Consider the following 70,948-nt stretch of genomic DNA (forward strand, 5'->3'; position numbering starts at 1 on the left):
AAGAGGTTCATTGAAGAGTGGCATATACCCAATGTCACATACCAGGGCCCCATGTTGGTACGATGGTAGGTTCCAAACCCAATTCCCGCAGCACAGCAGCTTGACGTCCTACTAGACTGTGTTCAGATAATTTTGGCCGGACATGTCCGGTGACCATTGTTTTAATTTTGATGAAAAAATAATTTTCTGCCCGAGTTCGGCGGCGGAGGACAACATTGATCGCAGTATTGCGAGAAAAGATTTGTCTTCATGAAAAAAATATAGAAGCCCGTAGACAGTCAAACACTTCTGCAGATTTTGCCAAATCCAGATTTTGGCTAGCTCCCCCCCCCAATAAAGTATTGTGGCTACGGTTCTGAATATAATTTGCAATATACTGCAGGTCAATAGCTTCGATTCTGGCTAATTACCACGGAGTAAACAAGTAGGATATAGAGAAAAACAATCGCTAAAACGGAACATTTCACAATATTGCCCCGGGATATTTTTTTCTGTACATCTGTGAGAGTATGATTTTCATATTTTATAGGCCTGTTAAAATGAAAATTGTTAAAATTTGGGGCAAATATCTTCCCTCGTCGGCGCTGAAAATCCATGAGAAGTGCTTAAGTTTAGGCCCCATGTCAGTCAATGAGCTATACTTTAAAAATCTTTATAAAAAAGTCCACCTTCGAGTTTCTGAAAATTTTCAAAATTACGTGTATAGACTTGAACTAATGTAATCTGGAAAAACATGTTGGTTTATTTGTTCACAAGGCAATAAATGTGACTAAATAAGTGGTACCCGCTGTGACATAAGGCCTGGTAATTGCACACTTGCCATTGCTGTTTTTTCTTTACAACACTAAAATGCTCCTGGATGGTTTGGAAAGCCTGAATGAACAAAACAGACTTTTTTTTTTTTGGTGAATACACTCAACACGTTCCTGGACAGGCAATCCCAAAATATGTATGGGAATACAACAACAGAACGGCAGGGCATTGTTACATGCATGGATTAGAGTGCTTGCTCTTGGTATCAGGCCTCTTTAGGTACATATCCTGTTTGATTTATAAAAAACAGAGTGGATAGGATGCGAGAGCAATTTTCTTAGCTGATCGCAAGGTTGTAACTTGATCAATGAGGCAGCGCAAAGCAGAACTTTCAGTACACCTCAGTGAGCCAAGCACCAGACTGGGCCACGCACTGCGTCCAGCACGTACATAATATGCTAGACGAGACCCGATACCCAACGACGATCTGAAAGGAGAAGCTCCAGACTAGGAGCTGTATTCTGATAAAACTTCTCTCTTCAATATGCTGAAAGGCACTCTACTCCCCAAACCTGCAAGTCAGCACTACGCATCCCACAAGTTGGCTTCCCACAGCACAATAGTGTCATGCAACAAGGAGACATTGCGCTTCTAAAACGTGATTCTTGAGGTAAAAAAAAAGCCAAACTCGCGAGAAAGAAGGCACTATAGCCAGCTTTGAGAACACAGAAACAGTTACTGAAGATTTGCAACTTTACAAAGCACCCTGCGTATGTGATTCATCATCATCATCATCAGCCTATATTTTATGTCCACTGCAGGACGAAGGCCTCTCCCTGCGATCTTCAATTACCCCTGTCTTGCGCTAGCGTATTCCAACTTGCGCCTGCAAATTTCCTAACTTCATCATCCCATCTGGTTTTCTGCCGACCTCGACTGCGCTTCTCTTCTCTTGGTATCCATTCTGTAACCCTAATGGTCCACCGGTTATCCATCCTACGCATTACATGGCCTGCCCAGCTCCATTTATTCCGCTTAATGTCAACTAGAATATCGGCTATCCCCGTTTGTTCTCTGATCCACACCGCTCTCTTCCTGTCTCTTAACGTTAGTCCTAAGATTTTCCGTTCCATCACTCTTTGTGCGGTCCTTAACTTGTTCTCCAGCTTCTTTGTTAACCTCCAAGTTTCTGCCCCTTATGCTAGCACCGGTAGAATGCAATGATTGTACACTTTTCTTTTCAAGACAGTGGTAAGCTCCCAGTCAGGATTTGGTAATGCCTGCCGTATGCACTCCAACCCAATTTTATTCTTCTGTAAATTTCTTTCTCGCGATCAGGGTCCCCTGTGAGCAATTGACCTAGATAAACGTACTCCTTTACAGACTCTAGAGGCTGACTGGCGATCCTAATTCTTGTTCCCTTGCCAGGCTATTGAACATTATCTTTGTCTTCTGCATATTCATCTTCAACCCAATTCTTACACTTTCTCGATTAAGGTCCTCAATCATTTGTTGTAATTCGTCTCTATTGTTGCTGAATAGGACAATGTCCTCTGCAAACCGAAGGTTGCCGAGATATTCGCCATTGATCCTCACTCCTAAGCCTTCCCACTCTGAGAGCTTGAATACTTCTAAGCATGCAGTGAATAGCATTGGAGAGATTGTGTCTCCTTGCCTGACCCCTTTCTTGATAGGTAACTTTCTACTTTCCTTGTGGAGAACCAAGGTAGCTGTGGAATCCTTGTAGATGTTTGCTAAGATTGTGATTACTCTCTTCCATATTTGATCAGCGTGACAATTGCACACTCACACAAACCTAAATTCTTGGACACTGGCCTACCCAGACATCAGCGCGAGCGGCTATAAAGCACTGCTGCGTCACATAAAATATTTCAGATTGTGTGACAAACTGTGACTGGGCAACAGAATGCAGTGTGTGGTGTTCGTGTATGCAACAGTGTGTGACTGCAGTGACGTGATAGAGTGTGACATTGCTCGCACACAGTCTTAAGTTTTCATTCTTTTCTCTCCTCTTTCGTACCCTACTCCAGTACAAGATATGAACCCAGAGTATCAAGTTAACCTCCCTGTTGTTTTACTTTTATCTCTCTTGTCCCTTGGTTTAGTGCAGGAATACTATAAGGAAAGTCAAGCCAATCTTAATTTGCAAGATGCATTACAGGACAGAAAGGTATTTATTTTGTACAGATGAAACATGTTTTGAAGCTATAGGTCGTGCTGGCTAGAAGCCAGACTGCCTGCCACGCCTTGAAGGTGGAACCGGTCCACCACGCATGGGAGGCGTTGAGATGGCAATGTCCAGGTAGTCGCCAATCTGGAACCGGCAGGCATTGAGGGTCTTGTTGTCGTCCGAGCCCTTCTGTCCTGAGCAGGTCGTACCAATGTCCCGCATGCGATAGCCTGGACCCCGCACGTCTGGGAAGACCAGTGCAAAGTCAAAGAAGGTGCCCTTCCGCCGAGCGTCTCGGTTCACTTCCTTGACAAGGCTTGTCAGTTCCTTCAAAGTAGCATCCATCCTGAAAGCAAAGCATTCTTTGAGCTTGATGTACGTAGGGACAACGAACTGTGCACATACCATTCAACAAATTGTTTCTTAAGCTCTATTACCTTATGACACATCGGATGTATTATACTGTTCTGCTAGCCCTCAGCAGATTTCCCACAATGTCCCAGCTTTTAAAAGGGCCCAAATTCAATCTTTCTTGAGACTGAGCAATATAATGCTGCAATAAATGCCATTGCCTTTCAAGGAATCTTTTCCTGAATAAACTTCTAAAAGAAACAAAATGAAAAAAGATATATAGAGCGCAATGTTTACTTGTCCAATTACTCCTCCACTTATTCATCTCAGCTGGAGTGGCGCTGGTAGCAATGTCCAGACTATTGCTCCCTTCTTTCCTTACACTGTGTACTTATGGTAGCCCTTTGAGGTTGAGATCTGACAAAGGTGCCCAAGCGCAATAATACGACGGTAAAGAGACAGGCAGGTTACATTACCAAGTACTGCTTTTTTCATTCTCGCCCAAAAATCTGGAAAGGTTTTCATTCGTGTGCCCAATGGCTGGAGCCAATGCAAGTGATACCCTTATCTGAAGGTATCAACTGGGCATTCCTATCATGGTGCATAATCTTGATAACCCATACACAATGGGATCATCATGTTGTCAAAGAGGTACTCTGGACAGAAGGTCAGTGAAATCCTTCTACTATACCCTTTTAAAAGACCTCTTGGTGTTGATGCAGTGCACACTGTGGCCTGCTCATTGTTGATGAGCAACTTGAGCCACCACCTCTTTACACTGGTGGCAGAAGCAAATTATACAATGTTATGAAATTTCATGTGGCAGCTAGCAGTGAAGAGCAGATCAGCTGTGCTGGAAACCAGCTGGGTGGGCAAGTGTGACACACGGTGAATCCGAAACTAAACTGTGTGTTGAGAAACCTTTATGTGACACTGTGTTCAGAGAATGCAGTGAAAGAGTTCATGAGAGTGACTTGTTGCGCTAGTTGGTACATGGTTATACTAGGAGAATGCCAGTAAAATTAAAAAGGTGGGGTTACCTTCATGTCGCTTTATTTATGTCTGCCTCTCGATTTTTCGTTTCTTCAAGTTTACTGGCATTCTCCTAGTGTAACCAGTGAAAGAAATACCTTGGAGCACAATATCACAAGCTATCCCGTGAAGCATAAATTCTGGCAGAGAACAGTACACGACACGACTCGATGCATACCTCACCAAAATGCATTGTGAACCTTGACAGAGTTGACAGGAACTCTCTCGACTCTGTCACAACTTTCGAAGGAGTGTCAACCCTTCCGAGAGCCGTGGTCAATAACTAGTTTACAAAAGTAGCCTACATGCGAACCATACGGTGCCTCGCAACGTCACTCAAATGAAGGGGCTACGAGAAAGGTGTCACAAGGCTGGGGAAAAGAAGCAAGTGGAAATTGGTGAGCTAGGATTTCCAGTTGTGTCCGAGACTGGGAGCCCCCACGTTTTGACATGCCGTGCCACAGGCACTAGAGGCAGAACTGGTATGAACTATGGACACATTATTAAATCACCTGCTCGCCTTTAACCGTATAACATGACCACAGTAAACACGCAATAAACAGCGCATTAACACGCGCTAAAGGATGCACTTGACTCAGAACCAACAGGGCGCACGTCAGCAATGTTCAATACGCACTATCCAGTACATATCACACGTTCATATCGGCCAACCATCGACACGGCCAGCCAACAAAGCCAATCCACAGCCGCTGCAAAACAAAACCGCGCTAGCGAATTTGTATGTCTCAGAGCGCTTCAGACTGTAACCAACTTGACGGAGTCGGAATTGCCGCAAAATTGGAGAATCGAAGCAGTTTCAAACAGCGCTTGTCCGTTGCTGAAGCGGCGCAAAGGCCACGTTTTCGCGAGGCACACTTGTCGAAGCTTTCGAAACTCACCAAGTGTAAATCTGCAGCTCGTTGCTGGGCACGTTGCCTCTGGAGTACTCGCTCATGGAATGATGCCTGGAGTTGTTGAGGAACACTCGTAGAAGCAACGGGCATGTCTGCGCAGAAAAGAAAACGGCACTGAACTCGCGAGAGAAGTCGCACCACTCGTTTCGTTAAATCAGAAGCAGCGATTGGCCGGTAAGCATAGAAATTTGACGTACGGGTGCTACGGGACAGTTTCCAAGCACTCGTACGACCTTTCAGCGACTTTACAAACCTTTTCTCGGTCAATCGGCTTCTCATTTTCATTCTTCTCTTCGACGACGGACTCCATTGCGTAAACAATGGCGACTGCGCCGGTGCCTATGTTGCCTGCATTGATCTGGAAACTTCGACGCATTCGCGACGCGTTTTCGGAGCTGCTTCTGGTATTATAAGTAAACTACTTACTGCAGCGGAACCTGGTGGAACGTCATAATTTAGGCTAAATTTAATGCTTTATTTTAAAACTTGACAAATCGCAACAAATGTAGAAAAAGATGTGCGGCCTGGCTGAAACAGCGCGTGCGCTCGCTTCATGTGCTTGAAAGGCATGGCGGTGCTCTGCGCGTCGTGAAGGTCTATTTTTGTGCATTCTGAGCGCCTTTAGTTTTTCGAGCTCAATTAAGCATTGAATAGCGAGGCTGTAAGCATAGCTGCGTATCTTGCTCGTGCGCTTGTGTTCGTGCTTGCTTTCGCGTTGCGTTTTCCCCGGTTGTCTATGCCGTGCGCTACTTTAGTTCTCTCTTTGGTCTACCTTCGGGTGCAGCTAACCAACTGAGCCTCAACGACTGGTCAGCTGAGCGTTTACAAAACCCGTCCCGACAAACGTCTCGGCAAGACAGCGCTTGCCCGCCACAGAGCCGCATCGTGCACTGTCGTATCCTGCCCGAGTTGTGATGGAAACCGAAGTACAAAGAGCCGACGAACTGCCCGGCACCGAAGAAGACCCGCGAGATGCAAACGCCGACCTTCCTAATTTGGTAAGGCGTTGCATTTCGGTCTGTGTCTGACGCCTAACGTGCGGCTCAGTGTCGTTGATAATCTCAGTGTCGCAAGTGTGTCCTTCCATGCGTACCCGTCGTTACCCAGTGGAGTGGATAAGAAACTTGTGAACAACCCACGTTTGCTGGCGTTAAGTAAATTGGCAACATGACAGCCAATAGTTCAGGTTTCTGTAATTACGTCAAATAGAGCTTCACAACGGAGCCCTCCACTACGGCGGGCCTCATAATCAGAACTGGTTTTGGCACGTAAAACCCCAGAAAGAAGAAGCTTCACAAAGTGACTTACCGGCCAAAAAAAAAAGACGCGACATAAAATTTTCGACAAGGTAACGGAGACAAAAAAGCAGTTATTGGTAGTAACACATTTCACTTTTGCTTATATAGCGATTGTTTGGTTTCTAACCAATTAGAAAGTCGCTTGGAAGCCCTGTCTTTGAAGACAGGGCACATTTTTGGCCCATTATTTGTCTGTGTGAAAATAAAAGCAACGCATTGAGAAGGTGAGAGTGAGGCACCAATTTTGAGCAGTCAGTTGAAGCTTTAGTGACCTAGCAAGATGTCAGCTTTAGCATGTTCATTCATCATTTTGGCTAGCTTACATGAGTTTCATTGCACATTGTTTTCAAATGAACTCCTCAAAAGTGTGTGGAACAATTTATTTATTTAGAAATACCTTACATAGCCCAACTGTGGCTAGAGTAAGGGTGGCAATGCATGAAAAGTATACATAGCAATCGTGAGCGAAAACACGTAAGGTGAACCACGTAAATAATGTAAGCATAGTGTCATCTATTGACGTAAATGTGAACAATTAACATAAACAGCAAATACATTTGTAAAAATACAGTTAGCATTTTTATAGTGAGCTCACATTGAAGATACTATAACACTGCAAGCAAGGCAAAAAAGTCACCTGGCACAATATGCACAATAGCATCAATGAGAGAGTAAGCTTGCAAAACACTGGCAAACAGCCAGAAAAAACAAAAAAAAAAAGCGGATAAATCTCAAGTATGACAGCCAAAAGCACAAAGTGAGCCTGCGCTATATGAAGGTTATGTTGGAACAATTTGAGAAAGAGTGAAAAAAAAAAAGAGTACGAAGAAAGATTTTTAGTTGAGCAATAATCATTTAGGTGATCATGGAATTTAGAAGAATTATGCTCAGAGACTGTGTAATCTGGAAGGTCATTTTATAATCGTATAGCTCGTTGTAGGGGCGATGTGTTAAAAGCATCAGTATTTCCATAAATGCGCGCGAAAGCTGAAGCTATTTTATAATCTGCGTGATGATCCGATTGGAAGGTTTAAAATGAACAGACGATGGGGGGGCCTACTACTGTGAACAAATTTCTGAAATAGTGATAATAGGACAATGGGTCCTGACGGGCGATAAACAGCTGAAGTGAAAGATCCAATTTAATTTGTGTTATGCTTGATTGAAAGCTGTAGTTACTTGAAATAAATCGACTGGCCCCGTTTTGAATAGCCTCTAGCATATTGGTTAAATAAGGATAATGAGGACACCAGATGGCATAAGCAAATTCAAGTGTAGGATGAACTAAAGTTAAGTAGGCTTGTTTACGTATACTGGGACAAGATTCACATAGATTACAGCCTAAGTAGCCTAATGAACTGGAAGCATTAACACAGAGATTACATGTGAGAAGCAAGAATGGTTCAAGCTTAGGTTAATGCCTAGGTACTTATAAATTCGGTGGTTCTAGTCATATTGTTATTACCAGTTTGATGTAGTCGAAAATTCTTTCTATTCACATTATTCACTCGCACGTAACATGTTTGCCAATGTCACTGCCCTTTGGCATTGTGCAGTATGTAATGTGAGAGCAGTATTTAGAGGACAGCATGGCTTTCAGAATTACAAGGATGAATGCTTGTGAGTGGAATTGTAGAGGGCACCATAGCCAGAGCCATAGGTAAGGCAAACAGTATACAGTTCAATGCAAGAACCCAATTCATCATGTTTAGTTCATTAGTAATTATGCAGGACTCCACTAGATAACTTCCCTCTTTCACTTTAGGTGTTGTGTAAGCACCCTGTGTTCTGATATGTGATCTCCAATAGGTGATTTGCATTGACTTCATTGGGGCCGCCATGTCGGTGGACTTGCACGTCTAGAAGCTGCGTAAACAGTAAACGGTGATGGCAGGACAGGTGTGGCTTGAACCGAGCGACAAATCTATAACAATGATAATCCGGAGAAAAATGGTCATCATCAAAGAGTAAAATGATGTAGGCATGATGATATGGTACACTGGCGTCATCATGGCTACCATGTCTGAATATTAGCACCGTGAGAAGCTGCGTCTGTGATGACGCATGCAAACTATCTGTAAAACTATGTTCTATACATCAGTGCCTTCGTTGAAGAATGAAAATTTAATACTTGCCATCACATGCTGCAGGTTAGGTTAATGGGGCGCTAAAGCAATTGCTGAAATTGTCTAGACTGTTATTTGTTATAAGCATATATCGATTAGATGCTGAAATCCACGAGAAACATATTAGGTTTACTTGTTTCATCTGATAATTTATTATATATTTTTTTTATAATGAGGTTTGATTTTACTACAAATATACAAATTGCCAGCTACAACATGTTGAACATGAATATAGAGAATGACAAATTTATCACATGCATGATGACATTAATTGCTCGTTGCAAATTGTTTCCATGAAGTGTGTCTCCATGAAAGCTGTGCAAAGTGTGTGTTTTCCTTTTTGCATTGTCCACAAAGGACACAAGCCCAGAGGATTTGCCAAAGCAGCAGGAAGACCCTGCCGCTGACAACTGCCTAGCTGAGTGCGTTGCAGTGCCTTCAGAAGCTGAAATCGTAGCCAATGGAGAGCTTGACCCCTCTCGCCCGGACTCTCCTACCGCCGAGATTTCCGAACCCGCAGAGCCCATTTCCCCTGAAGAAAGGTGCGAGTCTCCTGCTTCCGAAGACAAACCGGTGCCTCCTATTCTCTTCGAGAGGGACCCGGAGGTCATAAAGCTCATGGAATCGTTCGGTGGCAAGGCAAAGGAGATGAAGGCAGCCATAATGGAGACACTGAACAGCAGGCTAGCGTCTGGAGACAGCCCTGTGCCGTCATTCGAGGAAGAGGCAGCCAATAAACTAAGTTTGCTCAAACAGGTGCGTTGAGTGCCATAGTGTTTCCCCCTTTCAGCTCAGTCTACTAGTCTCTTGTGTAGGTATGGTACACTGAGAACGATAGTAATCTGCAGAGGCAACCTCTTAGGGAAGTCAAATGTTGGACAAGTTGCCGTTCCACACCGTAGAGAAACAGTGTGACATACAAAGGACAAAGAAAAGAGCTAATGACACAGTTATTTCCAAACTGCGTAACAAAGCATAGGGCCTCATAACACAGTGTTAAACGCATGCACGAATCATACAAAGTTAGATAAGTAAAAAAGCATTCTTTTTTTTTCTTTCATTGTAGGTATATTTTAAGGTATTACGGACAAGCCCAAGCAAGGCTATTTATCGGTCAATAAAGTAGTCTGTTATGTCTTATTATCATTTTTTTTTTTCATGCAGGTTATTCAGAAGAATGCAGTGGAAGCCGCTCAGACATCTAAGTCTGTTGAACAGACAAGCACTCCTCCGTCCTCGTCATCCCCTGTTCCACGAAAAGAGCCCTGCGTCACAGCAGCGCGCAAGAGTCCGTCCCCTAAGCCAGAGACTGCTCGGTCCGAGAAGTCGCCGTCCCCTGCCACAGTGTCACCCAAGTGCTGCACCCCGCCCGAGTGTGTTGCTCATTGCGACAAGAAGGTGGCACAGCCGACTGCAACCACAGAGAATGCTGTGAGTTGTGGAAATTGTGGCATCAAATCAAAACTTTGTTCTCCACTGCTTTTTACAGTGATTGCTTTTAAAGGTACTTTTTCCAGTTTGCATGGTGTCTGTTGGCAGTATCGCCATGTTTCTTGTGCAGCAGCCGCTAGAAAAGAAAATTCTCTTTACACTCAGTATTAAACTCGGGTCTACAGTGTGCGAGCCATTGTGCCATCCATGCCGTTGTAGTGAAATTGTCACCTTTGTCAGTAGGCCAGCTACTGCAGGTTTGGTTAGCACTGAAAAGGCTTTCCTTTTAGTGGACCTCTAATGACTTTGCCTCTGATTAACAACTAGACAAAAGAGTGAGCTTGTAGTAGGCTGTTTTGCATCATATATGAGCTATGGTATGCTTAAATGTTGCGTATAGCAATACAGAATAGCTGTAAACTCCAGACGGTGACTGTCTTGCTAAATCATATTGCACAAGTAGAACACTATGGGGTACTTTAGATTACTTGGAAAAAAAAGGAACATATAATTCTAACGTGAATCGTAAGTGTGGCCTTACAATCTTTGTTTTGGCAGAGCATGATGTGTGATCCGCTACAGCACTGCACTGGTGCCTATGCATTTACCAAAGCCCATGCGGATGAGTGTGAACGTAAAGGTCAATGGATCACCCATTGCACTGTGCTAAAACACTTCATACATGTCCTATGACATGCTCCCCTGAGGGGCGAGATGTAAGCATCACATTAGTTAACGGTGACATTGGACTGCATTTTGTTGTTTCACCCTTCCACTTTGCATTGTCCTGTGCGAGCGTGTGTGTGTGTGTGGGGGGGGGGGGGGGGGGGACGAGTGGATGTCACTCCAGTTAGAAAACCTGTCTGTGCTCCTTGTTGTGTTGAGAGTCAGGCTTTACAGCACAGCTCAGTCTAGTGATTGAGCTCACTGCATATTGAAGTCTTAAGAGAAGGAACTGTTACTACATGTCAAAGTTTGCCAGCACTTGTTTTTACTAAATGTGTTTATTTCTAAATGGCTCTGCACACCCAGGCACAGATTTTTATCTGGCAGCCTGGGAAAGCGATGAACCTTTAAAGCAATAGCTTCAGTCAGTGCTTGTTAGCTGAGCTTGTTGGTATGATGATATAATATGGGACACAGTCCGAAACGGGGCTATGACTAGGGAAACAGATGACACGGGGGTACCCGTGCCGTCCATTTCTGTAGTCTTAGTCCGATTTATGCCCCGTTTGCCATATTATGTTGGGCATCAAGTTTTAGCACTTTCGAATAAGAAAAATTTCACTTCATTGCAGTTGGGTGAAAAGACAGTTATGTTTAACACTCCACGTTGGCCTCTGTTGCAAGCCTTAATGACATAAGAAATGATATAAATGTTTATGTAGGTGCTTGAGAATACTAAACGTGTTATCTGTAATATAGCCGAAGCACAGGACAGCATTCTATTGTGCGCACTATGTGGTGCAGATAGAGCATGTGGTGGTGCTTTAGCATGCCTCATAACTCTCGCTGCACTACCAGTTGATTTTGATCTGGAGTATAGATGTTGTTCCCCCGGAGTTTGACCTCAACACCCTAGTAAGTGTCCAAGCAATGATTACTAGATAAGTTCAAATGTTGCTTAATATATTTGCTAACTAGTTCTGCTGTTAAAGAATATACTCCATGGAACTTTGATCTTAAGGACACTTGACAGTATGAAGTGCGAAACAATTGCTTACTTTGGTGCCCCTTATACATGATTCCTTTATTTTACATACTTGGAGCATGAGCACCATCATCTTACCTTTGGTGTTCCAACTTTGTTGAGCCTGCATGTGGGAGCTTCTTTTCTATGTAAAGGCATGCAACAAAATTTCGGACAGTATTAAAAATGCCTAATTTCTTGTTAGTGTAGATACAGATCAGCCTCTGGCTCAAAATTTTGTTTCAGGCATGAGTGGATGTGTTGCAAAAGGCTTGCTGAAATATACACTTTTGGTGCTGAACCTCAAAGAAATAGATCCATTACTGCTCGCCAGAAATGATGCACAACCAATAACATTGAGAACCAGCCCCTCCCCTGGTATCTGGCTGTGACCGTGAGATCAGCATGCTTATGCTCGTGGTTCTGGGATCTCCGTTGTTGGTTCCATGAACACACACCGTTTTCCATGAGGTGTGTGTTCCGTCTGCTATGGTGCCATTTAGAGCCTGGTAACAAGGTGATTATACTAGCTCTGTGGCTTTGTCAAGCTGAATTCGATTGTATACACTTCTCATAACAAACTTAGTCCAAGTGAAATTTTGTTGCTGTTGACCTTTCATTCTTACATAAATTATGACAAGCTATTGGCAAAATTTTGTTCTAGTATATTTATGTGAAAAATGTGTGGACTTCAACAACTATGGAGTGAATAGTTTGCTCCTATAGTAATAAAATGGATGCCGTGTGCCAGCGGATAATATATACTTGCATTTCATTCTATACGAGAGTCAAGCACTGAATACAGTATTGGCAATTAAAGAAAATGCACAGCACAATTACACATCTGTGCAAATGCAAAATTTTACCACCAATAATCCAGTGATTCAGCTGGAAAAGCAGTTTATACCTGTCTCCCCTCTCAACACGATACCCACTATTTCTACAAAGCTGCCCAAAGAGCCTCTGCTGGCATCAGCTGACAGAATTTAGGGTTCTTTGTTGGTTTCACACATTGCAGGTGTACTTGCGTGGTACAAAGTGTAGTGATGTTGGTGACGTCACTATTGCTTTTAGACCCAGCCAAGGAGCCCATGCTGTGGTGGCATGCGACGATCGCCACTCCGCAAACTTGGCGCTCAGGAGGCCAACAGCACCGCTGCTGCAAAACGGAAAGGCGAGCGTGCCGTTGGTAAGTTGGGGCTACTTGAGTGCTCGTTTTTACTGTTCAATCAAGGGCAGTACGTGTGTAGAAGTGGTTTTCAGTGTGGTTTCATAAACCACAGCTCATCATGCAAGGCAGAATTCCAAAGCTGACATTTTGTACTGCAGACTTACAATACGTAACATACAAAACATGGCAGCACCGACATATTTCAATCGCTTCCGGTGCCTGCAGTACTTAAAGGCATATCCTTCGAGATTGGCTTTTTTTTACATTGAGGGAGCGGAGCCATCACTGGTATGTGGATTTGGTCACCACTTGTACAGAAGTATTGGCACGTGGTCCTTGCTAGACTGCAATAGATAAGACCCAAATGTGTGAAGAAGCACTATGGTTCGAGCACAAAAATTTAGAAACAGTACCTCCCACTTTCTCCACTAGTGACCTATATTTTTTCCACCAAAGAAAGGTAAATAGGTATTTTCAAAGAATAACCTCCTGTTGTGGTTGCAGAGAGTGTGCTGAAAATCCTGGAGCCCCACGAAACAGCTGAGGAGAAGCTCGGCGCCCTGTTCCAGCACTACCTGGGCTTCCAGGAAGGCACCTGGCAGCTGCAGGCAGCTGTGCAGAAGGCTGAACGGCAGGTGATTGTGTTTACTTTCCTCCTGTCAACTCTCTGCTCCTGACCGCAACAATAGCGAAGGAATCCTGAAGAGAAATTGGTTAGAGTAGGAGTACCGAGATATACCAGGTGTTTTTAAAGCAAATAGCTTTCTTTGGCTCTTTTGCCCGTATTTATGGTCAGTGATTGACGGGCAAAGGTTGGGCTTTCACTAGTGATACAAAGGGGCCAATGCAAAGGGTCCATGCTCTGGCGCAAACAAGTTTTAGTCCACGTTTGTCACTGAAGCCAGTTTTTTTTACATGCGCTTGATGTCCACCTATACTAACGCTACACATATCTGCTGCTTAACAGCTCTGTTCTCTGTGGAATTACACGAAGAAAGAACAACAGCTACCTAAATATCTTCAATGTGACTGATGTGTCTTCAACCGTATCATTCCTTCAACCCTTTAAGGGTCACTCCTGTACACGTATGGCAGCGGAAACAAATCCCAAGTGGTCATGATCATACACGAATGGCAGTGGCAGAAAGCTTGAAAAAAAAAAAAAAAACTTGCTTTTTTGGAACAAAGCACCATCTAGCATTGCTCAGGAGGTGCTGCAACCTACTGTGACTTCTAGAACAAATTCTTGTTATGCTGCTGTTCCTTGTCCCCCCCCCCCCCAAAAATATGTCGCAGTTTCACCCGAAAGGCGAAACATCAATTGCGATAGCAAATTAGTAGAGAGCTATACAGAGTAAGGATAGTAGTTTTATCAGCGGTATAAACTTGGACATGCAGCAGCACCAGCAACGTGCAGAACTGTTGTCGACGCCATCAGCTTTTTGCCTGCATTCACACCGAACGCGCGCGGCATTGGTCATTGTTGCCGGTGTCTCTGGCGGCGGCTTGGAGGTTTTCGACAAAATCAGAACGGGACACTCGTGGAGCAGCGTTGGAAGTCTTTACCATCTTCTCGCCTCTCAACGTTTTTATATAAATACGCATTTGGTGCCGCAGCTAAACCTCGCCTCCCCTCCCCCCCTCCCGTCCCCCACGGCCTTTTGCGCGTCGGAAGAAGTCTCGTTTGCTCTCCGCCGTGCGTTCGCTCTCCGTGAAAGCACGCGTCCCTCGCACGCTTTCACTCGTGCATACAGCATACAGTGCGTGGCGACAATTCCATCGCCGTTGGACTCTATACGGAACCTCACAGCGACGCCGACAGCAGAAATCCGCTTGGAGTGTCCATATAATTGCTATTGCAATAAAAGAAAATCTGGTTTCTTGCTTTGCACTACGGTGTCTGCAACCACGGTAGTTTGGAAATATTCCCGCTTCACCTAGTTTACTGCTGCATGCTCATGCCCCTGTTTGTATACTTTATAATCTGCACTCTCACTCGTTTTGTTTTGAGTTATGGTTGCCGGGAAAACTGATTTCTATCTCATTTCTTATCACTCTAGGCGTTACCACGAGGTGCTTGCCCGCATGGCTTTCCTGTAGGCGTATGATTATACTTTGTTTACAGAGGAGCACCTGCAAACCGGTGATGCTGCCATGTGTCTCTTTTTGTGAGATGCATGAGAACTGGTAGAATCTTGTTTAGCGGTCTGACAATTGACTACTACAAGCGTCTCATTCGCTTGGTCTTTCTGATGGGAATGCGCCACTGAATTTGCTTCATTTTACATTCTTCTGGTCCTTTTTCGTTCGGTAGGACATGGCTTGGAGTCCGCAGCATCGCCATATTTGCTGCCATCATAGTCTCGATGCAACACCTGATAAACGTGTCAAATAAAATGTAAAGTTTCAGAACGCGAGCCATAGTTGTGTCAAACCAATTTAAACCAAAAATAAGTTATGTGAATGTTATGGCATTTTTAAAACAAATTATTTATGCTAGCTTGTGTACGTATTCAATAGTAAACCATGCATAAAACTGCACACATTAGATAAAAGTTTCTTGCCTTGTTGTCCCCTAAAAAAAATTAGCGTAGCCTGCAGTAGTGGCGCAAGGCTAAAGAAATAGCGAAGCTGATTGGCACCTAGCTGGTGCTGGCCTTATGGGTTATGCTTTTCTGTAATTTATTGATTATTGATCGATTATCAATTTGCTATTGATTGGCTCTCGCAAGGTGAAGCGAGGCGCAGCTGTGCGCAGTGATGTCATCACTAGCGTGGCAGCGGAGGAGATAGGCAAAAGCGAGGCGCAGCTGTGCGCAGTGACGTCATCACTAGGCGAGTGTTTGCGAGCACTACGCGGGGAAAAGAAAAGCTTAAAAACTGCTCACTTGTTCTTTCTCCGAATAATTCACTCCGAAGAACTAAAATCTCCAATAAACAAATGTAACACTGTGGGGAAGCATTGCCCCCAAAAATCTGACCCTTGAAAGGTAACAGAGCATTAGCTTTCTAGAAGCATTCAGCTTATAAACGCCAGAAAACCATTAAGGTGTTTAAGAGATGTGGTGTGTGTGTGTGCAGGTGCGGCAGCTGTCAAGGGAGAAGGAGCAGCTGCAGGCTGACTGCAACCGGGCCCTGCTGGCCAAGAGCAAGCTTGAGAGCCTTTGCCGCGAACTCCAGAAGCAGGCCCGGGCAGTCAAGGTGGGCAGACCGTCTGGTCAGCGTTGCCATCTTTGCTTGCGTATACAGTAGACTCCCGTCAAGATGAACATGGTTAAGCAGAATTTTAAGATATGAGGAACAATGTGAAAGCGCTTGGCATGTTTCTGTGTGTGTGGGAGGGTTGCTTTTTAATTCACAAGTGGCACCTGCTTTATTATGAATTTGTAAACATTGACAAAATCAACTGATTTTTGGGCTCACATACAGTGTGTCACACTTTGAAAGAAAACTTCCCTTGAAAGAGGCGCAACGTTCCACATCTGTCAATCCTGTCTGTGTCTGTTGTTCAAGCACTTATAGTGGCTGTGTCAAACCAGTGCCTCCTCTATTTTTTAATAGCCAGTGCAATCGCTCGCTCCACAATTGGAACCTTTGGTGTGCCTTCGTTCAATGAGTTGCCGCGATGTGACGCTACCCAGAGGGTACGACTTCTTGTGCCACACGTGCGTCTGAGCGCGCGTCGCTGCCGTTCCGGAGGAGGTGCAGTAGATGTCTCACTCGTCTGTCAGGATTACTTCCTCCAACTTACGTAGTGAGGCCTATGGTGTTGGGCTGCTGAGCACGAGGTCACGGGATCGAATCCCGGCCACGGCGGCCGCATTTCGATAGAGGCGAAATGCAAAAACACCCGTGAACTTAGGTTTAGGTGCATGTTAAAGAACCCCAGGTCGTTCAAATTTCCGTAGTCCCCCACTACGGCGTGCCTCATAATCAGATCGTGGTTTTGGCAGGTAAAACCCCATAATTAATTAATTAATGTAGTGAGGCGCCACCCAGAGAGTACTCTCTCCCACAACCGTAAAGCAGGCGCGAGCGCTAGCCGACCGGGGAAAGTAGGAAAGGGCGATCGGAGAGGGTGGTGAATGGTATTGGATTGGCCGCATCTGGCTGGCATTGAAAAAATAGAGGAGGCACTGGTCAAACCTACTGAACGAAATGCATGTTGTTCAGGGGCCGTATTTTGAAACGATCCACTTAGGCGATAGTATCGCTTTGGCGATGATATCGTCGTCAGGTGCGCGCTGATTGGCTGGTTGAGCAAAATTGAATGACATCATGCTCAACCACCAATCAGTTCATCAAATTTCGCTAAAACAGCCAATCAACGTGCGCCGCCGTTGGCCAAGATGATAGTGTCGCCAAAGTGGATCATTTCAGAATACAGCCCCTGTTCTCCTCCTTGCAAGGATAAATGGCTACACTGGGCCTAATACAGTATAGACAAGCTTATAACGTGACCGCTTATAGTGCAGGACCGGATGTAATACGGTCTTTTCAGACTCCTGTTAATTTTCCCATAGCACTCTATGTATACGCATATTGCTTACAGTGCAGTTGCGGGACACGAAATACCAGTTACAATGCGGCTGCCTGGAAGTTTGGCAGTCAACCTGGATGGCAAACGCTCCCCTCAAGCCACAAATACCGTATTTACTCGAATCTAATGCACACTTTTTTTCTGATAAAACAGGTCCAAAAATTGCGTGCGTGTTAGAATCGAGTACGACCCTAAATCCAGCTGCGTTACCTAGCCGTCGACATTTCAAAATGGCCGCCTCACACGCACGTCGAGCCTAGCTACTTCGAGCCTAGCTACCGTAGCTTCCTCCATGTGCTGCAGTACACGTGCTTAGGCAATAGTCTACCGTCTGTCTTCACGTTCTCTGCATCTGCTCTATCAGCATGAAGTACCAAGTTCATCATGATGTCGCATTTAATAGGGAAGTGATCATGTGTGCAGAGACGGACGGAAATCGTATCACGTGTGTTCGGAGAATCCAAAACTTGCGATTGGGACTGGCGCAAACAGAAGATTTTCGCCACCAAAGCAATGCGGAACGGTTTCAGTGGACCGAAGCAGGACGTAATCTGCGACGATCCACTTCGGTGATACGATCGCCTTGGCCCTATCTTGAAAGCAATCTGTGACAGGGAAAGTCCGCTGCGAGACGTAGTTTCTCCGCTTATAGGTTGCGTTGAAGCGAGAGGCATGATAGCACGAAGGTCAACTCGCTTGCCGCGCTTTGTCACTCGAGCGTTTTGACAGTTCGTTTCCGCGGTCAACGAGCGAGATGTGTTCGTGTTTGCTTGTATGTGCGTGACACCGTGCTTGGTAATTTATTTAATAAGCGAATACGGAACCTAGAGCACGGTGATAGCGACGGCAGAAATGCGCCTGGAGTGTCCATTATCGCAATAAAATAGTTGTTTTGGTTACAGTGCGGTACCGCTTATAGTGCGGATATTCGCGACTCCGGCGACTTACGTTATAAGCGGTCTACATTGTACTGCAACAGAGCGCTCCCTGCCTTAGTGTGGTCTTTGCAAATGTGTCCCCAGGACGAATGCATGATGCGCATCCGGGACGAGGAGGAGAAGCGCCGGGAAGTGGCCTCCAAGTTCCAGACAACCCTGATGGACATCACGGGCGTGCTGGAAGAGAACCAGGCACGCAGCGTGCAGCTACGTGAGGAGAACTTCCAGCTGGCCCAGAGGCTGAAGGGCGTTATCGACCACTACGACCTCTGGGAGAAGGCCAGTGCTTTCTTGTTTTAGTGTCCTTGGTTCCTGGATTAAAGGCCAAATGCAATGAAATTTCACTTTGGTTGGTTAAATTGGTTATCAAAAAGCTAGTGTATACTGTTAAAGCAGTACAATTAAACCTAGGTATAATGAACCCAGATAAAGCAAACTAATGTCTATATTGAGCATGCAAAACTTACTGACCAATACTCATGTGAAATAACTCCCTTATAATGAACTTAAGATTAGATATATTAAACTTGGGGTATCCACTTGCATGTTGCCGCACATGCAGGGTGTCTGAACGAAATGTTTTTCGTTCTGGTTTTAGTTTCATTCTACTGAAAAAAGTCCCGTTCCGGTTCTGCTCCGGAACGAAAAAAAAAAAATGAACCGTAGCGGTTCATAAGGGTTTTGGTTCGCATGCAAAAATCTTCGAAGCAAAGTAACGATAAAATCATAGTATTAATTTTTCTGAAAAATTGAATTCTGAGATCATGCTCAGTGCCTTGAGTCAAGGCACTGAGCGACTCAAGGCACTGAGCATGATCTCAAAAGCAGCATGTCATCGAGTGGTCTCGCCGTAATTCGAGACCGCTGTTCTGATAAAATGAACTTAAACACTTACGAAGGATAAAGCTTCGGTAACAAAGCATTGTACCTCGTAGAAAACGAAACGATAAGCTCTTAGTGCGCAAGCCCTGGGTTTTGCTACGATGTCGATCTGATAGTGCACTGAGCGGTAGGCTTAGATTAGTGTAGCGCTCGATGGGCTATCGTTCGCACTATGCCTACCTGAGATACACGCTAATTCTGACATTACCTGACGTCGGTTGTTTCGGATTGTTGACTTTCCCCTTGAAACGAGCACCGATCAAAAACATGTCGGCTTCACTCTGAAAGAAAATAAATAACGTTTCGGTTACGTTCTCATTCCAGTCAAAAATATTTTGTTTCGTTTTTGTTTTCGTTCCGTTCCAAGACACTGCGCACATATTTCATGAAGGTTCAAGGTAGTTGTTTTCCGTGTGACCTATAGTTCCAACAGCATCGAGAACCACATTCTTAGTGATGCTAAAAAACGGCCAACGCACACGGCAAAATTGCTACAAGTCAAGTAAAAGGTAAAAATTGCTGCTTACTATGCGTAATTTTCTTTTCAATAAATGAATTTCTTCCTTGATTTTTTTTCTACTGGAGATAACAAAGCTGTCTGTAATAACGCATCATAAAATTTTGTTTAAGTTCATTATAGGCGAGTTTGGGTATACAGTCAAAGGCTTTCATAACGAAGCGCTCGGGACCTCCAAAATACTTTGTTACACAGGGCACTTTGTTGTAAAGATTAAGCACCACACCACTCCCGATAGAGCAGGCTGAGCATGTCCAGCAAAATAAAACCTTTATTTACCATCAATTTAAGAGATAGTGAAAGAAGTCGCTAATTTCCTTCTACGCATTTCCTCCAACGGAATGTGCAAGTGCGGTCGGCGTTATGTCATCAAGGTTCACGCTTGCTCCATCTTGAAACCTGGGAATAATGCAAGGTACAGCTGCAGAGTGTTGAATCCTGCCATTGCCATCATTGTTGTTTAAAAACTTTTCGTTCGTCTTCAGGCTCTCCATCACTGTTGCCTTCATCAACCTTTGCCTCATTCCCGTCCTTGTTGGCTTCAACGATATCGTCGGGCGTCAGTTTCGGAACGACTCGTGTCGTTATCACCCTCGGTATATTCGATAGCTGCCACACTAGTGTCGCTGCCGTTTTGGATCAAGCGATGTGCGAGTTGATATGATCAGGAAGGGCACGATATTGCCTAGTTGTCCCAATTTAGTTGCGCTGTTGTGGCTTACATTGTTGGTGAACCAATTAGCTGTTCCATTGGCCATCAAACTGGTATCAACGTAGAGCTTGTCTGGTTCATGGGGTGGACATACAGAAAAAAAAAACATCCCAGTTGAGCATTCTCGGTAGATTTTATTTATGTTTATTTATTTATTCCATACTGCTAGCCTGGGTACCAGGCCTTAAGCAGGAGTGGGCATACATAATTTTCGAGGACAAAAAGTTGCAACATATAACATCACAAAGACATAGCGAAAAAAAAATTGAAAAGTAACTGCACACAGAGAAAAACATTGCATTTTCTACAGTGAAATGCATCATTATACAACCATTACAACAGGAACAAAAATCAGGATCGGTTCCTCAGTGCATTTATAAATAAATAAATCAACTGTTTCACATCCTACAACATCATCTGGTAAACAATTCCATTCACGGGTTGTTCTTCGAAAAAAAGAATTTTTGAATGTATCAGTGCGATCTATAAAATCTGACTTTCTTAGAGTGACAAAAGCGCACTGCACTTTCAGATATTTCAACCTTTTCATATTTCTTCTTCTTTGTAGTTCAAGTTCCGCCCTTTGCAAGAGGAGTGAGGGTGACGTCTGCCAGCTATAACTATAAAGACAAATCGGATAGATTTTCTTTGAACCCTTTCTAATTTTTTTATGTTGAATGCAGTAAAGGGATCCCATACTACAGCTGAGTATTCTAACGATGGTCTAATAAATGTCTTGAATGCTAGAAGTTTTATGTCCGGCGTGGCATTTCCACCAAGATGTGTTGCATTGGTTCACATGAAAGATGCATTGATACTGTACTGCTGTATTAGAATTCAGTGCAGTTCTTCCGATTGAGTTTGACATTATGAAGTGACTGCTACAGCGCAATGTAGTGCTTACTTTCTTTGTTGGTGGGAATGGGATCTCAATAACTCCGTTGCCAGTGGGCCATCATTGTCACTGGCATAAGCATGAGCAAAAGGATAAGCTGAGGTACAGCCATGATGATGAATATGGACATGTGAGGGTGAACTAGAACACATTCTGCTATTTCTGCTTTCGCCAACATGTACAGTGTCGGCATGGTTTCAGCTTGTACGCTTAGAGGCCTCTACCATCTTCGATACCTGAATAAGTACAGTGGAAAAAAAAACATATCCCGAAAAATGTATTACGCAGAATCGTATCAATGAGGTTCCACTGTAGCAATGTGTGATCATGCTCCTGAGTTACTTGCAAAAAGGTGTTCTACTTTGTAATTTCTTGTTCGCATTTCATTTGGCTATAGCTGTACATGTTGACTTATCAGCAATTGCTTTGGCTTGGTGGCTATGGCATTCAGCTCCTGAGCACAAAGTTTTAATGGCCAAATTTCATTGTAGGCAGAATGTGAAAACAAATATGTGCCAAGGCATTGCTCATTTCAAGTTTCTTAGAGTGCCAGTAAAACAGCCTTGCCACGAGCAGAGGTTTGGCAGGGCGTAAAAGCTACAGACCAGTTGCGATACCACCTTGGAATTCTTTCTCACATAAGCTCCTCACGATGTCACTGATTTCAGAAGCATCTGCTTGGGGCCACTTAAGTGTTTACTGATAAACAAACGTCATCTGGCATTGTAGAGAAACCAAAGGCTTGGCTAGTTCGAATACTCACTTTTTCTGCATAAAAATGGCCCATATATGTGAAAGCAGCATGAAATCTCTGACATAGCAGTAATGCCGCAGGCGCTTTGGCGTAGATGTGAAGGTCAATAAATAGCAGTTTGTCCGTCACCTTCTCTTTTGATAAGCAACACTTTTCTCTGTAAATTGATTGATTAAAAAAAATGGCAATACAGTTCTGAAAAAAAAATATATTCTACTGGGTGTCCCAGCTAACACAGAGAAAGTTGGAAAAAAATATTGAGGTCGTCTATGCAGATGAAAAAAAAAAGCTGTACATTCTTAGCAGCCTCCCGAAGAAAGTTCAAGTGTGTGTTTCTTTTTTTTTTATTGAGTAGTTAGCAGCGACTGACACATCTTTTAATAGCTAATTCTATAACCAAGTTGTCAATGCCAAGTTTGCAGACCACATTTTAAGATGTCTCTCTGTGTGTGATCTGCTATCTTTTATGTAGCCCTTTTTTCGCATTTTAAAGAAAGCCCACAAGAATTATAAGCGATTCACCAGAGCCAACCACTTGCATGCCACAGCAAATTTTTTTTTTAATTGCTAGAAAAAGAGCTATGCCCATAGGAACATGCTGTGAACACTCAAAGTGATGTCTTCGTATGTGTTTTACAAACCTCGTATTGACATTGTGGCCATAGAATTAGTAATTCAAATGTCTGTTAATTATTTGCTACTAATTACCAATAAAAACACAAAAATACTGGAGACTTCTTTAGTTGGTTTTAACAAAATACAGTTGATTTCATCTGCGCCGAGGCTTCGCTATTTTTTCTTTAACTTGCTATGCGTCAGCTGGGACACTCAGTATATAAGTGTTAGCTGAGTTTCTTTTCCTTGTATCTCTAACACTCAATTGCCCTTTTCTTGCAGAACGTAGATGCCGTTGTTCAGCAGAAGGAGCTGCAGGCACAGGTGGCCACAACACACCTGGCCAAGGCCCAAGCACAGTTGCAGGCAGAGAGGCAGGCATTCATTTCTGAGAAGCAACTGGTGAGAAATGGCCACACAGCCTGTCAGATACTAACCCCCACAAAGCCCAAACACCATTCACACACATCAAGGGAAATTAGAGCAACTTGTTTACCTTTGTTTGCCCACAGAGAGTAGGTTCGAACCAAATTAAGCAATCAAATGTCACTTATGTGATGCCCCTTGTGTAATAGTCAAACTTCCATATAATGAACATGGATATAACAAAGTAAATATAAAATGTTTCTCGCAGATATCAGTGTGTAGCGATTATTTGCTTATAATGAATATCGGATATAACAAAGGTATCTCTGTCAAATCAGACTTGGCTATAACGAGGTTCAGCTATATGCCCTTATCAAGAGCCTTGAAGGTACTAAAGTGAAGTGGAATAAATAATTACTACAGTGCTGTCCACTTATAAAGATACCACGTGTAACAATATATTGGTTATAAGGATGAGTCAGTTTAAGGGAGGACGCAGCTTTTGCATAGCGAGAAATGGCCAAACAAATTGATTTTTGGAAAATCACATTTTCAGTTTCTATAACCCTTTTTCTATCTGATTCCGAAATATCTTCAGTGACGACCATGTAGAAGTGGTCTAAAAAATTTGTTGTATCAGTCAAGGTGGTGAAAATTTTCGGGGAAATGGAGGAAAAACAGCGTTTTTCAAGCCACATTATCTTTAGAACGATGCAACCGAGTGCCGCCATCTTGGTTTTGTCAGAAAGTGCATTTATCTGTCTTCAAATATGCCACTTCAGTTATCTCTTTCACACACAAACAAGCGCCCAAATGCCGTATTTACTTGAATCTAATGTGCACTTTTTTCCCTATAAAACAGGTCCAAAAATTATGTGCGCATTAGAATCGAGTACGACCCTAAATCCGCGCTGCCATATAGCCATCGGCATTTCAAGATGGCTGCCTCGTGCACGCTTCAAGCCTAGCTGCCGTAACTTTCACCATGTGCTGCAGTACTTGTGCTTAGGCATTAGTCTACCTTCTATCTTCCCGTTTTCTGCGTTTGCTTTATCAGAATGAACTGCCGAGTTCATCATGACGCCACATTTAAAAGAAAAGGGATCATGTGCGAGGAGATGGGCCGCATCACAGGCGTTCGGCTAATCCGAAACTAGCGTGCGGGACTGGCACAAACAGAAAGAGAGGATTTTCGCCAGCAAAGCAACGCGGAAGGGTTTCAGTGGACCAAAGCGGAACGTATTGTGCGACGATCCACTCGGTGATACGATCGGCTATCTTGAAAGGGATCTGTGACGGGGAGAGTCGGCCGCATGCTGTGCTTTCACCGCTTCAATTTCGTGTTGAAGCGAGAGGCGTGCTATCACGAAGGTCAATTCGCTCACCGCGCTTCGTCACTCGTGTTTTGACAGCTAGTTTCCGTGGTCAACAAGCGAGACGTGTTCATGCTTGCTTGTGCGCGAGTGACACCGTGTTTGTTAATTTAGTAAGCGAATGTTTGCAAGTTTATACGGCCGATAAAACTGCTATCCTTATTTCGCATAGCTTTCTACTAATTTGCTATCGCAATCGATGCTTCGCCTTTCGGGCGAAACTGCGCCTTTTTTTTATTCATCGCAACTTTAGTGCATGGGAGTAAATCTTTGTTTTTTTTCCAATTGAGAGAAAGTTGTATTTCTGTATGAAAGCATGAGGTGCGTGGTACTGTAAAGGATTTTTTTTTTTTTCGGTCACGGAAAACGGGTGCGCGTTACAATTGAGGGAGCGTTAGAATAAAGTAAATACGCTAATTAAAGGTCGTTTCGAAGTCATTGATTGGCCGCAACCACCACATGACTCTCCCGCGCTTCACCATTGGTCCAGCACTCACGCCATAGGGTCGTCGTCTGCTCTTTGTACCTCACGAGCTCTCAACAAGTATCAAAACAGGTGCAACGCGGATATTGCGCAAGCGTGGCCGATCGCTCTGTTTCTGGACGTGCCAGATCAGCTGTTAAGCATTCCAAGCATTGGCAACACAGACTTCGGGACCAAGCTTCATGCGTAGAATCCTTGCACACTCTAGAATGCTAAGCATTCGAGCATTGGCGCTTCGGAATTTGCGCTCAAGCATATTGCGTGCAGTCTCCTCGGACCTGCGACCATGCACATTGGGTAGTGTGCACTTTGGGCGTGGACTCCTCAGACTCGCAGCTAAGCATATCGAGCGTCTACTTGTTTATCATATTGTCACGATATCTTGTAACAATATCTATCATACCATCAGGGGCATAGCATCAGCCCCCCCCCTGAAATTTTTTCGTGCTGTCATGCACCGTCGACCAAAACTACCACCGGCACCTGGAATCATTCGGGAGTTTGCCTACGATGTCTTCTTCACGCCCAAAAAGACATTTCGGCGTGAACATTGCCAACTCGGACTGGATTTCGTGGCAACGCCCATGCACCAGGAGTCTCATAACCCAAGGAGCTCCATCCGAGCACAAAGTCTCAAGGGCTTTTTGATGGCGAGCGGGCGCATCGCGACATTTGCGGTGGCCACGGAATCTACGGAGCGCGTGGATTTCAATTCCGAAACTTTATCGGTATAAAGTTCTCATAAACTTTTGACGTGAAAGGTGCACTGACATTTCCAAAGGTGTGCTTTAGATTTTCGATTCCAGAACTTCGTGGGTTTAATGTTTTTATAAACTTGGGCCAATATGTGCAGACTGGAGCCCTCGTGTCTAAGCCATTCCAGAAATGGAAGCACGCACTCGAAATCTTCCACACACACGAGAGTACTAAATAGTATCACCGTGACTGTCAGCAGGAAACTGATAATTTTCTCCAAACATTTTCAGGAAGCGTGCCCAATGTGATCGATCAGCTCAACCAGGGCAGGTAAAGTAAAATAAGAGAAAACAAAAGAAAGTTAATGGCCTATTATTGAGACAGTTCTCTTTTGCTGGCGACAAGGTCTGGCTCTCTGTGGCCATAGGGACAGTGGTCCTATGGATTTAAGCAAAGCCCCTGCTGAAAGTACTGGTATTTTCAGAGCGCTTCTTTGCATGCGAGCTGATTGTGGAAATACATATCTGGTGAACCATTTGGAAGGTTGCCCCAATACTGCCTCGTATTTAAGCCCAGATGTACAAAACCAAATTATAGAAATTTGTGGTGAAATTATCAAAGAAAGCCTAGTTGCAAAAGTAGATGCTGCAGGCTGCTTCTCTGTACTTGCTGACAAAACGACGGACATTGCTGGAATCGAACAGCTTACTGTACCTAAGCAAGGATGCCAACGACATCGAAGAAGTGTTTTTAGGTTTTGTGCCAATCAGGACCAATCAGGCCTCAGAGCAGTGCTGGCCGGGCTCACCGCAGGCATACGTGAGCGGGCCAAAAGCAGCTATCAGAGCTGCACTCCATTTAGGCCAGGACCGCTGCTTGATGCCTTCGTAGTTTTCTCATGCCTTGGTGGCATCGCAAAGGTGTTTTGCTGCAATCAGCCATCTCTGTTCTGGCCAAGCATGACGATCACCCAAGGCATTGATAGTTCCAATCCAAAGGATGACGGCGTCTTGAAAGCCACGGAACGCTGGTATTTCCACGAAAGCTGGCTGCAGGGAAGCGTGGACGGCGTTCCCAGGCAGGACGCAACCGCTGATGGATGCGAAGGCGGTCGTCATAACCTGTAACTGTTGTCACGTTGGTGATGGCGTGGACGAGGGTATCAGTACATCCCTGTCCTAGAGCCGCCGAGGAGCCTTGGATGCCATCCCCAGATGGTGCAGGGGGTACTTGCGACGGTGGTAGGATGGCGGGCTCCAAACCTAAGGAAGCGTGTACTCGGCACGCCGAAGAACCGTGCGAGGAAACTCTTAAGGCTGGAACGCCTTAAGGCAGGTTTGTGGTAGACTGCGCCACTCTAAAGGAGAGAACAGAGACAGCACCCGATCCTGGGCCAGCTGTTCTATTCTCTCCTCGTCGTCTTCTCCCTCTCTGCCTGCGCCCCTAATGCGAGCGCGGGAGCCCCAGTGCATCTTTCTCTTCATTACACTGCAAATTTCGCAAGACTCAACGAAGTATGAGCTTGCACAGTTGACGATTCTGAAAACTGGGAGTGTCACGATCATGAATGCTGGGACCAGTGACCATGCCAATCAATGGAAAAAGGCAGGCTTTGTGCGCCAGGGCAAAAGCTCCCATGATAGTGAGACCACCACCGTGGAAGCCACTGACATTGTCGAGCTCTGGGAGCTCAGTAATTGATTTCGCTCGTTGATTTCATGCACATGAAAGGATTGCTGCCAGTGTTTGCGCAGCAGCTGGACACAGTGCACGCCGCGATTGTAAACCTGAAACTGCTGCGAAAACAAGTGCAGATTTCTGACTATTTCAGCTCACTTAACGTTTCACACTCTGCTTAGAGGTATAAATAAACATATTTTTCGCAGCCTACTTTCTACAGTGTTCATTCTTTAGTGCAAATGACAAATTTGGATTCGGAGCTACAAAGGTATGTTCAGCAGCTTTATTCACGGCAGTCCAGATATATTGATGACCGGGTATAATGATTGGACGTTTTGTTCTTATTAATATTGTTATAAGTGGACTGCACTGTAGTATTTAATCAATTAATTAATAATTGGTTCGCTGAACTATCCACAACTGAAAACTCGTTTCCGGGCATCAAAAACGTTAAGATAGCGTTTGCATTTAGTTTCCTGCGCCCACTTAACGTTTTGAGGCATAACCCTATGTGCAGCAAAATGATAAGTTGGTCTTAGTGGGGTTAAAGAAACTTACACAGAAAACTAGGTTAAAAAAATGATAATAATCCATGCCTTGTTAGGAACCACCTATGCGTAGACCTGGATCTACAGCAAAGCTCTGAAAATCAAGCTTTCTTTACCTCTGTCCCCCACTTTGCGAGTGCTGGCAGCTGTCTTGCACATTGGGGTGGTATCAGAGATGGTGTAAACCGAAACGGCCTGGGGCAGTGGGTGATGTAAGCTTATATAGAGGTGTGTGCAAATATAAAAATTTTCTAACAAAAATTGAATACAAATATTCTTTGACTTTCTTAATTTGCATGCCGAAACATAAACGAGCTGGGAGCGATATGTTTTGGAAAGCGAACTGGCCTCCACCAAAAGGCTTCGGTAGGGCTTGGAAACTCATTGCTGTCAGATCATTTGTTTAAAGTCCTGTCTTCCATTTTCACTGAACCAGATAAAAAGCAAGAAGAAAGACATATCAGTTTGAGATTCTGCACTGTAAGACCCTTCATCTCTTGCTGTGTGCAGGTGCTGAAGCAGGTATGTGAGTCGCAGCGGCAGCAAGAGGAGCTGGCGGCGCGAGAGTCGCACCTGCGGGAGGAGCTGTCGTCTCATGCCAGCAAGTACGAGGAGTTCCAAGGGGCCCTGGTGCAGAGCAACCAACTGTTCCGCACTTTCAAACAAGACATGGAAAAGGTAATGCATTCGCTTCCACTTGGTGACTAAGCTTGTTCCTTGTCATGGTGGTTGCATTGTAATAAAGAAAGGCGGTTACTTATGTTGGAAGTTTTAGTGACAAGTCTGTGCAAGTACAACAAGCAATAAGCACTCGGGACCCAACAACTGGTACATTCTCCACTCTCTCCAGTTGAATGGGCGCATTAGCACCCGAAGATGGCGAGCTTTGAGGCAGCGGGGTTCTACTGCAGTAGGGTTTCTTTATTTTGACCCTGACACGGCAGCGCTATCACGGAAACGTGCGCATCAAAACGAGACTGGGTAAGAGATAGAAAACAAAGATAGGAATGTGTGGACCATACTAAGAGTGTATTTGTCATTATCCGTGCCATTTTTTTCTAGGGTTGTGCGAATACTCGAATATCACCAAATCGAATGGTAAACAAACGAATCATTTTATTCACGAATCGAATATCTACTATTCAATTTCTTTAATATTCTGTACGATCAATGTAGAAACCCGTGCTATGCCCACATCTCGTGTGCACCGTGTTGCCTCTCGTGCTCGATGCCACGTAAAAGAGCAGCTCACTTTGATTTCGGCGTAAAATGAGCACCAAGTGCGCCGTGAACAGGCCGCCTGGTCGCGGACATTGTCTTTGCAAGCAGTTCTGTCCTACTGCATGCGCTTCCCGATGTCAGCCCAATGTGGGGATCGCACACACAGTGACCGAATGCCGAAACTCGTAGAACGGTGCCACGTCAGCCAGGCTGCCTCTGTTAGTACAGGGTTCGTCCAGGTCGACAGGATAGAATGAAACGATAATGTGATGGAAGCAATAGCAGAGCGTATTTCGGGGAATGTGGTGATCGGGCTGATTAGCTGCCGGAGGGCACGCAGATCTTGTTGGGTATGCGGTGACAAACTTAATGCCGCTTCAACAGCTGTCAATTCAACCCGTACGCAGGATATCGGATATTTTGTGGCAAGTGTTCTGCGACGGCTTGCGGCCGTTACCACGTTGGCCAGTGGCGAATTTTCTTCACGGCCAGGCTGCATAGGCCGTTCGTTATGCCTGATCAGTGCTGCTTCCTCGAACATCAGTGATTAAAGTTACAATTAAGTGCCGAATCAGCGCGGATTTATAGTGCGCTGACCGTGATTTGCTAGCTATGTCTTTTATGCCATTCCTTTCAATGCTTTTTGCACGTCAGTGGTCAGAGCGACGCTCCGGATGCGTTATCAACGGGATTGGCCAGCCATGAACTGTGGATGATAGATTGTACGAGTGGCATAGAATCGAGCGGAAGGCATTGCTGCAAAATCGCGGCCTTTATCTCAACCATTGTCATGCTATCGCTAGATATAAATGAAAGCACAGTCAATGTATGCACCGAATTCTCATCAGCGACTACTAGATTACATAGGCTTCACTAGTTTCGCTTTCGCGGAGCACCAACAACATAGCCGACAATCATGCTGGTGACGTCTCAGAACAGAATATCGCCATTTCTACTTGTCTCGTTGGCCATATTGGCACATGGTTATGCAGTCGGAGTCCTAATTATCACACGATGCGCGATAAAGTGTCTGAAATTTCGGTAATCTTTATACATCTATGGGGCGAGTGGTGGTGCTACGACGCTGTCTGAATAATCAAGCATGTCCAAATAATGGGTCGTTGACTGTAATCCAGAGCCCTCCTCTACTACAAACAGTGCACCTTTGAGTCACTATAACTCTATCAGTAATTATTACAGACACTGTAACGTTGCTCAAGTTTTTAGATGTTTCTCGTCACCCACCGCGGTGGCTCAGTTAGCTAACGCGTTGCACTTCTGAGCGCGAGGTCGCGGGATTAACTCCCGGCCACGACGGTCACATTTTGATGCAGGCGAAATGCAAAAACTCCCGTGTGCTTGCATTGTAGTGCACGTTAAAGAACCCCAGGTGGTCAAAATTAATCCGGAGCCCTCCACTACGGTGTGCCTCATTATCAAAACTGGTTTTGGCACGTAAAACCCCAGAAAGAAGAAGATGTTTCCCGTTAACATGTAACGAAAAAGAAGACAGCCACATTCTTGCACACTGTTCTTAGTTCTGCTTGGGGGCTGACATTACAACTTCACGTTTGAAGGCTTCTGGGTATTTCGTTTGCTTAAAACAGCCACATCTACATCTCTAAGGCTTATGGTTGGCGAGTGCCACTCTTAGATGCATGACTGTACAGCACAATCTTCTGGTGATTTCAGTGCTGTGGGATAGCTATGTAAAGAGCTCAGATGTTTTTCCTTTCCTACTTTGCAGATGTCGAAGAAGATCAAGAAGCTGGAGAAGGAAACAGCGCAGTGGAAGTCTCGCTGGGAAGCCAGCAATAAAGCCCTTGCAGACATCACAGCAGAAGTGAGCCTACAGTGCACAATCATTCATCTCTGCATTAGAATAGACCAGCAAGGTTGATGTTTTGATCTGTGAAACATGTCACCATGCGATGGCATGTGAGTGTGCCATCGTAATGCCTGCCTTGCACCAATATAGCTAACTTGAAGACATCTAGGAATTAAGAAAGCAACATGGTTTGCACGTCCATGTCCTACGCCACAACCAACCTAAAAGAATCTATTGCTCCACTAGTTGGTTTGTGTTAGTAGGTTTAACAAGCAACAAAAGAAAGCAGACACAGAGTAAGTGGTAACTCACAACTAAAGTTTATTCAGAGAAAATGGCATGCATATAAAGAAGCAATAAATATGGGGCATTTTTTTTAATGCAAAGCGTCAAATGGCTCCTTGAGAAAAAAAAAACGGCGTCAGTCGTCTGGAGCAGCGAAACGGCACGCAAATTGCAGTTGGCTGTGACGCCACGTCACAATGGGAACTCAATCAAGGCGTGCGCCTTGATTGAGTTCCCATTGACTGCGACGCTACGTCACAAGCGTGCCTTGATGGAGCAGAGCGGGGGAAAGGGAACACCTGCCTGCTGTATTCGCACGCCAGGTGTTGCACGAAGGGAGATGGCATGGTCGTGATGCCATGTCACTCTCGCTCTCGAAAGCCGGTACGTGGTCCGTATCTCTCACTCTCGCCCTCACTGGGCTGAGCTGCTGTGCATGCCTGCCAGCCTTGGGGGCCGTTGCTGCTTCCTGGGTCTCTCGTCATGCAGGACCTCGGTGGCATGCGGCATTGGCACTGCAGACTGCTGCTGTTTGCCGGCTCAGGCGGCAAGTACCTCTATGGTACATTACTCGCAGCGAAAAATTCTAAGGACTGCTCAGTGGCATTCAATTGGACAGTAATGCTTTCACATTCACAACTCATCAGAAGTGGTTAGGTGTCCTTCGATTTTTCTCTTTTGAGGATCGTATAGAATTAAAAAAAAAATCACCTGTGGCAGATAGTGTAATTGTAGTCCTTCAGCTGGATTTGTCTAAGCGGCAAACATTATTCGTCTCAGAAAACTAAATGCTTAATTGACTAATCAGCAGAAATGCACTGTATTGTTCAACTGTCTAATTACATTACAGCACATACTTGAATTTACGAATTGAAGTCGGTGATCTTTTTCTAGTGTATATATACCTTTTGTGTCCCCTCCCGTGATGCCTTATGAGAGACATGTACAAACATGTATGTACTCCGTGGCAAGGCATTAAGTGCAGAATTACATAGACTTTGCAGCATTGAAAACACAGAGCTCTCTTTCATTATCTGTGCACTTTTCATTTTCCATGAACAGAAGCACGGTAGAGACAAGGAACTGGTGGCTGTTCAACAGCGGGTCATCACATTGGAGAAGCTGTGTCGTGCACTTCAGCTAGAAAGGAATGAGCTGAGCCTGAAGGTCAAGGAGCTTGGGGGAGTTGGCGTCGACAGTGCCACTGGTACGTTTGTGGCCCAGTGGGCCTGAATGTTCAGTGATTGTGCACAGTGTCCGGTTTGCAAAATCAAAGCACCATCACTTCTGCACACAGTGACCTGTAGAGGACTATGCAACACTGTGGTGGGACATTAGAATGTACTTTAAGTACAGTTAAACTTCGATATAAGGAAGTCGGTAAAATTGGCAATTTGTTTCATTATATCGAAATTTCGTTACATTAAAATTCAACCTTTTAGCAAATAAGTACATTTGCCGATAGGTTTTCTTACATGGAAGAGGCCGTAAAGTTTTACGAAATATTGGGCAATCGGAAAAAGGAAATTTTAATGAGAAAAAATTTCATTTTGTTGAATTTGAGTTGGTGACAACAGATACGGTCTCATGCCGTATCGATGATACGTTCACATTGGTGGTATGAAGTGAAGCCAGCCACGCTTCCACGTTCACCCCACCACCGCGGCTCACCTGCAGTGAAATGACACCATCAGGAAAAGTGCCAGCAGCAGGGAGGAAATGCTTCGTCTAACTCTGCCTTCAACACATCTCTGAAACTTGAGATTTCGCAACCTCCAATACTAAACGTGCGGGAAGACAGCACACATTATGCTACGCCATCTCGGAACACCTTCTTTTTCCACATGCAGCAGCTTACATCCCAAGAAGGGAGCACGGGCTATGTACAGTATAGACCACTTATAACATAACCACTTATAGTGCAGGACCGGATATAGTGCGGTCTTTTCAGACTCCGGTTAATTTTCCCATAGCACTCCATGTATACACGTATCAGTTATAGTGCAGTTGCGGGAAACGAAATACCGGTTACAGTGCGGCTGCCTGGGAGTACTGAAGTCAGCGGAGACGGCGAACGCTCCCCTCAAACGGGCGCCCCAAGGAGTGCTCGAGGAAGAAAGAGACGAAGTGGAGGAGAAGGGCACGTGGTGCGAACGAACACAGCCAGTGAGGCTGAAACCAGAATCTTGAGTGCGAGTCGAGTCGTGAAATATCACGGCACGCATAGCGAGCGAGGGCCACGAAACGGCCGGCCAACGTTCGCTTCACGATAACGGCAGTAAACGAAACTTCAGCGAGCGAGCGAGCGGGCGGCGCCGCCATGGCACGGCGAAGGGTGCATGTGGAAACCGTGGAATGTGAGGGAGGAGGGCGGCAGTAACGCGGATTTCGCCTTGGCAACTCCGCCGCTTCGGTGGCTCCCCTCGCCCTCCCTGCGCGCCCGCCACCGTGCAGGCGCCGTCGCTACAGCCGACCCGGCGCCAGCTCCCTGAAGTTTCGTTTTCTGCCGTTATCGGGAAGCGGGCGTTTGCCGGCGTGGGTAGTTTCGTTGGCCGGCCTGGGACAGCGCCGCTGCTTCCCTCTGCGCCGTAGCCGCAGCGTGCAAGGTCAACATGTGACTAGAAAGTAGAGGAAGCATAAAGGAGAAAGAAGGGTTCACTGCCATTTTCTACGCGTGGCTACGGTAGCGTGGCTGAGACGTCGGCACGTACACGCATGTTCTGGCGCAACGCAGAATCGGTGACCTTGCCATTTGAGAGAGGGTGAAATGTCCGCCGCATTTTTTTTTCTTTTTGTCTGTTCGCGCGTGACATCGAGGGGCCTCCCCTAAGCTTTTACTCTATGGCGGTGCCGGAGCAATGCCGGTCGGAGGCGCCGCCGCGTGATTTGGTTCGAAGAAAAAACAAAAACAAAAAAACACAGGAGCTATAATGTAATGGGTGCCTCCAGATTGATTTTGGCCTCCTAGTGTTCTTGTAATGTGCACCTAAATCTAAGTACTGGAGCGTTTTTGTATTCCACCCGTCAGAAAGCAGCTGCCGCAACCGGATGAGCGGCTACTGAAGCACCGTGGCAGATCTTGAGGCAAGAAATATCTGAGTGCATCAGAAATGCCATCTTGTTTCAAGTCTGCAAACTAGTCTCTGAAAGGGATACAATGGTCAAAGCAGGAGTGGTGTTGTCAAAGAATCACATTTGATCACTTTAGGGAGACTGTGTGACTTGGCACCTGACGCGTCAGCATCTACAGTGACAGCGTTCCTTCACTTTTAATCGTATTGTCACTTCCAGAAAATTCCATGTGTCACGTCACCTGACGCGTCGGCGTCTACAGCGACAGCGTTCTTAGCATTATGCCAAGACGGTGTGTTAGGCACAGCACAAAGAATTCTGTCAGTTGTTTACACTGGCGCGTCATCTGGTACCGAGTCACACAAAATTTGCATAAGTGATTACGATCCCCAAAAGTCAGAATTCAGGAATACTGCTTCCAACAGGCACTGCGACTGGTTACCTGCGTTTTTTTATTGTTATTGGAACACATTGTATTGGCCAAAGATGCCAAGTGCAAAGTATTGTGGTAGCTGAACATGTGCATAAAAGTAGCTCTAGAAACACACATGCTTAGCTATCAATGCATGGGTTTGTGTGCATTGCATTATTAAACTTTATAAATTCTGTATCTATTGCCTCTTCCTCTCTTTCCAGAAACCCCTGGCTCTACAACAGTTGTGAATGAGTCAACGGAAGGATAACACGTTTAGTTGGGAATCATAGAAGTACAAAGCTCACACAGGCCTTATCTCCAGTCTTCTTTTTTTTTCTATCTTTGTTTTAGCTATCAGACAAGATACAGACATGAAGCGCTGCAGTCAGGGATTGAGTATAAAAAATTGTGGCAACGTATTTTCGGCCACTTACATTATTTAAGTATCGCGCACTGAATGGTTAGTAAACAGCAGCGCACAAGGATTTCTGGAAAAGAAATTAAATGTGTGCCTGTGATACAGGCGTTCAGAAGAAATGCTGCACTGTTGTCTGATTGTGGAATGTCATATTGAATGTGTCTCTAGGTGCCACATAGAACTTTTATTTAGGAACTGTTACCATTTTTAATGCTATGCTAGCTTTATATTTCCAAAGCTGTGAACATTAAAATTCACAAAATCCCAATGGAAGTGACACTGCAGGTAGTGGTAAAGGGGCATAGCACACTTTTTTTTTTTTAAACTCACTCCATCCACACATCTTTTTGAGGAATACAAACACACTCTATTAATGAGGATTCACCTTAACCTGCACACAAGCAGCAGTGAACTTGGAACAGCTAAGACTGATTAGCAACAAATTGTTTTGGATCAGAGTGACTTTCTCAGCCACTCAGCTGTTGCTGATAATTTCGTCTACTTCAGGAACTTGTCTGTGTAAACTTGCTCAAAGCAACTACAGTGCCAGATTTAAGAAATTTTGGGGCCCAGGGCTAAATTTGCCTTGGGGCCCCAGTGATTGTGATGATGACAATGATCACAGTGACTTGTTAAAGTGTCAAATGTTTAGACATACAGGTTTCGCCTTCTGTTTCCAGTTTTATTCTCAGATAAATAGTTGCACACCTATGAACTAAATGTGAGGGCTTGCGTATTGATATAAATTTTCTAACATTTCTGCTTTGAGAAAGGTTTCTTTGCTTCTGCTAGGTTATCTATACTCCATCTCACAAGCTGTTGTCACACTGCCGAAGGTACGAGGCGTACGTAGGCAACATCCTTACACTGCAATATGTATATAGTTCCGAGAGTAACTGGCTGATTTTTGGCTACACTAGAGAGTTTTATTTCTGCTCGCTACAAAAAACGGTGCAGCTATACGTGACATGTTAGGACCTTTGCGTATGCACGTTGTATACTGCGAATTACTGTGGTAGTTACCGCCGGTAACCATAATAGCCACCCTAACCGTGATCACTTTTAGAGACATGGCAGCACCCATACAGTGCCGACCACCCGCTTCGATCCGAATTCGCGCTTTTTACTGGCTCTCCGTCCTGTCAGCAAGAAACAAGGGGCAAGATTCGTCATCTCTAAGTCTCACCTCAAGCTGAGGTTATATCATTAGGTATGTTTTGTCGCAATTATTGAGATCGGCTGTTTGTTTTCACGCTGCTAGGACTACAGATGCAGCACCAAGCCGTAAAACTGATTTGATTTCTAGTTAGCAGATGGCACCTTAGCACTGGCATTGGTGACAGAAAACTGTGACAGACAACTGTCAATCAAATATTTGGACTGCAGGAGGGGTGCAAACCAGGAAACAGCGGTTAAGAAAAAGGTTAAGGAAACAGAGAGGGGTCTGTGGAAAACAGGGATGCAGACGAAATCAGCACTGGGAACATACCGAACTTTCAAGCAAGAAATTGCCAAAGAAAATATCTACGATAATTCTAGGGAAGCTCTTTGTTGTTTGAAGCCAGGACGGGAGTATTGCGGACTAAGATGTACCGAGTCAAGTACCAAGGTATAGACACGTTGTGCTGTGCGTGTGGAGAAGAAGAGGAAACGGCTGAACACCTCGTACTTTTCTGTAAAGGGCTTAACCCTACAGTGCAAGGCAACGGGGCTGATTTTTTCAAGGCATTGGGGTTTAGGGACAGTGAAGGCAAAATAGACTTTAAGCGGGTAGAAATAACCAAACAGAGGTTATCTGATTGGTGGATAAAATCAAGGCAGGGGTGAAATTTCACCCACCACAAAGTACAAAATATGTTAATAGTCATGGCTAGGTGGCGTATGCCACCGCCCGGTTTAAAGGGTTCAGCCTCATCCATCCATCCATCCATCCATCCATGGTGATGCGTTGACGATGCGGAACGCTATAAAAGCCTTATCGTTCACTGCATTATTAATTTACCACCCCACTCTAGCATGGTACTGGATGACGGTAGCGAGCAAACACCAAGCAGACGCTGTGCCGCAGGTGAACATTTATGAGGGCGTTCGCCCTTATTGCTTGCTAAGGAGGCTGCAAGGTAACTGCAGGGAAAGCGTTCAAAGTAAAGCGAAACCCTGCTGTCGGATGAATGTAAACGGAGCTTATGGTTACGGCGTCACAATATGTTTTGCGTCAATCCATCAACCATGGAGCATGCAACAGGATGGCAAGTAGACGCTGAGCAGACGACGCAGCGCGGATGAGCACATCTCGAGGGGCCTTTGGCCTCCCTATTGGCTAAGCATTTGTGTAGCTTCCACAGTGCTGACAACAGCTTGTGAGATGGAATATAGTACTTATTTCCTAACAGCCATGTCACTATCAATTAACTGCGAAGTTAGTGACATATCCGTGAACTGCCCCATCATCATAACTTAGGAAAAAAGAGAGCCATATGTTGTAAAGCAACGAACATTTTAGTTATACATGGACACTTAAATTGATCTGCATATGTGGCATAAGAGGTAAGTACCAGAAAGCACAAGTACGACTTTACCTTTAACCCTAAAATAGGATTAGACATTTATAGCATGCACACTTCTGACCACTACTTCGCAACTAGAGACAATGCAACTTCTCACAGAGGTCACCAATCAAAGATGATGACCATGAGCAGTAGGATCGTGACATTTTATATATTCATTAACAAAAAAAAATAAAGTTCTCAGAATATAGAAAAGCATAAGCAAATTTCACATTAAAAATGTGAGATGCGGGTTTTGTGGCTAGTAAACTCTGATAGTGCATCAAAAGAAATATTTCTCAACGAGTCTTGTTGGACGCACATAGTTTCAGCTTTTTCTCCCCGAAGGTGGAGCACAGGCACTTATTAAGGAAAGGTTTGAAAGTGACCTTTCGGTCACACAGTTTGAGGCTGGAATACTCAAATAAATCCTATAAGGGCAATCGAGACATTAAAAAAAAAATGTCTAAAATTTTTGTTTGCTCTCAGACTCCAAGCGCCAACCAAGTTTAATGTGTTACCGCAACATTGTACGTAAATAGCCAATAAGTTCTCTGTCATTACCTCTGGAAATGGAGAGATGACTACATGCTGCAGTCACTATTATGGTCACAATCAATAACGACACAGAATTCAAATGCACTCGCTTCACAATGTTACATACACGTCAATATTTTTGTTTTACTAGTGATAATTGGTGAGTAATAAAGAGTATCTCCCAGGTTGTGCCATTGAAGATAGCCCTATGGAAGTTCCTCTATAGTGTACACTTTTTCCAGCCCACGAAATGACGCAAGTTAACTGCGACTGTAATTGTGAAAGTGATCACAGTAAGTCCAAGTAGACTAGGATGAAGTGTCACAATGCAGCTTATTTCGCTCAAGGTGGTCAAGAATGCAGGGCTTTATATTGTGTATCACTTTTTAATGGGAACGCAAGATGTATTTATAGTACAAATGTGCTCATGCACAGCCAATCACTTTCAAGTTGCCGGCAGCTGTAAAACAGTAGGCCAGTACATAATAGAATGTAGTGCCAAATTTGCGTTGTGTGCAGGTGATTTTTCTCACTCTTGTAAATCACGTAAGTTCAACCTGATCGATTCTTTAATGGAACGTAATAGCAGATGGCAGCAAGTGATGCTCAAATTTTCATGCTTCAATTAATCTTTTGAACACCGATCAAGCGTTCCAATTTGTACTGCTGCAGCACTGCACACATGTCATTATAGTTCTAAAGGCAGTGCACTTGTTGACACATGGACAAATGCGTTGCATTTAATATAATAATGGCCAGCCAACTAGCCTGCCAATACCTCCTTGGCATAATGCCACCGAGTTTTTTTTTTTGCTTGCTTGTTTGAGTTGCGATGTGCCACAAATAAGTGGAAAGGAAGTGTCTGAATTTGTGTAAGTCGCATGAGGCCAACAGGCAGTGAAGCCAGGCAAAGTGTAGGGGAAATTAACTCTCAATTGAAACCTAGAAATAATAAAGAAAAGTTAAGTGAAAAGTAGATCAACAACTTGCCGCATGTGGGAGCCGAACCCACGTCCCTGCGCATTAAATGTGCGCTGCCATTGCTGAGCCACTGCCCTCCCACCAATTTTCTTGGTTATATGTGTATGTGTACAAGATCTAGCCTTGGGAGTGTTGCAGATGAGGGATAATTAGCGCAATAAAAAAGAAAGCACACACTGAAAGGGAAGACGAGGACGTGTCTTCCCTTCTAGTGTGAGCTGGCTTTTTTAGAGCGCTAGTGCTTCCAATCTGGCGAAAAGCCGCTGTGTGACCATGAATAGCCAACAGCAGTGGCACATGGTGGAGAGGAGGCAAGGAGTAGGTATGTCACGCGTCAGTGGAGAGTAACCACTTGTAGCCAATGAGGCGCTCCCATGGCGCAGCCAATCGGAGCGCATGTGCTACGACAGCTGCAACCAATAGGAAGCCGCGCTCGGCCTCAGTTGTAGTCTCATCTCACAGATAGTTTAGCAGCAAGTCATGTTGCAGTTCTTCCGAGATGGGCCACGGATGAGGCGGCGCGTCCATCTTGGCTGGTTGATGCAGAGCGCCGGGCTCGATGGAACGGACGGAGAAGTTGGTAAGGACAAGTGATAGTATGTTGTTTGGTGTTGATTTGCACAATTAAGCCTTGTGTGACAATAATCAATGACAAACAATGCAAAATTACTCTTTAATTTGGAAAAATTACAGCAAACAATTATCAACAAAGGTAAGTCAGGTGAATTAAGCAAACCATGCAAAAGCATGATAAGCCAAGACAAACTATGCAAAACTATGGTTAACGGTGCTAGCGCACATTAGATTGTGCTTCATCATCATCAGCCTATATTTATGTCCACTGCAGGACGAAGGCCTCTCCCTGCGATCTCCAATTACCCCTGTCTTGCGCTTGCGTATTCCAACTTGCGCCTGCGAATTTCCTAACTTCATCATTCCACCTGGTTTTCTGCCGTCCTCGACTGCGCTTCCCTTCTCTTGGTATCCATTCTGTAACCCTAACGGTCCACCGGTTATCCATCCTACGCATTACATGGCCTGCCCAGCTCCATTTCTTCCGTTTAATGTCAACTACAATATCGTTTATGCCCGTTTGTTCTCTGATCCACACCGCTCTCTTCCTGTCTCTTAACGTTACTCTTAAGATTTTTCGTTCCATTGCTCTTTATGCAGTCCTTAACTTGTTCTCGAGCTTCTTTGTTAACCTCCAAGTTTCTGCCCCATATGTTAGCACCGGTAGAATGCAATGATTGTAGACTTTTCTTTTCAACGACAGTTGTAAGCTCCCAGTCAGGATTTGGCAATGCCTGCCGTATGCACTCCAACCCAATTTTATTCTTCTGTAATTTTCTTTCTCATGATCAGGGTCCCCTGTGAGTAATTGACCTAGATAAACACTCCTTTACAGACTCTAGAGGCTGACTGGCGAGCCTGAATTCCTGTTCCCTTGCCAGGCCATTGAACATTATCTTTGTCTTCTGCATATTCATCTTCAACCCAATTCTTACACTTTCTCGATTAAGGTCCTCAATAATTTGTTGTAATTCGTCTCCATTGTTGCTGAATAGTACAATGTCATCTGCAAACCGAAGGTTGCTGAGATATTCGCCGTCGGTCCTCACTCCTAAGCCCTCCCAGTCTAAGAGCTTGAATACTTTCTCTAAGCATGCAGTGAATAGCATTGGAGAGATAGTGTCTCCTTGCCTGGCCCCTTTCTTGATAGGTAACTTTCTACTTTTCTTGTAAAGAACCAAGGTAGCTGTGGAATGCTTGTAGATATTTGCGAAGATATTCACGTATGCCTCCTGTACTCCTTGATTACGCAATGCCTCTATGACTGCTGGTATCTCTACTGAATCAAATGCCTTTTCATAATCTATGAAAGCCATATAGAGAGGTTGATTGTACTCCGCAGATTTCTCGATTACCTGATAACATGGATATGATCCATCGTAGAATATCCCTTCCTGAAGCCAGCCTGTTCTCTTGGTTGGCTGAAGTGAAGTGTTGCCTTTATTCTATTGGAAATTATCTTGGTGAATATTTTATACAATACTGAAAGCAAGCTAATAGGTCTGTAATTCTTCAATTCTTTAACATCTCCCTTCTTATGTATTAGTATAATGTTGGCGTTCTTCCAGCTCTCTGGTACACTTGAAGTTGTGAGGTATTGCGTATAAAGGGCCGCAAGCTTTTCAAGCATGATATCTCCTGCATCTTTGATTAAATCTACTGTTATGCCATCTTCTCCAGCCGCTTTTCCCCTGGTCATGTCTTTCAAGGCCCTTCTAACTTCATCACTAGTTATAGCAGGAGCTTCTGTATCCGGTTCCTCACTATTTCGAATGTAAGTAGCTTGGCTGTTTTGGGAACTGTACAGGTCAGTATAGAAGTCTTCCGCTGCTTTTACTATGTCATCTAAATTGCTGATGATATTACCATGCTTATCTTCGAGTGCATACATCCAAGCTTTCTTCTTACTGATTTCATGCTGCGTCCATATTTTACGGCTTCTTCAATCTTTCCGTTATAATTTTGAATATCCCTTACTTTCTTTTTGTTGATCACTTTTGATAGTTCAGCAAATTCTGTCTGATCTCTTGAGTTGGACACTTTCATGTTTTGTCGTTTCTTTATTAGGTCCTTTGTTTCTTGGGAGAGCTTCCCTACTGGTTGCCTTGGTGCCTTACTTCCCACTTCAATTCTACTTCTGAGATCAGCCTAGTTACGGTTTCATTCATTACCTCTATGTTATCTTCATCTTCCTGTTCTAAAGCTGCATATTTGTTTGCAAGCACCAGCCTGAATTGGTCTGCTTTTACCCTTAGTGCGTCTAGGTTGGCCTGTTTCCTCTTGACTAATTTCACTCTTCCTCTCTTCAAATTGAGAGAAATCCTAGACCTCACTAACCTATGGTCACTGCACTTTACCTTACCTAACGCTTATACATTCTGCACTATGCTTGGATCCGCTGAGAGTATGAAATCTATTTAATTCCTTGTTTCTCCATTAGGGCTTTTTCAGGTCCACTTCCTGTTGCTGCGCTTCCTGAAGAATGTATTCATTATTCGGAGCCTATTCCTTTTCGCAAATTCTACCAACATCTCTCCTCTTGCATTTCTAGAATCGATGCCGTAGTTGCCAATTGCTTGCTCGCCACCCTGCTTTTTGCCCACTTTTGCATTGAAGTCTTCTTCTTCTTCTTTCTGGGGTTTTACGTGCCAAAACCAGTTCTGATTATGAGGCACGCCGTAGTGGAGCGCTCTGGATTAATTTTGACCACCTGGGGTTCTTTAACGTGCACTACAATGCAAGCACACGGGCGTTTTTGCATTTCGCCTCCATCGAAATGCGGCCGCCGCGGCCGGGATTCGATCCCGCGATCTCGTGCTCAGCAGCGCAACGCTTGCATTGAAGTCGCCCATGACTGAATAGGAGGTACAAAATGAAGGTAGTACAAGCCTACGCCCCAGCTTCCAGTCACGATGATGAAGAAATAGAACAGTTTTATGAAGATGTCGAATTAGCAATGAGAAAGGCGCAAACTCAGTATTTTGTAGTCGCCCATGACTACAGTATACTGAGTTTGCACCTTTCTCATTGCTAATTCGACATCTTCATAAAACTGTTCGATTTCTTCATCATCGTGACTGGAAGCTGGGGTGTAGGCTTGTACTACCTTCATTTTGTACCTCCTATTCAGCTTTATTACGACGACTGCTACCCTCTCACTAATGCTGTAGAATTCATCAATGTTTCCTGCTATGTTGTTATGAACAAGAAATCCTGCCCCAGATTCTCTCTTATCTGGAAGACCTCTGTAGCAGAGGACGTGGCCGTTAGTCAGCACTGTGTAAGCCTCACCAGTTCTTCTAACCTCACTAAGGCCAATAATATCCCAGGCAATGCCTGATAATTCCTCAAATAGTCCTGCTAAGCTAGCCTCACTCGAGAGGGTGTGCGTGTTGAGCGTTGCCAGGTTCAGTTTCCATTGGCGGCCTGTCTGGACCCAGAGATTCTTAGCACCCTCTGCCACGTCGCAGGTCTGACCGCCGCCTTGGTCAGGTGCTCCGCAGCCACTGGGGACTGAGGGCCATGGGTTAATCGTCGGAGTCATTAGGGAGGTAGTGGCCGAATACTGCACCAGGGAGGCCAATTCCTGTTCTGGTGAGGGAGTGACTTTGATGAAGCTTAGTGGGCCTGCCTAGTTTGGTTGCACCTGAACTAGTATAGCCCCACTAGCTCTCGGCAATATATATATATTTTTTTGCCGGTGTCAGGCACCACTCCATGCCTGAAGATGTGGTGGACTGGAGCAGGATTCGAACTTCCGACCTTCAGATTTGAAGTTGGGTGTTCTACCTCTGCTCCACGCCACCACCAGATTGTGCTTAGCCGGCGCTGAACCGTCGGCCATTTTTTCTCTCGCTAATTATCCCTCCTGTTCAATGCAAAACAAGCTAGCCCAACAATTATTGCTTTTTGGGAATGTTAGCATTGCCACTCATGGCCATGGCAGTGGAACATCCTTTCAACTGCAGGCATCGCATAGTTAGTGAACTTGGGAGCAGCCCACTGGCCAATAAGCACTCGTCTGCAATCTCGTGGCATCAAGGCTGCTGAAGTTGAGACCCACCCTATGCAGTAAGCACGAAGCATAAAGGGCAATGAGGGAAAGAAATTCAAAGCTTGCAGACCTGTTTCATGCAGATACTGCAAAAATCAAATGAAATACGTTGACCTTTATTGAGTCACAGCTGTTGTTTCGTAACCTAATTGCCAGAGGGCCTTTACGTGGACAGTGTTTGTTCCCAAAGCATGTCCCAAGTAGATAATGTGTGTCTGCTGAAGACACAGGCGCTGAACACTTCAGCCATTAGACACTGTCTTCGGATAACAGACTTCGGACCCAAGTGACAGCACGTGTAAGGGCCCCGGCTCGAAGTCTGCAAAGAGCTATTGGTACATGCCTTTCGCAGAAGTCATACAGGTGGTGCAAGCTTCATAAAAGAGGGAGTTGCCAAAGTGTGGAGTCATAGTATGAGGAAGATGCTGCTATAAAAAAAAAAAGTGCCAACATGATGTTCCATGCTGACTGAGTGTCCACATTCTCCTAGAGAAGTAAAAGGTGAGGAGCCAAGAACACCCATGGGGCGCTTGGAGCAGTTTAGGGGGCCCTTTAAAAGTACTTAGCATGGCAGTCATTGATAGGGATGCATGTTAGAAAGCCTGTGTGATGATTTATGTACTAGGTGCAGCACTTGTAGCTGTTCTGCTGTGTGCTATGTGCAATCATGAAAAGGAAATAAACAGAAGAATAAAATTGGGCTGGAGTGCATACGGCAGGCATTGCCAAATCCTGATTGGGAGCTTACCACTGCCGTTGAAAAGAAAAGTGTAGAATCATTGCATTCTACTAGTGCTAACATATGGGGCAGAAACTTGGAGGTTAACAAAGAAGCTCGAGAACAAGTTAAAGACCGCACAAAGAGATGGAACAAAAAATGTTAGGCCTAACGCTAAGAGACGGAAGGAGAGCGCTGTGTGGATCAGAGAGCAAACGGGATTTGCCGATATTCTAATTGACATTAAGAGAAAAAAAATGGAGCTGGGCAGGCCAAGTAATGCGTAGGATGGATAACCGGTGGACCATTAGAGTTACAGAATGGATACCAAGAGAAGGGAAGCGCAGTTGAGGACAGCAGAAAGCTAGGTGGGGTGATAAAGTTAAGAAATTTGCAGGTGCAAGTTGGAATCAGCTAGCGCAAGACAGGGGTAATTGGAGATCACAGGGAGAGGCCTTCGTCCTGCAGTGGACATAAATATAGGCTGATAATGATGATGTGAAACTGCTAAATGTTGCACAAATCTCAGAATTTTTAACACGAAAGTGTTTTATGCCGGGGTCCACCAAGACTTCACTGACGTATTTCCGTCACGGAAATACGTCATAGAACATAATACAAAGAAAGAAACCAGAAGAAAAAGTTCCACAAACATGCAAAATTTGGGAATCGAACCCACGACCTCTCGGTCCGCGACGATAGATCGCCGAGCGTTTAACCCATTGCGCCACAAACGCATTTGCAGAGAGCGACACAGACGCGCCTTATATATCTAACACTCCTCCGTGTACCCGCGCTCTTGTTCGGGGCGGTGCCGCCGCCTACGAGCAGAAAAGAGAAGTACTGCATTATGACACTAACGCGCACCGACAGTGAACGCTTCGGTGGTCTCACCACTACGACGCCTCGATGCCAGCATTCGAAGGGACGCTGGCATCAAGAAGCACTACCAACGCCACCTAGGTGGCGTTGGTAGTGGCGTTCACCGTACTCAGCACAGCGGAGCGTGGCCTCCGCAATTAGCTCTGAAAATGTTTCTGAAGTTGATCGCGGAGGCTGCAATTACGACGCGCTGTACGCGCTGATTTGACTCGGTGACGATTCAGTTACGTGCTTTGTCTTGCGCGTTGTATTAGTGTGTCAGTTACGTGCTTCGTCTTTCGCGTTGTGCTAGCGTGTGCAGCGTAGTGCAGCTTCCATATGCACGACGGTTTCTCATGGTCATCGACGTTGGTAGTCGTGATGGAGGAGACGTGCCACCAGGCGTCAGCGTGGGTGCATCAACGCCTAAGGGCGCTTTAGCCACAAAACACCAATAGACATTATATATCAATGTGCAATAAACATTACACTACTTCTGTGAAGACACGTTTCACTTTCGTGTTCTATACCGATTCCTATATAAGAGGGATCAACCACATTTTTTTGTTGGCTACCTTCTTAAACCGTGTACCACACTGCAATGACTACACAGACTATATACACATTGCCGAGCGTTCTGCTAGGGCTGAACTTGGCCAACTCATTCATGTGCACGTGTTCATGCAAGTGAAGTTTTTGTCACAAATTCCGAGCTTCAAAGTGGGGCCTACAGGCCTTGCACAAGTAAAAATGGCATACTGCGACATAAAAGTCCAGTTTTATGCATTCCGAGGACCATCTCTACAGGCAATAAGCAATGCCACGAGGATATGCAAGGTTCTTGCTGTGGCCGACAGTGTCAAAAATATTGAAGAGTTAGAATAAAGGCAAACAAAACGCTTCAAAGCAGGACATTCAGCAAGACATAGACTGGAGGGAACAGCAGCCGAATAAATGTGCATAGTCTGTTACTCCAGTATCCCTCCCGTTTCATACTTGGCAGGCAAGGCTGTGGAATCTACGCAAGTAGTGCGGCCATTGAAGTTCCACTCCGCATGTTGCAGTTGTTCTTGACATGCAACACTTTTCTGCAGAATAACTACTGCATATGTTATATCTTGTGAACTTAAGGTTACGTCAAGTCATGCATTATTTTAAAATCTTTGTGATCCCAGTGTGCGCAAGAGGTGCGTTGTGGCCACTTACCGCAGGAATGCGTCACTCTCCGCGTGCAGTGGTAAATAGGTTCAGATCTGTGAGGCCTTCTGTATGATAATTACGCCATATTTTGCGGCACAAATGTATTCATCGGATTACGTAACACATACTTATGTCTTTCATATGTGAGACACTATTTTTGATCACGAATGTGAGCTGTGAGAGGAGTCTCTCTAGCCTTCCTTTGTGGCATTGCTTGTCATGTATGAAACGGATATTCTAGGATTTCGAAGAGACCGCTTCGTGTACACAACGGCATGTGGGTCAGCAAACTCATTTGTGAGTTGAATCGCTGAGACATGGCTCTTGGAAACTTCTGTACGACGCTGAGAGGCTCCCCCGTAGCGGCAGACACCCTGCCTGCAGTGTGTCTGCCGCAGCAGCAAGCAGGGCATACTAGACATGCCCAGTTGCGAGATGGCTTTTAGTCTGCTTACCTTTATGGCTAGTGCACTTTTTAAGCATTTGCTTTGGAAGCACTAAGAACGCATGTTCAGTGCATGTGCACCAATGTCACAGGCACAACGCTTTGCACAGTCGGGCACTGTGGTACAATGCACAAAAGGTAAGGCTAATAAAAAGCCGTCGCTGTTTGTCAGTGCCCAATCCAAAATATGGCCAAGGTAGAGCTGTTAGCATGCTCAGCTTGAACATGCTGGTTTGATGAGAGGTAAGGTATTTTTTTAGAGCGAAAGCTCTATTACGCCATGTCTCGCAATGACCTTGAGCTGCCAGAGCGCAAGTGTGACATCGCGCCACGTGATCCGCTGCGGAGGGGCGCCGCAGCTGAGCTCGCCCGGAGCCTCGCCACTGCCGTACCACGTGACTAGGTGAGGGTTAAACGGCTGCTTCGCTGGCGCTTGGTCACTCAGTCTTGCCATGGACGGTGCGCCATCTGGGCCGTCTGTGTGTGCGCTTCAGTGCAAGCGACAGGCTGAATCCAATCATCCAGTAGATATAGCTAGACGGCGAAATCTCAAGCAAAGGCAAAGTTGGCTGCTGAAACACCGGAGCAAAGGGAGGCCAAATTAGCACGTTATACAGAAGCTTACCAAGCGCGGAAGTGTGCGTAGTCCTTGCAAATCCAAGCCAAACAGACTTTTTGCTCGTGACAACTAGGTTTACAGGAGTTAAACCTCAGCCAATTTTTTAATGTCATACTCGGAACGGGATCATGATGAACATGACTAGTATAATTCTCAGCTCAGGACTGCTGTTAACAGCAAGAAACAAGGAGCAGGTGCGATCCTTTCTTTAAACCTACAGAACTTTTTCAGGAAACTCAAAGTGTTACATGCTCATGCATGCTAGAGAAACATTCGTTTCTGTACAGTAGCTTGGGCACAATCCAAGCATTGAATACCTTCTGCCTAAATGTGTGAAGGGGTCCTGCAACACCTTTCAGGAAGACTGTGCAAAGGTCATTAATACCCCTGTCACACGGCACATGTAATGTCATTCGCAGTGAATGAGATTACGTGTTAATGTCATTTCTATTGCTTCTACGCAGGCATAGTGAATGACATTCACAGCTAATGGCATTCACCCATTGAATGATTTTCCCGAACTCGTTCACGCGCGACTTGTGTTGTCTCATCGACAGGGACTTGGCAACAAAATTACAAAATTGATGTTAAAACTAAATGTAATATATTTTCAAATAACCATCCAATGCTTACCATTGTATTGCTAACAATATAGTGAAAATATGTAAACAAGAAGTAGGATTTGTAAGGTTTCGTTCTCATAGCAGCCTGCCGATAAACATTGCCATCAATTACGAATGCCATTTTGTTCACCTGTGTAGACTGGGAACGCAAGACCGCAATGACATTCGGTATGAATTTCATTCACTGCAAATGACATTACATGTGCCGTGTAACAGGGGTATAACTTGACTGTGAGCTTGAACTGGGTTTGCTGTGTCTGTCCTTCCGTTACGTTGATGAGGAGGATTTGTGCACTGAAAAGAAGTTCTTGAGAATGGCGTCTGCTGTGAGAGCAAGCTGCTGTAGTAAATGAGCTCAGCATCACAGGAATTGCAAGTCCCGACTTTTCTTAAATGCACTTTGCAAGAATAGTCATTGGCAATCGAACACCAACACTGTCATTACCATGCAACCTTCCCCTAGTTTGTTTTTCGAAGTGTGTCAAGCTATGCCCACATAAAATGTCACTTGCCATACACTGCCCATCATTGAATTGAGCTTCGGCATTGCCTGAACTTCAACATTATGTGGCAGGACCCTTCAATCACACAGGCTAGTGTTAGTGCAGAGGTACACCACCAGGCTGCCCCTTCAATCACGAGACTTCTAGCTTACTGCTGGAGGCACTGTATAGTTGGGATCTACAAGAAAATCCGACCAATGGTCATCGTGTTTAGTGTGAGAATTACATAAATAGTGCTGGGATTTTCATAATGTTGAAAGAAAGAGCAGGCAGGCTTTAAATGACGCAAAAAGCTCCCTTGACACAAGTACAGGAATAAATTATGCTCAGATGTTCATGACAGGTTTCTTCACCATGTTCAAGAAGTTTTGCAAAGCCTCTTAGATATAAGCACATAAGCAGATCCAGGTCTTGTATGATATAGCAGTGAGGCTTCCTCTTCACAAATCTGAGGTTTGTGTAAATTTGACTCAGCAGTTCAAGTTGCGCACAACTGCTAATTGGCAACTACGCATGAATCTTGAGCTTATTTGAGTAAAAGTGAGCCTGACTTGCTGCAAGTCTGTGTGAGCGTAAGTTATCGCTGTCCTGGGTGTGTACGAGGCATCTTTTCCATCAGGCCCAATAAAGCCTGTGCAGGGACAGGCAAGTGGGATTCATGCACATAGAAGTAAAGCGCAAGTTGTACCTTAAATTGTGAAACCACTAAAATTTTCCCTGTAGTGCTATACTGCCGCTTACGCTTCATACATCAACATTCAGGTATCTTGGTGGCGTTACCGTTAAAATTTGCAAAAAAAGTGTCAAGGCTCCAAAATCAGCTAGCTCTGTGCCTACATAACTGCACAAAAATGTGCAAGTGCCTGTCAGAATTCAGCACAACAAAGTAAACTCGGTTATTGCAAGGTATAAATTCCTCCAAGTATGACATGCTGTATTTTAACAAGTGACAACGCTATGGTTGCCACTTCTGAGAACCTAAATTATATATAAATATATGCTTGTTGAGAATAGAAATTTTCACACACAGGCAATTCATGGTCCGTTAGTAGCTTCGTAAAGTGCAGAGATCAATCGTGCCGAATAAGTGAAACGTGGCCAAAAAGTCGGTCAAACCAGCACGAGGAGCTTGTCAAGCTGGCACTACAGAGCAATAACTATACAATAGCGCAAATCTTCACACGTGTAGTGTACATTATGCATGCATGCAGCGACGGCGAGAACTGACAACGCAAGTTTGCGCTAACCTGGTTCGTCAAGTGGTCCCGAGTATCATAGCATGTGGCAGTCTACAGACGCACGTGAAGACCACGTGCTCAGCTTCTGCGTCATAGGAATGATCCACTTGCGATTTAACGGCCCGCCTGAATGGCTGTTATGCAGATCGTAAACTCAATACATTAACTAAGAAACATGCGTGTGGCTCGCCAGAGGCCATCAGCTTCAGTACGAGCAAGGAACAAAGGTTACCGTAAACAGCCGCTTTATTCCACAGTGAACTGCACACAGTTTATATGATGCCGATCTTGTTGGCCACATCCAGCGCGTCGTAGTCAGGCGCCAACCTCACGTACGCCTTCTTCTGTCCGTCGGGCCGGATGAGCGTGTTCACGTTGGCGACGTCGATGTCGTACAGCTTCTTGACGGCCGTCTTGATCTGGTGCTTGTTGGCCCGGAGGTGGACAATGAACACGAGCGTGTTGTTATCCTCAATCTTCTTCATCGCGGACTCGGTCGTCAGCGGGTGCTTGATGATGGAGAACTGATCCAGTCGGGTCCTGGTCGGGACACTGCGGCGGGGGTACTTGGGGTTGCGGGGCAGCGACAGGGTCTTGGGCCGGCGGAACTTCACTGACGTGCGGATCTTCTTGGTGCGTGTGCCGTGCGTTCCCTTGACGACTTTCTTGCGCACGGCCATCGCCTTGGCGCGGGCCTTGGCCTGACCTGCGGCATCCTTCTTCTTTGCTGCCTGCTGCTTCTTGTCAGCACCCGACTTTTTGTCGCCAGGCTTGGAGGCCGCCGGCTTGGCAGGAGCTTTCGATGCCGACGCTGCAGCTCCGGCGGGTTTTTTGGCTGGGGCGGCTGCGGCAGCGGGCTTCTTCTTTTCCTCGGGCTTTTCAGCCTTTGCTGCAGCGGCTGCTGGAGGTTTCTTACCCTTAGGCGGCATGTTTATGAACGGACACGCGTAGCAAAGGACTTCGCCTCACACGTGTATAATACAGAAAGGATAAGCCTAGCAAAAGGAGCCAGCAGGTGGCGCAAAACAGGAAGGTACCGCAGAAAATAACATCGTATATCTAAAAAACGTTTAAATATGTTGTATTAGTAATTATATTTATTACAAAATAATTATTGTTTATATATTAATTTAAATAATAATGTTCTAAAATTGATTTTAACACTGCTTTTATTCAATTATGCTATGGTTCAGCCAATCAGTGATCCTTACTCTCGCAGGCGCGAACTTGTCATTCTAGTGCATGTTGGGATAGCTCCTTTTCATGGCTGCCTTCTAGGATGGTAAGTTGTGCATATTTTCAATCTCCGTAAATCCGACCGTGATTTAATTTCTGTGTTCAAGTTTTGTATTTAATAGTGTAAAGAAGACATGGATCTTTCATTTCAATGCGTCATTGTGGTTGTTTTTTGATTAATTTACCTTTAAATCTGGAGCCGCTGTCAGGCAGCCCCTACAAGATGAGTGGTACTATGTTCACGTTGTCCACTTTTGTTGCCGGTTTTTATTTTTTTAGGTTGCTCTTCGATTGCGTGTTGTGTGTGCTTCATACTGACGAATGTGAACTTTTGCAGGCGCGGGGACCTAAGAAGCACCTCAAGCGTTTAAACGCGCCGAAATCATGGATGCTGGACAAGCTCGGTGGAGTTTTCGTAAGTAGCAGTTTCCTTGCGAGCGGCAATCTTGCCATTGTTGCCTCGAACTTTTCGTTTGCTGACACTAATAAAAGAAATCATGACCTCAAAGCTAACGCCCTGCGTTTCACCTTTTTTTTTTTGTGCCTTTGATGCATAGCACGCACGACGGTTGCGGCGGATCACATTGGGGCATCCACGCGAGTTTTGCACATGTGTGCCGATTGGAGTAAACTGACATCAGCGTAGAGACAAAATTCAGGCAAAATTACAAATAGCGCGTCACTTTTGTTTGCGCATTGAGTTACAATTTGGGATTCGAAACGCAGTCGTCAGTAGGACATTCCACGCGAATCTACCATCACAGGCCATTTCCATTTCACAGCACATTGTCATAACGCGTAGTACAGGCCTTAATGAAGCATCGGCATGGTACTCGGGGTGTGCGGTATAAAAGGCAGTTCGTTTAGCCGACAATCCGCCACAGATCTCGAGCACATGTGCCAGAGCATTTCCAGGTTTGAAAATGTTACCGATAGAACAAATGTTTTCTTGTGCACCTTGGCTTGGATGTGCGGTGGACTAATTTGTCGCCACTGGTGTTGCATTGGCAGGTGGCGACAGCTGTGGATTCCTGGTCACTTTCTTTCACTTGTTTGCATTCGCATATTTTTGTGAGCTGAATGTCTATTAATGGAACACTGCATAGTATCGGTAGGCATGAGACCTTGAAGTAGGCCAATTTGATTTGCCCTCACTTCCTAAAGTAGTACAGGAGGCACTGCTTCTTGCTATTTGTTTAAACCAGTGTAACATGCGGTCATCTGCACTTCATGACATTCCCTGCACTTGCTGGGAAGGTAATGCGAGGCATGTGCAGGAGAGCCGAGCCGGCTCTGCGCAAGCACAGGACTGGTACTAAATTGCTATAGACTAGTTTACAGAGGGCAGGGTGAAAGAAATGGACCTATTCTAACAACTGTGATTATGGCCACATGCTAAAATAGCCTGTTGGTGTGCTTGACCCTAGGCTCCCCGGCCCAGCACTGGACCCCACAAACTGCGGGAGTCCTTGCCGCTCATCATCATGCTGAGGAATCGGCTCAAGTATGCGCTGACGGGCGCTGAGGTGAAGAAGATTGTTAAGCAGCGCCTCATCAAGGTGGATGGCAAGGTCCGCACCGACACAAACTACCCTGCTGGATTCATGGGTGAGTATTGTTGCTGCCTGCATAGACCAGCCCTCTTCTACTCCGTTTAATAGGTATCAGGCAACATTGCAAAGGCTACAGGGAACTTGTCTCCCAGCTCTCACATGCAGGCAAGAAATAGTGCACTACATGTGAAAGACAAATGTGTAGGTGTACCCCATTTAATTAGATATAAAATTGTTTGATACTGTAATGTTGCAAACTATGACCTATTACATGAAAGGTGTCCGAGATCTGAACCTATTTACCCCCAAACTAGTGGAAATGTTCTTGCAACTGGCAGCTCCAGTGAATCTTATGCGCTTGCCACCTAAATATAGTATGACTGGAAACAAATTCGCACAAGAAATGAGATTTGATGCAAACTTGCGTCCACAAGTTTTAGTAATACATGAAGTAGATCTTCTGGAGAAAGTGTCTGATGAAAGACATGACTGACGCCACTACCTGCATAGCTTCCACAGCATTGTGTGTATGCAACGGAGTATTGGCATCGAGTAATGTTACTACTGTGGCTTCTTTCTGGAAGTGCACATCGAAAAGTATATCTTGGTCTGCAGTTGCTCACAGGCAAGAAATTATGGACTGCGTAATAGTGCCTGTATTGCTGTGTCAAATGCGCTTTCCGCAATTTTGATGCCATTTACAAATATGCACTAAATGCCATTTCTGGGTCAAATTTAACCAATTGCCCCAATAGAACTACTTTACAATTTTTATATTCAGCATCAGATGCACACTGCACATAGCATCATACCGTGTGCTGTAAACATAAAGAAAGGAAATCTTAATTTAAAATCTGAGTGTGTCTTGCTCTCAAGCACATCTTGGGAATTAAAATAAAACAAATGAGATAAAAATTTGTCTGCAAGCAATGTGTGTCACATATGAACACATTGGAGAAAATCGGTCGGAAAGTTTTGTAGCAGTTGACTTGCACAAAATTATACCAGTACTACAATACTTGGTGTCCTTGTTAGTAGGCAACCTTTTGGGGCTCCCTTTCTCATTTTGCAGAGTTTGGGTATCTTTCTCACTCACCATAGATACTTTTTATAGCCTCGCAGGGTGCAAGGGCACCCGGCTGTATGCCCAATCTAGAGTGTTGGGCGGTTCTGCCATTTTCATGAACGTGAAATTTTTGTTAGGTAGCCTAAATAGTAAGATATTGGTTTGGCGAAGCTTTGCCATCATCCCTGGCAACCACTTATGCCAAAGAATTCATTTGCGAGAACAAGAAACCTCAGTGGCGCAGCAAAACTATTGCCGCACTATTGACTTTCTGATACATGCGTCTGGGGACCCACGATAACTACAAACCGTAAATTTGTGTATCACTACTACGCTTTGCTGCAAGTGTGCTCTCCCCGTTAACGGTGACATTGGGCATTTCTGGTCTCTGAGCAGTCTAGGCTGCACGAACCCACAGCAGCAGGGAGACGCACAGGAACAAGTGCCAGCGCATTGTCTACAGTTTCCAAAGTAAAATGGTACCCGCACGACGTAGTCAACAGCTTGCTGACGCACTGCTATACTTAGCTTTGCTTTAACTTCATTGCCGGTGCAGTACGGGACTGCACGGCGCGTTGACCACTTGTTTGATCCGGTCATCGGCTCGTCCGGTATTTACAATAACCGCCTACTCTACTTCAGTGTAAAAGACGAGGTTTGTGCTTGCCCTTTAAATTTGTCTGCTTTCGAACTTCCTTAAAACGGGCATCAATCGGCGGTGTTTGGGTGTAATAGCCATACTTTACATGCTATACAGGGATGGTTCTCTCCTAACGCTCCACTTGTGCTTTTAATAAACAATAACATACTTTGTAATGACGGTGAACTTAAGATTGTGATAACTGCTGTTCATTATTTAAAAAATGTTCGATTTGTATTTCATTGTGTCAAAAATTAATATTCTCACACCCCAATATTTTCCATGTACAGTCAAACCTCGATATAACAAAAGTTGTACTTGCATCGAAAAACTTCGTTAACATCGCAAATTTCGTTAAATTGAGGTTTGACTGTATACCTTATTTATTGGGACATAGTAAAAAATGGCAGCCATGTGAAACAGAAGGCAACAACGATGTTTAAATCCATATTTTGTAACAACCCATTTTATTTTTCAGATTCTTATTTGCTTAGTGTCTGGTGCTGGCAACGATGTGGCGTAAGAGTCAATATAGTGTTTTAGTGTAGTGTACCATTATCGTACAGTTTTACTGGGGCAGCTCCCATTGGTTCCCATAGTTGCATAACAGCAAGGCAGTGCCCAGGCTTTCCACTTTGAACGTAATTGTCCTTGCTACTTTCTCTCCATTGTGACGAGAAATAAATTCACTTACAAGCCTTCACTTAGCCTCGTCTAATGCTGAGAACAATCTAAGCAATGTTACGTTATTGAGGTTACCAGTTTTTGTGGTGTTAGCCCTAAAGCAGCCACGAAGCTGCCAAAGCATTCGTTTTTACCTGCAATGTGGCCCCATGGCATTTAGCTTGACTCGTCTTATTTGTCTTGGCTGGTGGTGTGCTTGGCTTTCTGTTCATATTTCCACACATTTGCAGTCACGGCAAATGGTATTATTAACGCTATGCTAAAAAAAATTCAATAGTGAAGTGCACAGACAATGAAAGAATTGTCATCAGCCTATTTTTATGTCCACTGCAGGACTGAATAAATAGGTGCCTGTAAGATGTGGCTTTAGATTCGGAACCAGATTTTTTAGTAGTGTGACCTGTGTTCTGGGCTGGGCACCATCCAAAGCCCTGGCATGTGCCTGCACTGCCTGTCTGGGGTCCAACAATGTGCCTAAACTGCACATACACCCATAGAGTTTACTGTCCGAGGCAGTGCCTTGAATGGCTGCTTCATTTGCTGCCTCTGTGGGAACATTTGATTTGGCCAGAGTGCACTCATGTCTGTACTGTCACTGAGCACACGACAGAACGTTAATGCCTGCTTGGTTTTCTCACTGTTGGCGGCTACTGGAATAACAAGACTTTGCTATACAGTTGACGACCGATAATTTGGAGTTCACGGGGAACGTAAATAAGTCCGAACTGTCGAATGTCCGAAAAAGCTAATGTGCTCAAAAAAGATTATTGTATTTACGTTTTAATGCCCCTGATCAAGGAAGAAGTGGTCGATTCGTTGCTGCACACACTTCACTTACATGCAACCACGTACGCCTATATTTCTGCCGGTTTTCTGTTGTCGCTGCTGCAAGGACTGCAAAGGCTGGAGTCGGATCCACACGGGCATTATCATCCGAGTTAGAGTCACAGTTAGATGGTGGGCGAACTTCCTCAATTATTTCGTCATCGTTCAGTTCGGCACACAGCACTGCGCTGTCATCTGCAAAGTCTTCAAATGTAACTGCGGCAGGAATCGGCACAGTCATGTCCGCATTTGAACTTGTGGTAGGCGGCAGTTCAGGCTCTTCAGTTGCGGAGTCGGGGTCATTCAGACTGACTCAAGACTCATTTGGACAAACAGAATGGCGAGAGCAGGCTGTGCGTTGGGATGCCGGAATAGGATGTGATGATTGCGATGTTGATGCAACTTCAGAATTCAGGCAAAGCCTCCAAGGTGAGCATTTCATACCTTCCAAGTCTCCCGGATTACCCGGGAGACTTCCGGACTTGGACAGTTTCTTCCGGTTGTTTGGTTGGCAGGAAAATCTCTTGGAAATTGCAGTTGTGTCCCGTTTCTATCCGCGTCCAGTGCTTTGTCAGGCCACCATTAGCAAAAAGAATCCAATCCGGTCGCAAGTTTATTGCGCAAAAAATTGCCAAGAAAGTAGTAGGGAAACCCTATACATGCGCTATTCGGCTCTAGCCTCTATGCTACCCTCATTAAGCTAGTGAGCGAATGCCGCGTTCCGCCACTAGCAACCCTCCCTTGTACTTCTGAGCGTCAGCCGCTCTGGCATATCTACATTGTGTAGGCCCACAGTCAGTTATGGCTTTAAAAGCAAGGAGCGCTAGCGCAAAAATTGTCTATAAGTATTTTAATGTAGTGCTCAGCCGAAATGATGTTGGGTATTTTGTTATCACAGAGCAATCCAGAGTGCGAGCGGCAATTTAACATCGGAAAAAAATACGAGGACGCAGTGCCGCTCGTCTAAGACACTGGGAAACGTCATCCTCGCAAAATGTGAAAGAAATGGAATTTCTAACAAACATCTGAATTTTTAAACACCCGCCGTGGTTGCTTAGTGGCTTTGGCATTGCGCTGCTAAGCAAGAGTTTGCTGGATCAAACCTTGGCCGCCGCCGCTGCATTTAGTTGGGGGCAAAATGCAAGAACCCCAGGTGGTCGAGATTAATCCGGAGTTCCCCACTACGACGTGCCTCATAATTAGATGGTGGTAGTGGGATTAGCCCCGAGAATTTAATTAAATTTTAAAGATTTCTTGAAGACAAAATTAGCAACGACGAAATGCTTGCAAAAGTGAGAGAGTGATGTTCATATATTGGTAAATAAAATTGTAAGGAAGTTCTGTTCGTCCTTGAAGACAGACATCGGGGGGGGGGGGGGGGTCGTAACCAATTGACCCCCCCCCCTCTGGTCGGAAGATCTCCCAGATTTAGTTTCTTCGAACTTGACAGGTATGGCACTTGGAATCTACAAAAGCGATTCGCTTTTACATACATGGCGTAGAAAATATCACTCATCCCAAACACTACCATAAAATATGAAAACTTGTTTCCAAGCAGGCGTAGCGCTGTGACCGAGGCAAGGCCTTGGGGATTAGCATGTTACGTGTAATCTCCTAGGCCATACTTGATGTCTCATTGAGGTTGCCAGTCTCAATGGTGGCAGAATCCGCGTACGCTACAGTCACGGACGGTGTCCGGATAAATGTAGAGCTGGCGGCTGCCCGAAATATTGGTCGTCCTTACCCATTAAGTCTACGGGGGCCATTGGCAGTGCTGCAAAGCTGTCTGAATTACCGAGCATGTCTGGATTATCGGTCGGCGACTGTATATTGGTTTCAAGGTGACTTCACTATAACCACTGCTGCATCATCTGCTTATGCTGTCTAGCACAGCATCACGCCTTTTTGCAATAAGGCACAATACACAACTAGCGTGGGAGTAAAATGCACCTTTATCTGCAAGTATTGTTTGCACGAACAACATTGTCTATGATGCCACTTTCAGAGTGGCACTCTAGGCGTCGTAGCCTATGTAGGAGTTGCAGGTGCCAGTGTGTTGCATGAAAGCCTAAGAACTATGCATATTGATACATATCCATTTCATGTCTGGCCAAGTTGGTGTATAATGTTTAAAGTAATGTATAAAGTTTATTCAAGTAAGAGAGCAATTTCCCAGAATCCTTAGCCTTGAAATCGCCTCCTGTGTAATATGCGAGGTTGATAAATTCAGGTGTGCAGGAACTGTGCAGGCATTTTGATACAATTGTGTATTTCTGCGCCAAAAGCATGCAATTGGTTGAAATTGCACCACACTGCGCCAAAGTGACCCCGATTAAACAAGTTCTGTTGCACGGTCAGTAGCTCTGATGTCTGTTTTATCTTTCCTCACAAGTGATGACCACTGTCAAATCTATAGCACAAATGAGAGCTGTAATACGAGGAACATTCAACTCTGAGCCCGCATTATGCACCTCGCAGTCTGGACGCCACGAATAGTTGCATGTCTTCTATTTTGTTGCGATGGGAAATTAAGCATACTCACATAATGCATTTTGCAATCAGCCATTGTTTTGAGCACCATATGATGGCTTTGCTTTCAAAGCTGGTTGCATCTTTGGTGCTTGCATGGTCTACACACTCTAAGCTTGTAGGGCATTGCACGGCATGCGGTTGCGGAAATTTAGTCGCTGGTGTATTCGTTCCTTAAGAAAAATTCTGCAAGCGGTCAAAAATAGTTCCGTGCAGTGCAGTTCTGCAAGCACGCATTGCTGCAGCAAAATACGTTGTATTTTACACCATCTAGACAAAATCTGTTGTAGCTGATAGTTCGTTAAAAGTGAAATTGGTTGCATTAATATTAACCTAACCTAAAAGCGTACCAAACTAAGTGAGTGCATTAGTCTGTTGCATCCAAGAGTATGTTGTATGCGGATCCGTTGTAACGGGCGTGGACTTATCCCCTGGTTTCTAAGCTCGTAAAAGCACTTTTTTTCTCTACCCCGTGGTAGCGCTGATCTAGAATGGGGCTTCAGTGAAAATAAGGACCTTCTAGACGGACGGAACTCGCTCTCCCATTGCTAACATATTGGGCTTTTAAAAACTTGGGAAGTTAACAAAGATGTTCGAGAACAATTTAGGGACCCTGCAAAGAGCAGTGGAACAAATGTTAGGCGTAACCTTTTAAGACAGAAAGAGCGCAGTGTGCATCGGCAAGCAAATGGGGATAGCCGATATTCTAGTTCAAAACATGGATCTGGGAGAGGCCTTCGTCCTACAGTGAACATAAAAATAGCCTAATGATAGTAACCTCTACGATTAATTTGTATTAATGCTGAACAAGTGCCAGTCCATAGTGGCTGAACGAAAGGTACAATACAAATTTCACTTACATCAGTATATCCTTTAAAAAAAAGCACCAGAGCTGAGTTGCTTTTTAGGAGTGGGGTGGCTTGATAAACTTTGTGTGAGCGAGCTTGTGATGCTGTCCTGATAAAATGGCAGACTGGAGACTCGACGGTGGGCCTTTGCGCAGACGTGGTGACGATTGAGAAGACAGGCGAGTTCTTCCGGCTGCTGTACGATGTGAAGGGCCGCTTCATCCTGCACCGCATCACCCCCGAGGAGGCCAAGTACAAGCTGTGCCGTGTCAAGCGGGTCCAGGTGGGCCCCAAGGGAGTGCCCTTCCTCACCACCCACGACGCGCGCACCATCCGGTACCCTGACCCCCTCATCAAGGTCAATGACACTGTCAAGGTGGACCTGGCCACTGGCAAGATCGATGACTACATCAAGTTCGATTCTGGTCAGTATGCCTGTCAGGCTAGCTAAGTGCATGCTGGTCGCAGGAAACCATTGCCAAGGCACATGGAAAAAGGCAGTGCACTGCACCTGTGCAGTTCTCTCTGTGGTGGCCTTGTTCATTACGCCTGTTCGTGGCCTTGTTCATTACGCCTGTTCGTAGGTACAGCTATAGTGTTGGTCTTGTTGGATATCTTGGATTGTACAAAAGCCTTTGATACCCTGTGTAGCAAAAGCTGAGAAACTGGTTTTTAGCAATCTTTTGTAGTAAATTAAGCAAATGCATTAACTGGACAAAAATGGCCCTCATATTTGAAATAAGCACCAAGTTTTATGTAGTCTTCAGTACCATTACCCTAATAAATATTTTTAATTGTAGAGGTGCACAGCAAAAAAGTACTGTAGCAGATGATGAGGGACACGAAAGAGCAAGACTAAATCGCCTTAGACTAGTAAAGCGTATTCTTTCGAAACTGTATCATTTGGTTGGGGTTCCTCACGCATCATTCTTGGGCTCAAATGCCTGCTATGGAGTTGTGGCTTGTAATCATGTAGGAAATAAAAAAAACAGAGAAAGGCATTAGGCATTTGCAAGGCCACCTCTTCTGATGCCAGTCTCTCCCTTCTATCTTAAGACATACTGGTGGCTTAGTTGGTTAATGATGAAATGTGGCAGCGCACATTTGAGTCCTTGTACATTGAGTACAAGGACGTAACACAGTGAACAAACTCAATCACTGTGTTACGTCATGTCGAAGCCATTTGTCCCTTCTATCACTCGCCATATGGGCACGCCGCATATTGAACCTTAGGAACAGCACACTGTACAGGTCTGAGTGCAGCTGGCCACCGGGTGTGCCATTACCTTCTGCTCGTGTGTCACAATAATAGTTCTCAGCCTGAATACATCAAAAGATTAGGTCTGCTCAATTCACCTGCACCACCTAGACCAGTTCACGAGGTGCTGCACCCTGCCGTTCATTTCAGCGGTTCAGTAATGGCGCACTCTGAACCATGCCATTCGTTTTCAAAAGGTGCGGGCAGGTTTGCGATTTTGCTGTGCCCTGTCTACTGTATGTGCCTACTTGGCGCATACATACAGGTCTGAAGCAGCAGATGACGCAGCACACAGGTGCTAGTTCCGTTGAAGCTCGTTTATTTGCGCCTGCTGTGTCTGCGCGAGTGGAGGGTGTACTTACGGCTCGGAAACCAATCATACCTGCAGTTTGGGACCTCTCAAGTTTGCGTGCTCAGTGCACATTAGAAAAAAACTCCTGCTCCACAGTAATCGAGCTGCACAATTTCTTAACTTCTCGTGCACCACTGTGAACTGGTTCACAGTGGTGCAGGCAGGTCAAACACATCTTTTGTCTGTCACTTGCAATGGCAACTTTTTCTCCAGAGCGTCTGCACAATTAACAGCACATTACAACTTCCTAGTTGCGCTGCAGACAAGCGGATGACAAACCCAGCACAGGATGACTAGAAATGACTGCTTGCCATCACATACTGAGTGCTTTTCACATTTTTTTGAATGAGAAAAGTACTGTTACATGACACTTTCTCTTTTTTCTTTCTCCCATGCTTGTGATAGAATTGTTTGCATTTCATGCATTGCGGTCGCAATCGAAGCCATGGTTTCCCTTCTAACTGGAAGCTGTGGTCAAAACGCAGACCAAAAACAATGGCTTCCGACGGTCGCACTACATCGCTCATACTCGGTGTAGGGCATTACCATGAGAACCCAACATCGCTTATTGATAAGCCTGCCGGTCTGGCTAAAGCTTGCACTTTAATTTATACTCAGCGAAACCTGCCTAAAATTCTGGATAATCATAATTGGAAGTTCAACATATCCAATTCCCCAGAAAATGAGTTTATTTCACAAGTAGTCAAGAAAGCCTGTCAGCCAGTGATGCTACCGCTGCGCCATTTGCGCCGAACTGCGCCGAAAGGCTAACTCGGCTACATCCTGCTATATTTCAGCAAAATATGAGAAATCTGCGCCCACTCTGCGCTGAAAGGGTTGCTCGGGCTTTCAAAAATGAAACTATGCCCTCAAGCGCTGTTTTACCGCACCATCTGAAGTGTCACTGCGTGGACCAGCGGCTGCATTAGTTCCGTGGTGAACTGAGTCAGGGGATCGTACTGCTGTTTCTTCCATGGGTTGCTGTCTATATTCAATACCTTCCACCCTGACCGCATGCGGGTTGCTGAGGCAACGGGACAACCTAGTTCTTCAGGCAGCAGCAAGCGATCGCGCTGGCACCGAAACAGACCCCGCACTCCTTTATGACCAATGTAAAACGCTGACTGAAGTTTCGGACGCTGTGTATGGTGTCTCGGTCGATTTTTGCAACATAACGCGCGCACTGACGCGGACGCGGTGGCCGTGAACAATTTTTCGCAATCAGTTTGTCGCCCCCCCTTCCACAGACACACACACACTTTTCTTGGCATGGCAATTTCAGGGCGTAAGAATGGCATACGGCCAAGGTTTTGGTCAACTCGGCTACTTTCGCTGCTGGATGCTGAGGAAGCGCCACTTTTTTTGGACTGGCCGATTTTTCGGATGGGTTCGCGGCCCCTAGGGAGTCCGGAAAATTGGACAGGAAGAACTACGTAAGCTTTTCGTACCGCTGGTGGTAACTTTTTACAAAGGAGTGCTCCATCTTGGAGAATACATTTATAGGAGCAAAATTATGCTGAAGGTTGCCAAACGTTTCCTAATTCTGCATGTGGCCCATCCAAGTGCTTCCGGGATCTTCAAGCACATCTTAGGACAACCACAGCTTTGTCGCAGTCCACACTTAAGGACAGCGATAAAGGGAGGGATGGGGTCATTTTTAGTGTTTGGATTGAATTTATGAACCAGGTGACCACTTACTGCTTTCACATGCATTGTCAACTGTAAACGCCCCATATAATAGTTTGCAATCGCTTTCATAAACCTGCCCCGAAAGTCCATTTTACTGCTCCAAAACGCATTTATGGCTGCTCCAAAAGCTGCTCCGAAAGGGGATGGGCCAGTAGCATCACTGCTGTCAGCGCATTGCTACGTGCATGCATGTGTGCCTGTGGGCTGGATCAGTCCGTATTTTGACCCTTGTCCTGCTGTCGCCGCAAGTAGATTAACGTCAGTACGGTGTCTATCCCCTGGTAACTTGAAAAGTGAATCGCGCTCCGATAGCCAAGTGACCATGGGTCTCTTTGCAGCAGTCGTTTTTTTGGCACTTCACTGTTGGTTTCTTGTTTAGGTAATTTACATCACCCACATAGGGCATTATAGGGGGAGTAATTGCACAATGTACAGGGCATTTCACCTAGGTGATGGAGAGGATGCATTTATCAATACAGTTAAACCTCGATATAATGGGCAGGGTTGTGAAACGTTCTAAATTATCGTTCAGTGGCTGTATGAAATGCCATTTTGGAGATGTGATTTTTCTGTATTGAATAAAGGTTCAACCTGTCAAAACCCTAGAAAAAAAGATACTGTCAAGTTTCAGTGCCCTAAATTTATCAAAGTAACTGCAAACTTTCCTATACCCTTCTTATGTGGCTGCTAGCAATTTCATGAAGCAAAAGCTCACTGCTTTGGGCTTCACAGGGGCAAAAGGTCCAAATCAAGGGAAAGTAGAATTAATGGACAGAAAACAGCAATTTCTTGCTGTGCCAATGCAGTAAGTAAAAGAAACAGTTACTCTTCTGTATCACTATGCTTCATTGGAGGAACTTTGCATGGTGGTGCAGTCGTCCCTGTAAATGTGGATTCTACAATTGAATAAATCTCCCAACTAGTACTTCACTGTGAGAGAGATGGCCAGCAGTGTCTTCATTCATTTTACTCTAGTCTGGGGTCTTAGCCAATGCACAAATTTATATTTGCCAACATTTTCGGCACTTTGTCCAGAAGGGAGTGCAAAACTAAATCAGTTTTAAGTGGCACGGTATTCTTTCAAAACAGTTGAACCGTGTTAGAACAAACAGAACGAACAATTTACTTTCGACATAATCACAATGGAATGGCATCAAGCCCGACCCACGTGGAGCGATTTTCTTGTGAAAAACTGGCAAACGGCCATGCGTGGCTGTTCGCCAGTTTTTCATATCTAGCTCGCCGGTAGCGGCGAATGAAGGCTGTCAGCGCGGACCAATCCGGGCACGGTCGCATTCGACTTCCTGCTGTCGCATTTGACTCTGCTAGCTAGCCAAAAAGACTAGATGAAACATGGCGACAAAAGCTGCGCACATTGCGTACAATGATCGACTAATCACAGCCATCCAGGCGCGACCAATATGGTTCAGTTGCAGATGAAAAACTATTTTTTCACTGCATTTTACAGGCAATAGAATCGCGCTGTTTCTAGCAACACTGAAGTCGTGGCGACGGCGATACGTTGGCATTTTGCCGCGCTGGTGCCGGCCACACGAAGTTCGCTCCATGTGGGCCGGGCTTAAAATTATGCCCGGAAATCATTGAGAACCAACTAGTGTGTGAATTGGCTGGGTATAACAAAGCTCCCTGCTTATTTCTTGTCCTCTATGCACAATGATGGGCATGTCACACATAACCAGCAACACATGGCGAGCCCCAAGCTTTCGCTGTGTTGGCAACTGCCTACCGTCGGACACTGTCATCGCCATCACAAAATGGCGACACAGCACGTTTTTGCAGATTGAAGTTGGTGCTGTTTGTACAAAAAAAAATTATGGGGTTTTACATGCCAAAACCATGATCTGACCATGAGGCATGCAGTATTTGGGGACTCGGGAATAATTTGGACCACCTAAGGTTATTGAACAGGCACCTAAATCTAAGTACAGTAAAAGCTCGTTAATTCGAATTTCGCGGGGACGCCCAATGAGTTCGAATTAAACTGAAGTTCGAACTAACGAAATTCATTGAAAAAACAGCAGGAATTGAGACCGGGTTGTTGGAAAATCACTCGAAATATTTACTTGCGAAAATAATCCGTGATCACTGTCTGTTTCTCTTCTTTGAATGCGATCGCTATAGCCTTGTTTTCCAACGCGCGAACGTGGCAGAAAGCATCCTCTGCGTCTTCCACGAAGCTGAAGAATAGACGCGCGACACGCATAGCCTCCATTAGTTCCAAAGCTAAGGGCCGCGTGGGTGCATCATCCTCTTCGCCATCCGCACCTACATCGACGACGGGCGCTTCTCCACCAGTCACCTGCGCGATATCATCGTCGGTGATTGTGCCGCAGACCGCTGCACAGCGATCTGCATCAACGTAGTCGTCGAAGGTCACGTCCTCCAGCGCATCCCGCGATCCGGCAGGAATGACCACGGCCTCGCGCTCGTCGGGCTCGCAAGCTGTGCCCTCATTGGTCACACAAAAGCCACTGTGGCGGAAGCAATTGGCAACAGTTGTTGCCGTGACCTGATCCCAGGAACGCACCAACATATGCAAGGCCGTGAGCAGCGTCACATCGTAGCGACACGGCACCGAACGACTTCGTAGCTCTGACGTACACGAGGCCTAGCGACTGAATGTGCGGCACACAAAGGACACGGAGACTACGCAGACATGTTCGGCACGAACCACTACACGATGCGAAGAGCGAGCGCAATGACGACAGTGACGCCACTGTGCTCGCGCCATCTATCATTGAGCCTTGAAAGCTTGCGGCGGCAGTATAAAATACCACCACGCAGCGGCGCGCAGTTCGAATTATCGATAAAAGAGCCGATGCGCGCGTGAACTAACGAGTTGGTTAACCCATAGACGCCTATATATTGTGGCCGGACCATGACCATCAGTTCGAATTAACCCGAAAGTTCGGAATTAATGAGGTGCGAATTAACGAGCTTTCACTGTACACGGATGTTTTCGCATTTTGCCCCCATTGAAATGTGGTCGGCATGGCCAGGAGTTGATTCAGCGACCTCGTGCTTAGCAGCCCAACACCATAGCCGCTAAGATCTAGAGCAGTAGTCTCGGCCATAACTTTCAGGGATACTGTCACTTTCACAAGATTTCGTAGGACTCGGTGGTACTGAATGCGTCGGTGTAATCGGCCAAGAGCATTTCTGGTGCTGTTTCAAACTTGCTGTCAGCCGTATACTGTATTGTGCATATACAGTAGAACCTCGCTGATACGTTCCCGCTTAATACGATTTCCCGGCTCCCATGTTCGCAATCGCGAAGAATAAACATAACCCCATAGAGGAATGTCTTAATACGCTCTGCATTGCGGAAAACTGCGATCATATGATACGTTCTGCAGTGAAAAATTATCATTCAGGTGTGCAAAAAGGCCGCTCTCATGTGCTTGTGAAGCGCTAAGTGGCAGACAGCCGCCGGCGTGGCTTCTCTGCAGTGCTTATCCCCCCTCCCTCTGCGACTTTTCTGCATTGCTCGTTCGCCCGAAGTGACGAAGCGCGGTAGCAGCGGCGAGCGAATTTATGTTTGCGCTACCTCACCCCTCGCTTCAACGCGAACTACTAAGCGTCGAAAACAGACGGACGGCGCGCGGCACTACGACTCGCCGAGATCGTAGCGGAGGTGGGCGGACTAGGCGCCTGAAGACGGGCGGCGAGAACGAAGGCTTGCGCCTACCGGCTACCTTCACCGAAGCCCTTGTTGGCTTGGAAGCCTTACAAAGCTTCTTTTGCACGAAAGACAACGAAAATGCGGACAAAGGTCTGCAATGTGTAAAAGGAGTTGTTCCTGTCCAAGGGTGTGACACACCAGCAGAAAATACGAATCTCGATAGTTCGAACTCGAAGGGGCCCGAAAGTTTGTTCGAATTAAAAGGACATATTTTTGACGTTATTTGTGCACCATAGCGCTACATACGAACGGTGTGAGTCGTGGCGCGCAAGCACATAGCGATCGAGGGCCACGAAACTGCCCACACCGGGGAACACTCGCATCTCGATAGTGCCTCTTCCTCTTCACAATCTCTCTTGCATCCCGATAACGGCAGTGACCGTAACTTCAGGGAGTGGGCGAAGGTGAGAGAGGAGGGCGGCAGGGAAGCGCATTTGGCCTTCTCTGCAACCCCGTCGCTTCTGTGGCTCCCCTCGCCCTCCCTCAACTCTCTCGTAGCTCCCTCACCTTCGACTGTCTCCGTGTGCGCCCGGCGCCAGCTCATGCCGCTCCCCAAAGTTTCATTTTCTGCCGTTGAAGCGAGTGTTGGCCGAACTGGGCCTCCGTGTTGCGTCCCTCTGCGCCGCAGCCACTGCGTTGGCTGAAACGGCGACCTAACCATTTGAGAGAGGAAATTTTCGCCATGGTATTTTTTTCTTTCTTTATTTTTCTGCGCGGCGTTGAGGGGTCTCTCCTAAGCTTTTCTTTTATGGCGGTGTCGGAGAATTGCCAGGCGGAGGTGCCGCCACGTGATTTGGCGTGCTGCTAAGAGCATTGTCGGTGCGCGGTTATGTTCTAATTACCAAGCGTTCTCGCCCATTGAAGTACATACTCAACTTTGACGGGGACCACAGCGGCAGTTCGAATTAACGAGATTCAATTGTAACTATGTTTTGCAAGAAATTGATGTTTTCTGCCCTTGCACCTCAATATGGGAAGACAGCTTCAATTTTTACTGGATTCGGATCGTACGTTTATTTTTCGCATATTTTTTGAAAATGTATGAACGAGGTCTACTGTATATGTAAACGACCCGAGACTACGCAAGGATTTTAGCGTTGTGTGCAGTTATTTCCGCATGTATTTTTAGGCTGTAGTAATTAGAGGTGACGATGTTGCTTCAAAAAGTCCAGTGCAGAGTCTTGTGAACGTGATAATGCACGAATACCACCCCTGTGTGCTTGATATCGGTGGCCAAAGCAGCGCAAATGGCGAAGAGGATGCGCTGCTTTCATTGTGAAAGCTCAAATACAGGCTGTGAAGGGTAAATTGTACACATCTTTTTTTTTTTTTTTTCTGGTTGCAAATGTGATGGGCATGGTATATTTTTCTTTTGTGAATCGGTGGCATGTTATTTAGGTGCATTTTTATTATATTCCTTTAAGCCAGCGTTGAAAATGTTGAGCACACATTGTCAGTGAAGGGAGGGATGGCACTAAGGTTCATTCGACAAGTTTTCAAATGTGGTGCTTATTCTAGGGTATTTGTAAATACGGGGTAACTGTTGTGATTTTCATTTGAGCAAAAGCATGTCACTTGGTTTTGTGTTACAGGGAACATGTGCATGGTGACCGGTGGCCACAACTTGGGCCGTGTGGGCATCATCACCTCTCGGGAGCGGCACCCTGGTTCGTTCGACATTGTCCATGTCAAGGATTCCCAGGGTCACTCATTTGCCACCAGGTGCGTTTGGGGAACACTGTTATTTCTTTAGTGGAGTTGTTTAGTTTTACTGGAGTTGACTTGTTTGCTGTGGTATGGGGTCTTCCACAGTGTATAATGCTTGGCAACTGAAAAAGGATAGCACACACATACGCTGTGCAGCATGGTCTAGTCTTGATGTTTGAAGTGCAAAACAGGTGAAATTCATCCTAGATTGCTGTGACACTTTATCCAGGCAGTTATTTTGCAAAGCCTGTAAAAATATTGATGTGAGACAAGTTTCTTGAAGCTTCTGGGCCATCTTCTAATTGCATTTAAAAATGCGCGTTTGCTGTGTGGATATACCATGCTATGAGGAGAACATTACTACTTTTTGTGATAACCTGATCGCATGATTGGTCTTACTGAGCATGGTTTCATACAGCAATTGCTGTGCACATTGGGTGCTGTCCTCGTGTCAGTGCAGTCAAAACTTGTGCATTGTGTTTTGTGCAGGTTGAACTACATCTTTGTCATTGGCAAGAGCACAAAGCCCTACATCTCGCTGCCTCGCGGCAAGGGTATCAAGCTTACCGTCGCTGAAGAGCGTGACCGGCGCCTTCAGCTCAAGGCCCAGCACTGAGCCAATAAACAGACTTGACGCCTCCCTGCCTTTTTTGTACAGTGGAGCAATGTGTGTGTTCTTTGCGCACTAGTTTCCTGAGGGCATCCCGTGCCTCCCTCTTGTATTGCTACTGAATACAGTAGAATCCTGCTAAAGTTCAGATGTTGCGAACTGCTTTTCAGACCATGGCAGATACAACTGAGCTGCTTCGTGATCCCTGGCATGGCAGTAGCACCATGCCCAGGCTGACTAGAGTGGCTGCTCCGGTCTCGTTCCTGTTGCCAGGGTCACCTACATCGCTCCGCCATGACTTTGCTTTGCGAGCACCGTGCTCCCCCCAAAACCCTAGAGCAGGGGTTCTCAGGTACGTTCATCCCAGGGAACCCTGCTAAGCTCCATAAAGTGCCAAGGAACCCCCCCCCCCCCCCGATTTAACCGAATTATCGAGGGTATCAAGAAAACAAACAAATGCTGCACTACGTCAACACGCTTTTATTTACTCAATGAATCGTCAAATCTTGTTTCTATTTAGCACAAGACCAGTGCGGAAGCTGAAATTCTCTTCTCTCATGACTGATTAGCGCTAGCAGCGGCGAAGGGCTCGCGACATGCTTCGCGGCGCGCGTTTTCATCTGAGACGCGCTTTGCACCAACGGGCGCACATCCCGATTATTTTTTCGCAACTCAGCTGCTCGCTAACAAATTGTCCGTCCATCGCGATGTAGCCGGTGCTTTTTATCTTCGACAGCTTTGCACTGAGTAAAAGCGAAACTACTGCTTGCCGCAACCGTTGTCGACGAAACCGCGGCCGCTATCGACGCGATCATGGACGGCGACCTTGCGGTTCAGAAGGCAGGCGGCTGATAGACGCACCAAGTAAAAACGAAGCTACCTTTCGCTGCAAGAAGTGCGGACGAAACTGCGGTCGCTATCGATGCTGCCATGGGAGGCGACTACGCAGTTGTGAAGGCACGCAGCCGACGCGCGCATCGAGTGAAAATGAAACTATTTGCCGCAACCGCTGCGGACGAAACTGCGGTGGTTATCGACGCGATCAGAGATAGCGACTACGCACTTAGGCCTCATTCACACAGCCGTCAAACGCTCCGTCACGTCACCGTCACGGCATCCGTTTTCGTCAGGGGAGAGGGTTTCCGTCACCATGCTGGCGACGGAAACGTAGAGCACCGCTCTGCGTCGCCGTCAACTCGTTTTTGAGGAGAAAACGGCTTGGAAATCCTCTCCCCTGACGAAAACCGGTGCCGTGACGGTGACGGGACGGGGCGTTTGACGGCTGTGTGAACTAGCCCTTACGGAGGCACGCGACTAGCCGCGAGCACGGTGTTACGCGTGGCGATAAACGCAAGAATAGAGGCTTTAAAGGCACAATTAGGCACGAAGCGCTTCGGCGTTGCTGTCAGTCACGTGCCGCGTACGATTGCCGGATCACGGTGCAAGCGGAGGACCACGGCGATGCGGACTGCGCCGCTTCGTTTCGGTTAGACGCTACGCTGTTCTTGCTCTTCTGCGGCGCGCATTTGCGGTGCTCCGCGTTTTTTTTTCTTTTTTTTTTCTCTCCAACGTATAGGTCAGTGCGCACGCTATCGGCACCTACCCTATCTACAAATAGGAGAAAGGCGCATGGTGGTAAGTTACGGCCTCCGAGATTCAAGTGCGAAAGCTTAGGCGCGCTGCCCGTTCTCAGAGGTTGGGTGGCTACAAGCTGCTTGCGTATTTATTGCGCAGTTCGCGCGTTGCTGTTACGCACTGTGATGTGCTTTTTGACACTCGGGCACCGGGCATGAGTAATGGAGGTTCTTTGGATCAAGCGCACCTCACATTCGCCGTTTTAGACATTTGTCGAGAGCGGGACCAGGGAAAATTTATCAGTGGCTCGCGGAACCCCGAGCAGGGGCCTGAGGAACCCGTAGGTTCCGCGGAAACCACTTTGAGAACCCATGCCCTAGAGCTATCACATTTTTCTTTTTTTTTTAACACGAAAGTGTTTTATGCCGGGGTCCACCAAGACTTCACTGACGTATTTCCGTCACGGAAATACGTCATAGAACATAATACAAAGAAAGAAACCAGAAGAAAAAGTTCCACAAACATGCAAAATTTGGGAATCGAACCCACGACCTCTCGGTCCGCGACAATAGATCGCCG

General features: G+C 45.5%; 4 protein-coding genes across 4 annotated transcripts; 2 read left to right on the forward strand and 2 right to left on the reverse strand.

Moving 5' to 3' along the window:
- Window positions 1-2,916: 2,916 nt before the first annotated feature.
- On the reverse strand, window positions 2,917-5,652 carry LOC119461300 (histone deacetylase complex subunit SAP18). The gene is made up of 3 exons (XM_037722549.2): window positions 5,495-5,652; window positions 5,227-5,333; window positions 2,917-3,290 (listed from the first exon to the last, which is right to left on the reverse strand). The coding sequence occupies exons 1-3, from the start codon at window positions 5,615-5,617 to the stop codon at window positions 2,996-2,998; spliced, it is 525 nt and encodes a 174-aa protein (XP_037578477.1). The 5' UTR covers window positions 5,618-5,652; the 3' UTR covers window positions 2,917-2,995.
- Window positions 5,653-5,780: 128 nt separating this feature from the next.
- On the forward strand, window positions 5,781-35,315 carry LOC119461299 (alpha-taxilin). The gene is made up of 12 exons (XM_037722546.2): window positions 5,781-6,239; window positions 9,023-9,421; window positions 9,830-10,096; window positions 12,861-12,975; window positions 13,462-13,592; window positions 16,039-16,158; window positions 18,520-18,714; window positions 23,093-23,212; window positions 28,468-28,635; window positions 30,926-31,021; window positions 32,354-32,498; window positions 35,000-35,315. Exons 1-12 carry the CDS (start codon window positions 6,156-6,158, stop codon window positions 35,044-35,046), a joined length of 1,887 nt encoding a protein of 628 aa, XP_037578474.1. The 5' UTR covers window positions 5,781-6,155; the 3' UTR covers window positions 35,047-35,315.
- A 15,007-nt stretch (window positions 35,316-50,322) lies between these two features.
- LOC119461302 (60S ribosomal protein L23a) lies at window positions 50,323-51,091 on the reverse strand. Its single transcript, XM_037722551.2, has one exon. It carries the CDS (start codon window positions 51,021-51,023, stop codon window positions 50,367-50,369), a length of 657 nt encoding a protein of 218 aa, XP_037578479.1. The 5' UTR covers window positions 51,024-51,091; the 3' UTR covers window positions 50,323-50,366.
- Window positions 51,092-51,336: 245 nt separating this feature from the next.
- LOC119461301 (40S ribosomal protein S4) lies at window positions 51,337-68,846 on the forward strand. The gene is made up of 6 exons (XM_037722550.2): window positions 51,337-51,376; window positions 51,668-51,745; window positions 52,758-52,938; window positions 59,631-59,900; window positions 68,070-68,199; window positions 68,674-68,846. The coding sequence occupies exons 1-6, from the start codon at window positions 51,374-51,376 to the stop codon at window positions 68,798-68,800; spliced, it is 789 nt and encodes a 262-aa protein (XP_037578478.1). The 5' UTR covers window positions 51,337-51,373; the 3' UTR covers window positions 68,801-68,846.
- The last annotated feature ends 2,102 nt before the right edge of the window (window positions 68,847-70,948 follow it).

This window comes from Dermacentor silvarum, chromosome 8 (assembly GCF_013339745.2).
Source record: "Dermacentor silvarum isolate Dsil-2018 chromosome 8, BIME_Dsil_1.4, whole genome shotgun sequence".
NCBI classification, from domain to species: Eukaryota; Metazoa; Arthropoda; class Arachnida; order Ixodida; family Ixodidae; genus Dermacentor; species Dermacentor silvarum.

What these genes read in the sequence shown, in the direction of transcription:
- LOC119461300 (XM_037722549.2), bottom strand. Translation starts at nt 5,617, where the DNA reads ATGCGTCGAAGTTTCCAGATCAATGCAGGCAACATAGGCACCGGCGCA. An exon ending in AGCCGATTGACCGAGAAAAG is followed by an intron (nt 5,334 to 5,494) that starts GTTTGTAAAGTC and finishes TTTTCTGCGCAG; the next exon opens with ACATGCCCGTTGCTTCTACG. An exon ending in GAGCTGCAGATTTACACTTG is followed by an intron (nt 3,291 to 5,226) that starts GTGAGTTTCGAA and finishes CTTTGCTTTCAG; the next exon opens with GATGGATGCTACTTTGAAGG.
- LOC119461299 (XM_037722546.2), top strand. Translation starts at nt 6,156, where the DNA reads ATGGAAACCGAAGTACAAAGAGCCGACGAACTGCCCGGCACCGAAGAA. An exon ending in TCATTTCTGAGAAGCAACTG is followed by an intron (nt 23,213 to 28,467) that starts GTGAGAAATGGC and finishes TGCTGTGTGCAG; the next exon opens with GTGCTGAAGCAGGTATGTGA. An exon ending in TCAAACAAGACATGGAAAAG is followed by an intron (nt 28,636 to 30,925) that starts GTAATGCATTCG and finishes CCTACTTTGCAG; the next exon opens with ATGTCGAAGAAGATCAAGAA.
- LOC119461302 (XM_037722551.2), bottom strand. Translation starts at nt 51,023, where the DNA reads ATGCCGCCTAAGGGTAAGAAACCTCCAGCAGCCGCTGCAGCAAAGGCT.
- LOC119461301 (XM_037722550.2), top strand. An exon ending in CTACCCTGCTGGATTCATGG is followed by an intron (nt 52,939 to 59,630) that starts GTGAGTATTGTT and finishes GCCTTTGCGCAG; the next exon opens with ACGTGGTGACGATTGAGAAG. An exon ending in GGTCACTCATTTGCCACCAG is followed by an intron (nt 68,200 to 68,673) that starts GTGCGTTTGGGG and finishes TGTTTTGTGCAG; the next exon opens with GTTGAACTACATCTTTGTCA.